This window comes from Mya arenaria, chromosome 9, assembly GCF_026914265.1.
Source record: "Mya arenaria isolate MELC-2E11 chromosome 9, ASM2691426v1".
In the NCBI taxonomy this organism is placed as follows: Eukaryota; Metazoa; Mollusca; class Bivalvia; order Myida; family Myidae; genus Mya; species Mya arenaria.
The window spans coordinates 1,573,306-1,645,394 of NC_069130.1; the positions used below are offsets into that span (position 1 = coordinate 1,573,306).

The 72,089-nt window shown below is 33.8% G+C and overlaps 2 protein-coding genes across 2 annotated transcripts in view; both read right to left on the reverse strand.

Moving 5' to 3' along the window:
* Positions 1-1,696: 1,696 nt before the first annotated feature.
* Positions 1,697-51,873, reverse strand: LOC128245593 (guanylate-binding protein 1-like). Its single transcript, XM_052963798.1, has 28 exons — positions 51,764-51,873; positions 46,913-46,982; positions 44,922-44,958; positions 44,757-44,808; positions 40,653-40,746; positions 40,259-40,315; positions 39,294-39,342; positions 39,143-39,194; positions 36,935-37,019; positions 32,784-32,832; positions 32,614-32,665; positions 31,269-31,359; positions 25,822-25,870; positions 25,649-25,700; positions 25,370-25,475; positions 22,785-22,833; positions 22,619-22,670; positions 20,988-21,081; positions 18,743-18,791; positions 18,576-18,630; positions 16,700-16,902; positions 15,003-15,130; positions 14,443-14,552; positions 12,858-13,279; positions 11,179-11,453; positions 9,523-9,747; positions 7,619-7,715; positions 1,697-4,761 (listed from the first exon to the last, which is right to left on the reverse strand). The coding sequence occupies exons 2-28, from the start codon at positions 46,973-46,975 to the stop codon at positions 4,307-4,309; spliced, it is 3,102 nt and encodes a 1,033-aa protein (XP_052819758.1). The 5' UTR covers positions 46,976-46,982; positions 51,764-51,873; the 3' UTR covers positions 1,697-4,306.
* Positions 51,874-66,113: 14,240 nt separating this feature from the next.
* The window catches only part of LOC128202795 (guanylate-binding protein 1-like), a 13,163-nt gene continuing 7,187 nt past the window's right edge, over positions 66,114-72,089 (reverse strand). The window contains exons 8-12 of the mRNA XM_052903933.1: positions 71,533-71,954; positions 70,630-70,904; positions 69,682-69,906; positions 67,218-67,314; positions 66,114-66,514 (exon numbers count right to left, since the gene is read on the reverse strand). Of these exons, the coding sequence (XP_052759893.1) occupies positions 66,114-66,514; positions 67,218-67,314; positions 69,682-69,906; positions 70,630-70,904; positions 71,533-71,954 (1,420 nt within the window). The remainder of the gene's footprint in view (positions 66,515-67,217; positions 67,315-69,681; positions 69,907-70,629; positions 70,905-71,532; positions 71,955-72,089) is intronic.

The following is a 72,089-nucleotide window of genomic DNA, read 5'->3' on the forward strand; positions in this document are numbered from 1 at the left end:
TACATTGTGTATTATTTAGTTATGTTCTATATCAATAAATCGTATGTATCTAATGATCTGTACCGACTTTGTTCAAGGTAAATATTGTTCATTTGTAATAACATATCAACTTTATAACTACGTTACAAATCTTTTAACTAAACAGAACATTATCATCTATCTTTCAACCGTCGCTGATTGATTCTCTGTAATAATGTTCAAATAAATTAAATAGGAGTAAGTGTTTTAGCCTGACACTGCATGATGTAATAAGCTGCCCCGTGTCCCGCTGACTAGCCTTATGTAAGTGTTTGTTTTTTATACATTCAATGTACGTCTGTGACATTTCGTGCATATTTGATACAGCAGCAACAACAGATAGACGTTTGAAATGATACATTATATATCATTCTTCCTAATTCACTCAGTAAACAAAAAGATGTCTACACTTAACTTTTGGATCAGTCCTCGTATTGATATCAAGACCTTCAGATAGGAACACAAACAGTTGAGTAGGAGGTACGCGATCGTACTTTTATACTGACATACACTTAATAAGATAATTAACTAGGTAAAGTCACATTAGCAGATCAAAGTCCATTAATATGAATTTGTAAAAAGTGGCACGTTTGAATTAGGTATTCCTTTCTTTAAAACTGTGGTCTGTAAATATTACGACACGAAATGACACCTAAATAGAGTTTATTGAATACAACTGTCTGTGCTCATTTTTGTATTACTTGTTTATGAAATGTTCGTGACCAAATGTTATTATTCAAACATTTTAGTCGATTTAATTCAACCTTTAACTATTCTACTTGAAAATTAAGAACAACGAAAAACACTGTTTTTTAACTTTTGAAACATTCACCTATTACTTGTTATACAGTTGTTTTGTTTTGACATCATTACTCGAAATTGCTTACATGCGGGTTAAAACGTGGGCTACTTTCAATCATGCCATGTTTTACACATTAAAATTATTTTGATTTGCAAATGCCTTGCAACTACAATGAAATTCTGTCGACATAGAGGTTCTGCTTTTAATGAAAAGCAGACATTTTATGTTGTGTACTCTTTTCCTTCTCGTGGACATGTCGCTAATGCCAAACATTGAATCTCTAACAATAAGCACGTTTAGCGAGTTGTCTATTACATTATCGTAGTTAAGTGTTCGTTTCGTTTATAAGGATTTCGTTCGAAGTTCAATTGAGGCCCTTTAAAAAAAGTTGATGTTGTAAATAATGAACATAAATTTGATAACTGTGAATACGAATCTGTTAAAAAGAATGTTCGAAACAATAGTACCAAAATAAAAAAGTATATTCCTACGACACACCTTCAAAACTTTGACGCAATAAGAATATTTAATCATATGGTCTAAATTGCCTTGAACGTTTTGTGTCGTTGTTGGAGAAATGTCGGCAAATCATACGAATGAGACAACTCAAAGGGTGTTTAACACATTTGCTACTGTTGAGCAAACAAAATGGAAATAAATAATCGGCAGAAAAAAATGAAAAACACTTTTAGCTAATACAGCACAATAGCCTTTTCCGGATGCATGGATTACGAAAATAATCAATTTCTGTAATTCTTAGTCACATTGCATATAGTTACCGGTTGCTGTATTTTTCCCTTAGGCAAATACTGTTCAATGTTCAGGGACCTTAATGACAATACTACTAATAATAATATAAATAAACAATACAAACAATAGAATACACTCATTTTATTGAAACCTCACATCAAAGAAATCATACAATCTTAAAACTAAACACTACGTATACGTTAAAAACAACAGCAAAAAAATAAAAATAAATGTATTTACCTCTGACAAACAAACGATTATTTTAAAATGCCTTTCATGATAACCCTAACTTACTTTTAAGATAAGAAATAAACACTATAAGTATAAGAAATCAGACGTTTAACCTGTTTCATTCATTCATTTTCTTAATGTTCACCAGATCTGAGTTAATAAAACAATATGTTTTATCAGATATTTTCTTCATAAAAGATTTAACCCTATTATATGAAATACATAACATCATAAAATTTAGGTTAAGTTTTCTCGCTATCATCTTTTTATTCTGACATTAACCCCAAAAGCTTTCATTTTATTTCATTATAGCATTATGTCGATTTTAGGCTGTAGGTCGCAGGCTTATAAGACTATTATACCGCAAATCAAAATCAGGTATCGTCAGATCTATTTTTTGACATCAAATATAAGAATAATAAAGCTCCGGCGTAACAATATGTAACGTTTGGTGCTTTTCGGTTAAGAATCGTGCGAAATAAAAGATCACTTCAATTGAATACGTTAAATTGGAGCAAGCCGAATAATTTTAAATAAATATTGGTGAGGAAACACGAAAGCCTTCAACCACTATAATAATCCCGAGCAAATGACTAATACGAATTGAGCATTATGACTAAATATTAGCAGAGATAAACGCTTCCAATTTTTGTGGTTTCCCTTTTGTTTAGTTCAGCTTTAATTGACAACGTTTACTAGTCAGAGATTAATAGTACACAATAATTCATTACTAATAAAGGTCTACACATTTATACACATTTTCGACCAAGTAAGATGATTATTCAATTTTCATGACGCTTAACTCGAATGAAGACAACTGTCGGTAACAAAAAAAAGCAAAAGAAGAAGAAGAAGACGTTTTCGGTTTTCCGATGTCCCGGTAGGTAAGTGTATCTCTTAAGGTAGTTTCATGTTCTGACAAGACGCAAAATAGTATATTTTTAATAAAAGTATTTAGTTAATAATGACACAGAAACAATGCAAGGTCTTAAAAATCAAATATATTGCCTCGTGAAACACCGAATCGGCAAAAATTAACTCGTATCGAGTACAATGAGTAATTAGAGAATAATGTTATGATTACCTATACTGTTGATAAGTTTAAGCAAACTGAGTTCGATTGCATTTTGGTCCCAAAATTGAATGCACATTAGGATATTTATGCGAGTTTGTGTCGACGTCATGTCAATTGATTAATCTTTGTCCTAATACAAACTAAATCGAAAAGAAACACCTTAAAACTTGTTAGAATATTCTCATTTTAAACACACGGCATGATTCAAGCAATATAGAATGCATAAATCAGAACAAACAACCTGGTTGATCCTACACCGGAAACAGATTCGTTTCAGTTTAACAAATTCAGACGGATAAAAATATAATTATTATTATTGGCTCTGTTACCTTTTTCAGGCTTATTATTTTACGCAAATTGTAAAAGCGAAACCTGATTACTAAATGCTAATTCTCATTATCGGAGTTAGACTGAAAATACGTTCGCGTCCTAGAATTGATCGTGAAACCAATCTTCTTTGTCTTTCATTGTGCATTTAGTGTTGATATGAAAGCGTTCCGGCGAGAGTTTATTTGTAACCGATGACGAGAAAAATGTATATCGCTTCAAGTTCAATAATTAAAGTTAGGGAGAACAATCAAGATTTTTATTTTATAATTTTAGTTTGAAAATCTAAACGTTTCCTCTACTACCACCTTTAAATACAGTTACTATGAATGTATCTCGATGACATAAATCAGTTTCTGATTTTTTCTATTAAGCGAATCAAGTCCATAGAGCATCATCATAATAAAAAAGGTTTTATTTTTCAGCAAAATAAAACATTTTGTTACATAAAAATAGTTATATTAAATGTCACAGCACACACGAATAACATACATTTACAGTACTTTTTCACGCATATATGCAAATCATCATTTCAAAAAGACGAAGCGTCAGCGTGGCCATGTTAGCAACGTTGTCGAAAGTGAATTTTAGAAGGGTCACTTGACGATCACTAAATGCAAACTGAGGGAAGTTTTCAAGATCATCACTATACATTTGAATGATGCGAATTCGCCTATTTTGGCGATTTGCTCAATACGATTTGTTAATGGTTATGTTACAATTGATGATCTTAGAAATGGCAAACAACTAGTGAACCTGTTGTCGTAATAGATCGGAACTGTCATCTGCTTCTTGCTTTATTCGAATATTATGTTTCTTGATATTTACTTCTGCTAGCGAGAGTAAAATAAGGTAGTGCTATTTATTTCAGGTTGTGTCAGTTTTTTCTGTCTCGAGATTTTAGCGACGCTACAGCATTTCCTAGCCAACAAACTACTGGTATGTTTAGGAAACATATATCGATATATAAATATATATATCTATTTTTAAAGTATGATCATGACCTGCTGTAATATTATTTTCAACATTCAAAATGTTAAGGTAAATTCTCTTAGTTAATTTCCCAGATATCGTGGTTTTTATTATAATTCAAAAATCGTATCTTAATAATTCCAAAAAGCATCCCATATTCTTGTAGATACAAACTTGTCTTTTCGTTCCCGTTCCTTCTTCTCCAGTCCTTCCCGTTGTTCCTTTTCAATTCTTAACTTCTCTTGGTGTTTTGCATTTTCTTCTGTCCGTTTTTTCCTTTCACGTATATACATATCCTCGAGTTCAATAGTCTTTTCCTCATGTTCTCGCCTGTCTTTCTCACGCAATGCTTGGATTTGCTCAAGTAATTTCTGTTGGTCTTCCGTATTTGTTTCAAGAGCTGCAATCCTGTTCTGAAAGCCTGTAAGCTTGTCTTCCTGTTCTTTGTCTCGTCTTTCGCGTTCTGCATTCAACTTTAGTTGTTGCTCATCAATATCCTTCTTTTGTCTTTCTAAAGCCTTCTGATTGTCCTCTGCCATCTCGACCCTCATTTGTTCCATTGCATTTGCAATTTCTTCTTTCTCCCCTTAAAATTTTTTAATTACTTTTGATCAAGTTAAGATTGATAGAACCATTTTCAAATTAAGCATTGACGAAGAAAAAACAATGAGGTTATGAAATTTGTCATTTTTTGGTCGTCGACGAATGTCAAAGTGGTAATAATTCATTTCATCGATTTATACATATATTGCATGTTTTATTTAAATATAAAACGGAACACATTATTTAAACTGTCATTATTACTATATGGATAAACCAGTCTCACACAGGTGTGAAAATTGCCACTTCATTTGAACGCAGGTGGAAATGCTTTTTTATTAAATTATACGTGTAGGAACTAAACTAACCTTTGACAGTAAAGTTCAACGACTATTGGAATTGAATGGACAAAGCTTTGTATTGCAGAATTCACTTTTGCCTCAGAATCTTCTTTAAAGAGAACCAAACTCATCGCATTGCTGTTTGCTTTTCTGATAATTGACACCATTATGATCTTAACCTCTAGAGTATTTAGATTAAAGGGTATGCTAGTTTAAGTGACATTTTTGCGTGACTTTCCGAAACAGACAGAACGTTCCGGGCAGAACTGAACGTACTTCTCTTTAAAGCTTACCAGTCATTGCACTTGAAATAAGAATATAGGAAGCGCTTAAAGGTGTGAATGTTTAAAACACTCATTTAAAAATTACATTACTCGCAGACGACACAACCCTATTTCTTAAAATATGAAACTGAATTCCCAGTAGCCCTGGATATTATTCATAAATACGGTAATTTTTCCGGGCTGAAGCTCAATATACTTCAAACACAAGTTTTATGGATAGGTAACCAAAAAAATAATGGCACGGATAAAAACTACAATAACAATTTCACGACAAAATGTATAAAATCCCTAGGTTTTTATTTTGGAAACAACAAAACTGATTGCATTAATTTAAACAAAAAATTACAATGTCAGGTTATAAGCAATTGAAAGAAACGAAACCCTTGTTGAGCAAAATCACTGTTATAAAATCATTGATGCTGCCCAAACTTACAAATTTAGCGCAAATTATTTTAAGTCACAATAATGTTATCAAATGGTTAACTCTTTAATATTTAAAATCATTTGGAATGACAAAAGAGATAATGTTACTTTTATTACTTCCAACTTTCATAAGAAATAAACTCGAAGGTGGTCTGGAAGTTCCTGACTTCAAATACTATTCTAAAAGCAAAAAACTTAAATGGGTAAATTTCTTAAAATCAAAATCAAACGAAAAGGGGAAAATATTAGCATCATATTCTTGATCAATTCGGACCAAACTATCTTGTCTTCAATATGAATTTAGACCCTCTTAAATTCCTATCTGGACAAAACCAGAAACTCTCAGTGTTCTTCCGAGACTTGATCAACACGTGGTTAGAATTTAAATTAATTTTAAGGTCAAGCAATATTGAAAATGATTTCCATTCAATTTGAACGCAAGTTTATGGAAACATCAATATGTTAAATTCAATTATAAATGTCTACTATTCAAAGTAGATTGACTCTGGATTTATGTTTCTAAACTGTATAATTTCATTATCTGGTGAAATAGACGTTAAAAGAATTGTGCACACTTTAGAAATGAAATTTAACCGGATTTCGGTGGTAAACACAATAATAAACGTTGTATTTGAAATCCTTTTTACATTAATACTAGCAGGACGCATTCAACAAACCAACCGACTGGCGATCATGTTTTTTTACGTTTGATGATTTCAGAAAATAAAGATAAACAGTTCAAGTTCAAATGATTACAAATCTAAACCTATTCGGCTGGAGTTTTTTTCAGCAAGTCCTCTTTGTAATCGCTGCAAAGAAGTCGAAGCCTACGACCACTTTCTTATCGATTGCCCGTTTCTTTCTTATTTTGGGTCGAAAATAAATGACACCTTAAACATTGTAATATACATCAACAGAGGAAAATATTTATGCGAAAAGAAATACAGAAATAAGCTCAGTAGCAAAAAGTTTAATCATAAACCCGGTTTAATGGCACTGGGTAAACGCCAAAGACATAGAACATAAAAAGCCTTAGAATACTTATAATTGTATATAAATTGAATACAAAGAGTATAATTGTATCAACACTATTTTTTCTGAAAAACGTTAACAGATATACAAAGCGTACTTTTTATCCGAAAGTAGGCAGAACTTTGTTAACTTATGTGCATCATTAAATGCAGACCTTTACAATATTAAAAAATCAATAAAAATAACGGAATGCATTGTCTTTTTCTCAATGAGGTTATTATGAAGTTTAAAAGCAACTAAGAATATTCTGTTGTATTTGATAAGGAAAACGCAATGTTTTGATATGAAATAGTTGTATATCATGATGTTCTTGTTAATTATTTGTCGTTTTCATGATTTGTATATGTTTTCATTTTTATGAAAAGTATATAAAAGAATCACCTCTTAGTGATTCCAAAAAGGAAAACGTGTGGTTTGTTATATGAAACATACGTCAAATATGATTTACTCGATAGACATTAAAAATCAAAGTGTTGATGAAAATGACATGACGCATGTTTACTTATGTGGTTATAAGGCACCCAAATTAAACATAACAGACAAATGCCTAGTTAAACACACAATGATTAAACATCGTATACCTTCATGCGATGTATATCTGATTAAGAAACATACTAGCTAATTTAGGTTTTAACAAGACGAGTTTTGCTTGTGATTGTTTAGTTTTGTGTTCAGAATTTATGTCTTTGGCGTTCACCCTGTGCCATAAAAAGTGGTTTATGTTTCAATGATGGTTGCTAAGCTTATTTTTGTAGTTTTTCATATAAATATTAACGTGCAAACCATCCATTTATATTTAAAGACACATAATTTAAATACTTACTCCTTTTTTCTTCCTGAGAAAGCTCATTGTCTTTATCAAGGATATAATCTTCAACCGAAGAAAGTTCATTTGCAAAACTACTCCAAACCAATCCGATCTGAAATTAATAATTAAATATGATTATGGCAGTGCACAGTTCTGAGCCAAATTAGTTTGAGGTACGTGAAGCAGTGTCAAAAGAGGCACAACTTTGTGACGTCATTTTCTTCAAATGCTTTACATAGGTTATCATTCGGAAGAAATTATTAGATAAAATATGTCGCTTTCATTTCTAATTATGTCTTTCATATTTGTCCCCAGTTTTAGTACAATGATGCTCTATGATCACACAGTTTTAAACCTTTCATCTTATGAAGCAGTCTGTGAGTGTCGCTCATAGTTTCATACAATGACTGCATCGTATCCTTGAATAGATTCTGCATTAAGTGCTCTGAATTGTATTCCCCCGTCTGCAGATAGAGTTGGGATCTCTAGTTATAGAAGAATTGGTGGGTTACCTATAAATTTATTATTATTTATTTAAATTATTATTTTCCTAAAGTTAATGCTTACTTTGATAAGATTTACCTTTTAATGTTTTTCTTTACGAAAGTTTGTTGGAATAAGAGTAAAGTTGGTGCACTTAAAATGGTTTATACCCCCAGGAAATTCACATTTTACTGACTGTTCCAAGGCGGTACCTAGCAATACTTGATAAAAAAATTTTATATAATGTATGTATGCACTGTGGTGTTTGTGGAGTTTTGTGCTGTTCTTTCATGTTTCTTGTTTGTGGGTTTTTTTTGTGTTCTATGTCTTTGGCGTTTACCCAGTGCCAACCAGTATGGTCGAAGTAAGCAAAACTAATTATTGATAGATCATCATTTATTTATTACTCACTTACCAATCAAATTATTCAGATATGAAAAATACATAACAGAGCACATGTGGACTTAGTATTCTGTTTAATTGACTCCGGGTGAATACACAGAGATTACCGGGTGTGGATGTAGGAAGAAAATCTGGCAAGGCGGAGGAATTTATCAGTTAAGCTTAATGAGCACAAAAATGAAAGGAAATTTTCACTGGAGTACAGGATATTGAATATGTATATGTGTTGATTAAGATTTATGTGACCAAAGTTGATAATAGATGCAAAATACTTGTGTCGCGATATTTGCATAAGCCTGCTCGCAGGCATAAATCTTACAATTGAAATTAATTAGCTGCATTCAAATTTAAAATCACATTGCCATTGGCTTAAATATAAAAAAGATAGCAAAGATTTTGAGCCAAGTAAAAAACTGCTGCATTGCTGCACTTAAAGTCTATGTTTAAGGTTGTTCCTTAAAACACAGACATCAGGGAGAACGGCCATGTTATAAAAGTATTCGAGGGACACTCGTGACATTCATTGTACATTATTTAAATATTTAACACCGTGGTTTCAAAAGAAATAAACAATCGGTTGATATCATGGCGGCTCATTCAAGAACAATTTCGAAATTCCGCGCATTTATATCGTAACTGAACTAACACAGGCCTTTCGAAATGTGCGCAGCAGGAAGCAGTTCAGTTAATGTATTTAAGCAGTCTTTTTTCAAAACATATTTATGTTGTTTGCTTTTCAGTTTTGAATCAATTAAATTATCTTAACGCTGATATTCCCAAGGACGTTCCATTATAGTTGATTGAAATTGACTGAATGGTTTGGGAGGACAATTTGCTTATTATGCCAAATTTGATGACGTATAACGGACAAATTATGCCAAGAATAACTCACCATGAGACCATCATCCTAAGGTTAACGAACAAAACCATTTGCATAATAAAATGTTAGGACAGATTCTGAATCGATTGAACTTAAACTTAGCTTTTTTCTATAAAAAGAAAACAGTATTTCCGCGTATTATAATATGATTTACCTCTCTTTGTTCATATCGCAGAAGAGCTTGCTCATACTCTTTCCTAACGTTGTCCACGTCTCGTTTGAAAATTCTATGGCCTCCGAGGACTTCATATTCTTTGTTTTCCGACCCCGCTTTCAGCTTACATAAGGATTCCATACCGTCAAGTATGTTTCTACAGTGTTCCTCTATTTTCTCTTCATTTGCTCGTTGACACTGTTGCTGGAACAAGTCCATTTCCATCTGTAATATATATATATATATATATATATATATATATAATTTGATATCTGACTCATTGAAGTATTTACCACTTGGCCTTATCAATCGCTTGCTTTCGTTTAGAATTTCGTTCTTTGCTCAAAGTGTTTAACATGCACAAAATTTAAATTTCTTATCGTTATCAGATAGAAAAGTTACAGGGTTGTTTAAAAAATGAATATGAATCTGTAATTAAACAGTTAGCACTCTTTGTATATGAATGCTATCTGTTAAGGTAGTGTTAGATTCAATAACGGCGCGGAACACCAATATAGTTCAGTTACTCTACCCCAATTTAGGCAAAACTATGTGATATACTAGAATACTTTATTGTATTAATATGGACAATTTGGATGTATTACTATTGTTATTGGTATTTTAAAATGATATGCTAGTTCATGTGTTTCTTATTTCACTGTTACTTTACTTCTTATACTGGGTTTGAGAATTAATTGAAAAATATTATTCCCATCCAAACTACCTACAGCATCTTACCAAAGATGCCATTTTACGATGCACACACTAACCAACTAACCTCTAAGTTAAAAATATGATCAGTTACAAATACGCTCATTCTTTATTATAAAAACAAGACTATGGTATGCAGGTATTTCATAAAATGGTCTGTTTGAAAAACTTAACTGAGTCATGTAAATAAAGTCTTATTTTTCTTTACAACGTATGTTAGTTTTGTATGTTTTATGCATTACGTACGCTTTGGTTAACATGTCAGGTCTTATGACCCATGATTGGAAACAAACATATCTTATTGTATCTTATCTTATCTTAAATGGAATTATTATAAAAACGCATTTGCGATTCGTCCTAGAAATATTTAAAACAGATGATAATCTTCATGCTGTTCGGATCGAACTTTCAGCCAGGCGGACCGGTTACAGAGCTTGCAGTGTTTTAGAATGCTCAAATATTCAATCGGGTAAGGAAACGCAAGCTGTTATGCTTTCAAATTTGTGTGAATATATGATGAAAACGCATGTTTGTACATTCCAAAAGATAGCGAGTACGCCTTTTTAAGATGATATATTACATTTTGAAATTACTAATAAATCTTAAGTTGTGATAAATGAAAAAGTCAAAATTTAGATTCCATTAAACTCATAATATAATAACAAAGAAGTGGCACGTAACTCATTTAGCCTGTGGTCATCTAAAATTGCATATCCGGGATGCAAAATGTGTTCTTGTTAGTAAGAATTAAAGACAGGTTTAGACAAATTCATGTATTTCACATTGGAATGAAAAGTGTATTATTTACCGACTTGTGCATTTAACTTGGTCAAGCACCAATTGTCATTGAACTGATTTTAAGCGGACTAGTGTGACAAGCCCAACAATAGGATGTTGATGCAACGTGAACTGAATATGCGATAATGGTGAAATTAGATTACAAACTTGAGCATCTCTTTCAACAGCATTGGCGATATCCTTGATAGTATTTGTACGCATGTATTCAAGCGCAGACCATCGGGCATCCGTGAAATGTTTATCAAGCAATTTTGATGGAAGAGGCAACAGCAATTCCTTCATTTTGGAGTGAAACATGTGCATGCACTCGTTTTTCACTCTTTGATTTTCGATTTTAGCAACCATTGCAAATGTATCGTCAACATCAGGCACAGATCCTCTTGCAAAAGCGTCCACATAATTTCTTGTTAGCGTGACAAACACTGCAAAGAAAGAAAGCCGTGAAAAGCCGAAAACTTTGGTGGCACAGAGGTGACATCGGCAACACTTAGTAAATTGTTGCCATTAATAAGTAACTTTTGTAAACTATAATCCTGCAGAGCTGATCAAAGAAATACCCCTATAAGTACTTGGTTCATTTATAGGCCCTTTCTTATTCAGTGGTATAAAAACATTCTGACCATTTGTCTGGGGAATAACCAAAATCAAAAAACTTATTAAACATTGCACTTAAAACATAACCAAATATTTCATAATGACATCCAAATTCCAATATCCAATGATTATTGTTTTTATCCATCTCTTATCATCTTGCTAAACAATTTTTATACTAAAATTTACCACGAAATTATTAGATATATATTTTTTTTAACTTCAAATGCTGATACATATTCAAATACGTCTGTTTTACATAAAACATAGTCCACTACACTACATCCTTGTACATTTATACATGTGTAATTACCATTTTTATCATCTTAACCACGCCTTCCATTTTTAAATTGTCAAACCAGTAGTTTTACAAAATTCGAACACATTTTCTCCATGTTATTAAACAACTCTGTCTTTATTTTTCTAGGTATTAAAAACATAATCCATAACTTTATCATCTTGCAATAAATTCTAAAACATGTGCATTTTCATTATCAATATAATAAGCCTTGTCACCTGTCCAAATATTCCAATCCCAAGTCAGAATAAAGTTACAACCACCCCTGTACTTATTCTCTATATAAATAATATCATTAATCATTAAGTCAAATAATGATATTAATATTCTGATATATTTCCCTACTGCTACCATGAGGCACATTTTACAACAAGCAAACAAATATGTCAATATTCATATTGCATAATTTCCCTTTTAATTTCAACCACAAAATGCAGTCATCAGAAGTTTTAACTTGTTCAACATCAATTGAAATTTTATCATTTATATAAACAATAATCCTACCACTACTTTCTTAGCACCGTTTGTTTGAATTATTCTATTCAATACGAAAGCATTACATTTATCAGTATTATAGTCTAAAATGTTATCCAACTATGTTTACGTGAACAAAATAATTTTAACCTATGCACAATTAAGTTTATCATAGGTTTTCCCCAAAAGTCCTTGTCCATTTAATAAACAACATTTGACCTCTCGTGTCACCCCAACGTCGTCCTAGTTGTTTATCCCCTGTTAACTGTCTTAATTGGCTGTTTTTCCATGCTGCTCTTGGTTACTGGCAATATGTTATGTACCCTGAACCGCTTTTGGGCACAGCTATCTTCCCCTATTATTTTTAACAGCACAATTCGCCCAGAGCATGATTCAAAAACTATTTGGCATTTCGAAAACAATATTTTTTTTTCATTGTATAAACTCGTTTGAAATCACTTACTTGGTCCGTTGATTGGTTTGCTAACTTGGAGTTGTTTTGGTTCCTGGCTGTAGATATATGACACAAACAGAGTTGTAACGGTCTTAAATCTCGGTGAAAGCTCTTCAAATGTAAGGCTTTCTAGTTTTTCCAATGTTTCACTATCTCCAGGGGTAGGGAACGCAAAACATCTCCGTTTGTCCTGTGGAAAAAATTTCCGGATGCATTCCCGTGGTTTGTTGAAAGAAACATCTTTTCTCGTATTACTTTCCAAATATTCTTCAAGGTATTCGTCTGATGTTATCTGCCTACCACCTTTGATCAATCTCAGCGAAAAATCTCTCAAAGCGAGCACAAACCCAGGCAAGACGCATTGCAAAAGACTGTTTCCTTCACCACATCGACCGCCAAATTTGATGTTTCTCGACACTTCAGAAACAAATCTGTCCCATTAAGGTTAATCAATATAAATACATATTAATTTATCCTGATATGACTAAGTTCTTATTCCGCGTTCTGGAAATCAGAAGCGAGTTTTTTTTTTAAATCAATGATGGAGCCAAACGATCTGCTTTTAGAGAATTACATGTTATCAAGTATTTGAATTATGTTCAAATCGAAACGAAAATGTTTTATTAAAAACAAATACTAGATCCCTTAGGTACACGTAACGGATATGTTTTACTGTACTGAAATAACCTGATTTGAAAATGAAAGAAGGTCACTTTTTATTATGGAGACATATTTTTATACTGGTTTACTGATGTCTAATCAATTAAATTTACACCAAACAAAAGTTCAAAAGAGTTTAAAAATGTATTTATTTTCTTTGAACAAAATGAGCGGAAAAACGCAGAAATATTTTAAAATCCTTCTTCATCAATGTCTTAACTATCATTACGCGAAATGTCATTGGTAGCCAATCTGATTCATTTATAGATACAATGTACTTTACTTCCAAACACAGGAAGTAAAAGGAATCCTTTTACCCCTGTTTACGTTTGTTCTCCTTTTTGACAAACGTCTTCATTGGATCAAACGTAACAAATTTATATTAAAAATCAAAAATATAAAACATATACGTTTTATCTAAGTAAGTGTAAGTTTATAAGATTAATTATCATAGTAGTTAAATAAATAAAAAAAGTTTGCCCTTACACGAGTGTTTTATAATTAAATCTGCTGAAGTAATACTAAATGATTATTATTTCTTTGCAGGAAGTTATTATCTAATGCATTAAATGCAACTTTCTATTTGCTTAATTAACATCGATATGAATACGTACATGTTTAAATCTGCTGAAAAATGAAACAAGGTAGGCTGTTTGTGACATGTTCCTTAGGTTTATGTCGTTTGAAACAGTCAATAAGCTTGAGGTAATATGACACCTATAAAAAGGACTAAAAGAACGTTTTAGGAAATTTGTGTTTCTGTATTCAAGATAAATCTAAGCAAATGAATTTCACTCTAACCTTTAATGTTTTGCCATTTGACTTTGTACTTCAAACTTCTAAACCTTTCTATTGATATTCAAGTAATTATGCGTGTAACGAAACTGATAAAAGCAATATGTGTAAGCAAAATTATAGTTCGACTAAAGGATACGTGAGTTTGTTTACAGCGTCCTGATCAAACGCTCCCTTCATGTTGTACACCAATGTGCCGCACAGCAGTGTAGCAAGTGTGAAAATGTGGTTGTCATGGTTTGCGTCGCCCTGCAATCCACAAAAGACGACAAAATTATTGCCTTTTACCCCAAAAAACGAAACATGTCTTTTTTACATGGTCAACACTAGCCGAAAGTTTAATAAGTTGTCTGGTTGATTGTCGATATCACTCTGAATTTAATTGTTTATATTGTGGTAATATCTTTCAAGTGACCCATTCCTATCTTCCATTTTCAGTAACCTAAGGTTCGTCGAATAAGTATTGCAGGTTACACTGATGAAAATATCAGTAACAGGAATAGTAATATAAATCTAGCCAACAACAAATAATTTTGTGCTGTTCATACGCGACTAAATATATAAATATACCCCTCATCCTGTAAAGAGATGTTATCCCATGAATTTAACTTCGATCAAAAGTATTTGTATCAAGATTTGTATAAAATTATACACTTCTTTGCCTGTAAGATAACATTTTACATCAGGATCATGATTTACCTTTTCAGCGTCTCCCAATCCTTCCGTGTCCAGAAGCATAAGCACAGTGTCCTTCTGTTCGGGATGGTCTCTACACCACACCCAGATGCCTTTCGTCTTTGACTCTATTGTGTCACCGAGTGCAAAACCTGCATAATATAGATACTCCACCAGCATTTTGAACTGCATGCAATAACCAAATGATATGCAATTTGTCGAATTATAATACTTCTGTTTTCATATATTTGGATGTTTATTGCTGCTAAAAGAAATAGGTTATTTAGAGCAGTTTCTCTTCGTTTTTCTCTTTCGATGATATATAAAAGATGCGGTAACCTCAATCTATAAAACAATGAATACGCAGAAAAAAGGGCAAAGAAGACTTGAGGTCATGAAATGGAAGAAATACGTCAAATAATATTTTATAATCATTTAATTACGATATTTAGAATATAAATGAAAATAAAATGGAAGTACATGTAAGTTATTTTGTATGTATGATCAAAAAAATAACGGTCTTGTTGCAACAATCGCCTATCGAAACAAAACGAAAACATTCATTTGTTAAGGAAATGATAAAAGTCGTGACATGCATTAAGTTATTACAGTTCACTTTAAATTGTATATGCAAATAATTCACATGACTTTATAACTTTCATTTGTGAATAAGGGATTTAGGTTTTGCTTCATATTTATTCATACAAGACCATCTTATCCCTTATCTCGATCGTTATAAGTAATAAGTTTATTTAGTTGTTCATGTGATTAAAATGTCGGTGAGTTCCTTAAGCGATAATGATCCCTGCGTTTACTCGTAACAGGGGTCATTGTCGCCGCCGGCGTATTTACATATAATTACTTGTTATTTTTCATAAGGCATGTCATACAAACGTTTGCTTTTAGTATGCAGACCTTCCCTCTAATATTTTTGCCCTGCCTCTAATATTTTTACAGCAGCACGTATTTGTTCAAATTAGCAGTTAAAATGAATTATGAAATTTATATTGAAAAAAATGTCAAACGAGAATTGATTTCATCATGCCGGTTTTTACTTTTCGTTCAGGACTTTGAAGACTTACTGTATTATTTTACGATTTAAAATGAGCAATGCGTCCATCGGAAATGTAGTCGAGGTTGCAGGGACAGACTGATACAACACGACAACACTGATGACAAACAAACATTAACAGCATATCAAATATGGATAGAATCTGGTGTGACCGACAAATATATATCCGGTGCAAAAATTTCCTTACAACTGCTAATGATAAATAGAATCTGGAGCTTCGCTAAACCAACAGGCAAGGACTTTATTGCCATTTGTTAATCCATAGATTATATACAAAAGCAGGACTACTTCGATACCTTCTTCGAAAAGACAAACGTAATTACCAGGATGTAAATAGCTGATAGTATATTAATATAAAGGTTTCTTTGGCATGGTATTTGTATAAAATAAGTTCTATTTTCAATAAAAATGAAGATCAAACATGATGAAAAAAATAAAACCTATTATACGGGTATTAGTGTCCCAAAACATTTTGAGAAACGTTGTTCGAATATAAAATTTACGCGCATAACAAGCAACCGTTACGTAGTAAATAGTTAGTTCTTAAAAGGATGCAAATACATTAATCTGTATTTCTGTCTACACAGAACGCTATGTTAATCTTCGTCACTGGATCGAATTCTTAAGATTGATAAGCTCTACTAAATACCTGATTCGGCTTTAGCAAGTCGATTCATCAAATAAGATTTTCCAGTTCTATAAAGACCCGCAATTGCAACGACGACACACGGTTTGTCTATGCGGGATATTTCGTCAAGGACTTTACCGCATACTTCAAGGACTTTGTCTTCTCTCGTGCTTATTAGGCATTGGGGTGTCTTGAAGACATTGTAATCGTGCGTCGACACATACCTGAATGAGACAGTGATTTCGTAGACATGCACACATATGCTAGGAATATTACATTATCTAAATTGAATGCTTCATATACAGATGCTATATTCTTCTTTTTTAGCCCTCGTTCCCTGAATATAAGCCTGTAGTGTTAATAAGTACTAGTACTGAGGTAACAATATTCCACATTGCAAGAATGGGTTTGAAGGATTATTTCACAAAGCCTACAAAGTCAAAAATTGAGGGTTTTTTAAACGTTTATCATTTAACTAGAATAATAAATATATCCTTTTATTTTCCTAAAATTCTTAAGTTTTGACCGTTTCTGTCCGATAACACTGAATTGAAGCCCACCTAAATATTGTCATTTGATTGTCAAGAGCAGGTTTGCGCTTTTTGGCCATAATTCAAGCGTGTTGGTCAAGATGGCCGAAAAAAAACGAAGATGTAATTTAGCTAAGCATTTAGTTAATGGGACCATTGCATCAGAATGTTGAAAACACACGCTGTCGTCAGAAATTGGCACTTTTCATTTAATATAACGTTAAACTGCATTATAGTAATAACTAATTTTGACAAACAACTTCAGTTCGAGTGAGGTTAACGATGTCTGCTTTTGACATATCTATGTCAAAATTGAAACCTGATGATCAGATGCCGGAAACGAGAGAAAAGGTATATCGGGTTTATATTGCCTTCTATTTATCGCTTCAGAAAATATTTCTTGGCTTGAGTATTGGTCACCCGGACTTGAAAGTCCAAAGTGTATGAAAATATGCAACAGTTTAGTCTATGCCCATTTATTTTCAATAGCTTGATTGTAACAAAACCTTAAAATCGTTCGAGTCCGTTTCAAGGGTCAAACAAGTACCTTCTGTGCATTTTAGAGACCGTTGGAACCTGAGAGCAATCATATTGTGGCTGACAATATGGTGAAATGGTATCCATATGCACTTAAGATATAGACAATGAGTGCGTTATTGCCCTCTGCATATGTTCTAATAAAATAGCGCTCTGCAAGATCATAGTGTTAATGTATCGTTTGCAGTCATGGTCATTAAGCGTGACGCCCCCATCCACTGATACTGCTAGTGGAAAGAAATTGCTACTCTCCCACCTAAGATGAGTAAATCCAGACATTTGGCCGTGCTGGAAATTCTTATCTTGCCCACGGGCAAAGATAAAACAAGTACCCGTTTGGAACTCCTTTTGTATTTTCATCACACAATTTCCTCTCTTGTTAAAGACCATCGTCTCAAACATCATGGAAAGGTTGTCTTGTGGCAATATTTAAAATCCAAATTATCTCTGGCTTCAAATTACACGATAAAACAGTTTCCATGCTGCATTCAGGAAATAATGCTGCATTCTCCAGTCAGAAACTTTTACATAATTTGAATCACTGCGCGCAGACCCATGACAACCACGAATTATCACATACATATTTTCAGTATGCACAAAAGAGATCAAGCAAAAAAAATCACTTTATTTTGTTTAACTGAAGTGGGAGAAAAGCATCTACTATAACCGCTCGTGTAAGAATTATCCCAACCCTCGGTAAACCTCGTTCAGTAAAACACCTTACGCTCGGATTGGGATGAACCTTTCTTACACTCTCGGACAGAGATGATATTGATAGTCTCTCATATACAATTATAGATAAACATGAACATTATTATAAATGTACGTACTCTAGATCTGTTTTAGTTGACGAGTCTTCTTGTGATATCTGTTGTTGTGATGAAACTGAAACAAGACAACAATAACCTTGAAATTAACCAGGGTACAGAATTTTCGATTTTGTTAACATTTTACTCTCATTTATGTTTTCTTCCACTTAAAAATAATATGTACTTACCAGGTTCTTTCAAAGGTGGATCTTCATTCAGATTGTCTGTGTTTCTTGCCTGAAATAGTATCATTAAATAGTATCGTGAACTCTTAAATCAAGATACAAACGAATTTAGAAAACAAAAAGTATGGCTATCAGTTGATTTTGTCCTCAACACGAGTTTCAAGACAACTGTTGTTTATGCAAATGAGTTTTAAGTCATAATCAACTTTTAATAATTAATTATTAATAATTAAACGGGGTTAATGTTTCCTCAAGGAAATGCATACGTTGATAAGATTTGAAATGAACTTTTTACCTTACTCCGGGATTGCTGGGATAAGAGTGAGGTTGTGCGCACTAACTGGTTTAAACCCCCCAGTAAATTTACATTTTACTGACCGTTCCAAGACGGTACCTTACAATCCTTGATAAACATACCTAGTTTTATATATATATATAGTATGTATGCACTGTGCTTCTTGAGGAGGTTTTTGCTGTTCTTCCATGTTTCTTGTTTGTGATTTTATGTTCTTTGTTTTTGGCGTTTACCCAGTGCCATTTAACCGGGTTTATGTTTAAACATTTTGCTACTGAACTTGTTTTTGTAGCTTCTCGCATTAATATTAAATTGTTAGTAACACATTGATACACCAAATCTATTATCTTGATACATCACAGTTAAAAATAAAGTCAATATTCAAAGTAAAAAGTTCGAAAGAATGTTACATAAATCTTGTCATTATTATTCTAAGATATATCTTAAGTTGTTTTTATAATTCTAGTAATTGTTTTTATCATAGTCAAGCACTTTCCTTCATGACCTCTATTAAATTGGCCGTTTTCAAGAGAATAAAATAGTTTGTTTAATATGCCCGATTCTGTTCGATCAATGTGATAAGTTTGTTTAGAATTACAACTAGCCATAGATACATTTGTCCAATTAAAAGAGTTAAAAACAAGGCTCTAACAAATGATGGCAAATAATTCACGTTAAATGTTCATGAGTATTTATTTCTTATTCCTATTGTTAATCATTTATATGCGGAGTTATCGGGCTTATTTATCCGTATGAAAGAAAATAATTAGACATTTAAGACATAAATCATATAAATTATAACAAAAGATTTTCTTAGGGCAAAAATTAATATTTCAATTAATTTATTTTACGTAATCAACAATATGACCAATTTCAAGACTGCATGACGTCATTAGTTAAAATGCGAGTGTATACATAGGAATCCTGAAACAAAGCATCCCGAGCTCTTGGTAAGTGAACTGTTATAGCAGCAATGCAAAATGAACCATGCTCACTGGACATCGATTCGGATGTCTTATATTTGGCAATACTTAATGTTTTACCAGCCTTACATCCATTTGATTCCACTCTTACCGTGTTCTTCTGAGTGGGTATCAGTCAGTGTATCGCCTTTGAACCAGAGTGTTTGCGACATACTGTTTTGTTTATTAATATTAATTCACCTCATGAACATAAAATAGTAAATATTTTACTTCTGGCTACGTTATTTGTAAAATATAGCTTTAGGTGCTCACTCAGTGGAATATATATATATATATATATATATATATATATATATATATATATATATATATATATATATATATATATATCGATCTTTCACTGAAACAAACAATTATCCTCTATCAAATGATTAAAAAAAGTGTAACAAGGTCGTTTGAAAGTTTGTTACTGTCCGTTTCACTTTAAACAGGTAGCTATTTCTGACCGCTGTTTCCAGATATCAGTCCAATCAGTCAATGTTTTAAACGTATTTAGTGATAACGCTTGTCATATTACGTCATTTCTCATAAACTATTTAAATCGTTTATTACTGACCCGTTAAAAAACATATGTTGCTTTCGAGGTTAGGTTTTGTGTACGACTCTTATTTCTAATTGTTCATATCAAGGGAAGGCTTTAAATTGATGACTAGTTTTCAATAATGTTTAACTTAATACCAAATACAACCATCACTTAATAAGGCATACATCTACCAGGTAGAACATAAGGTTTTAGAACTGACCATTTATTTAGTTATTTATTCGCCTTTGCTAATCTTGAAAATGAACGTCAAATCTGGTTCAGGCATTATCAAAAACCACATGTATAATTTTGCAAACAATCGTTGTTAAAGTATTTCTTTAAAATATGTATCAGTAAAGAAATTGCTTACATATTGTTGCACTGTTCTAGAACCATTTTGTATTTTCAAATACAATATATTTCTATAACAAGATATAATGAACTTACCTGTGTTGGTTCCACCTTGCTAGATTGCTCACATAATTTCGAATCGCTGCTGGCTGGCGACACAGTAGGATTTCCGTCAAAAGCAATAACTGGTCTGTAAAAACACTTCAGAAGATTAGTAGTAAAAGACCTTTAGCTTCTTCACTATATGCCTCCTTATAATGGTAATAGTAATGATGATTTGCGTATGATAGTTTTCTCTGAAGTCTTGCTAGCCCTTTGAACTTATATCTAACCACTATAGTTGGTTATCTGCTATAAAATAACCTTAGTTCAACGAACGAGTTTATAACGTACCTATTTGTATAACCTTGGGAGTCAAAATATCGCCACGGCAGTCTATATTAATTCATTTTAAGAACATATTACTTGATGAAATTATTGATAAAGTTGAGCATAGTATCTCGAGTATTTTCGATGAATAGTTCGTTCAATGGCAAAATCACACTATTCACTCTAGGGTTATGGCACTCAATTTGTAATATTGATAATATCTGTCATGTCTTCCCGTTCCGGATCGAAAAATCCGACCCGAGGGCACCTGCGTTGCCACGCAGCGTGCCCGAGGGTCGGATTTTTCTATCCGGAACGGACACACATGATAGATATTTTTTTCTAGCATACCTTAAGTTACATTTTTTTTGTGAAGAAAATACATAAGAAAGCGCGTTTTTGTACATTTCACCAAAAAGCGCGTGCGATGATGTTTACTGACGTCATGACGCGCAGTAATTTGTATTCACTGCATACGTCAATAAGTTCCTTCGCTATCACGTCTTTAAAGGCTTATTTTGGTTTGTTTTTAAGGAATATATTGTAAAGTTAATGTAAATGGAACTCATCTATTGAAATCTCATTACTATGGTTACATTAAGTGTTTAATAAAAGAAATTGAAAGTATTACGTCACAGCGCGTGACTCATCTGGCATTGGGGATGCCAGATGGAGTTTTCCAGCACGGCTGAAATCACCGGAAATGCCTATCCGGTGTGCTAGAAAAATACATATCCCCTTTGTCCTCTATCGTATTTGAACATTAGATATCTAATATTGTGCAATGGGTTGACAATGGTAATAGGGATAATATTCCAACCCAGCATTTCATAGTTATTGCCCATTACTTGACTAGAACGACTTTGTGTGCTCTTTAACATAATCATTTCTTATCCAATACTTATTAGGTTTGGTCATGTGTATATGCATTATATGTATACTGTTTCAGTACAGAACCTCATCACACTCATCATTCAGGCTATACAACGTCCCCTTTATTAGTTGTGTCCAACATTACCCAACTGAATAGCCTTTTTTATAATAGACAGAACGGACAAGTGTTTTGTTTCTGCTATTCCTATTCCAACAACCAATTAGACCTCCTTCTCGGTAAACATCTTGCCAACGAGAGTGATCAATATAATGATGCAATAATTTCATCTACAACCGTTCAAGGATAAGTTGAATCTTATAAAAAGAGCAAACAACGTTTCTTAAAAAATAATTATTTGATTATCGATCTAAATCAGACAAACACCACCAACATAATGATTTATAAATATCAACGACACTCCTGTCAATGGAGTTATGATGTACATCCCAGAGTTATAATGGATATGAATAATGAAGTTTTGTACCCTTTAGAAGACGGCGATTCTTCTTCTGTTGGTTCCAGTTTTGAGGCTGAATCTAAAATTGAATAATTCAAACTTGAAATCAACGTCAAATTCAACATTCAATTGCTGATTATGTATATAGTGTATTTTTATATTTTATATGTTGTTTCACAAAATATGTACAAACCAGTTGTTGTCATAGGCGAAGCTTCATTTGGATTGTCTGTCGGTGTTGTCTGAAATAGTATCATGCAATCTGAGAACATGCAGCATTGGAGTTCAGACGAGAAGAAGAAACAGTGCCACTATCATATTCGGTAGACTAAAACACGCATTTTGCAAGGCATCTGTTGTGTATAGAAATAGTTTAAGTAAACAATATTGAAACTTAAGACAGTATAATAATAACAATAACATTATGTCATTATTGTCAAATTGATTAACATCTTGATACATTTCAGTTTTGAAAAATAATTAATGTAACAGATCCGGTTTCATAACCTAAATGTCGGTATAATTATCTTTTTTTATCTTGATGGCCTAGTTAAAGGGATGTTTAAAATGATAATACCCTGATGTACAGCTCTTGTGTATTGCAGTTGTGCCACAGTAGGGGCCAATTTTCCTGTGTATTTGTTTATTGGCTCAGAGCCATTTAGGGTTGACACTTTAATAGTAGATTGTCGAATTGTCTAACTAAGCCAATTAAGATAAATATAAATACAAAGAAGCTGTGTACCTTACACGGATTTGGGGCGTGGTCACTTATAAAAGATTAAAACTAGGGTTTAAGTTAGTATTCAAAATTAGGGGAGTCTGTTTGGCGTGACATTCGCTTACATTGTTCCATGTCTTTATTGAAATGAAATGAACGTATTCAAACTAGAAGATAGTAGTATTCGCATGTTGCTCAATTGTCTTAGAAAGCAGTGATCATCGTGTTCAGGATTATAACTAACTATTAATAAATCCGTCCATGTAAAATTAATAAAAACGCGACTCGGGTGGAAATCATTGTCACAGGTAATAAGCGAGTGTATACATATCAGTGTATGGTTCAAGTTTGACAAAAACGTTCAGTTACTGTCACGATAAGTTTTCGCTTTCCTTCGGGAGGGTTACAAAATTAATTGTTATCATTATGGCGAGTGGATAGATGCACCAAACGCATAGTAAGAGCTGCTAGAATATTGAGATTTGACGTGCATTCTAACTGTGACTGCGCTCATAGTTAACTGGACTTGCATTTTTTGTTCCCCTGACCTAGTTTACGTTTGCCTTTCAGAATACTCTTAAATATTTATGGATATGCACTTTTACAAATGCTTTGACAGTTGTCAAATGACCTGCTATTTCCCGTTCTATCCACAAACATATTGAAACAGTAGATCACTCCTTTGCTCAAAGTTTTTACCACTCGGTCTTTTATGCTAATTTGTAAGAAACAGAACGTATTGACAGCTCATTTATCAGAATTTCAAAGATTGCTCGGGATTTATTAACTTCTAACTGATAAAATTTGGTCTTTGATATTGAGATCTTGATCTGTTTACATTAGGGTGTTATTGTATCTATACTTTGTCATCTATTGACACTTAGTCGTTGACAAGGAATTCAGGCGACTCCATGTTTTTTTATGATTTAGACAACACATATAAATAAATGTTTCTGGTGATGCGGTTACCTAATTTGCAAAGTTTTTACACTACCTATATATGAACAATATTTTAAGAGATTATATCATTGCTGCGCAGTACGTTTTGTTTATAAATGTTATAATATGTATATCGATTTTAATATTGAAGTCATGGGGACATAAGAACATTTGTTCTATATCGATTCAATGATCAATGTAACGGATGTACTTAGAATGTTTTACTTTAAACTGATTGCTTTTTTTTCGAACTGCTTAATACAGCTTTAACTCCAATTTGGTAATGTATTTAAACATATTGTGTGAAATAACGCTGGTCATAGTTACTCTTATCTCCGACGATTTCATGATTGTCTAGTTGAAGAGATAAACGTTCAGCCAAAAACTACGAATATCTTGGCACTATTTTATGTACAGAATAATTTATATTTAAAAAAAAAGTAAGTTGTGTATAGTTTATATCAAACAATGACTAAAAATGTGAATAATATTTAATGACTGTTTAACTTTCTTCTGAATAAGATCATCACATAGCTCTGGTCTGTGAATCTGGAAAATGTGCACCAAAGCTCGTTCATGCATGCTCTTAAGATATACTTGGTGAAGTGTCACTAATAAATGTTCTTGTCAAAATGCCTTAAGCATTATAGGTTTATGTACGAGAGTAATAAGAAGCGGCCCAACTTTGGGTATGTTGTAATCCAAAACTTTGGGGGTCTCTAGCTAACCCTTAGTACCACGAGTCTAAGCTCAATCTTGTTTTAACAGTGTATAATATTGGAAGTATTTCTCATATGAATACATTATTAAAGAGAACATCGACCATTTATTTAATGATTAGGAAATAACTATACAAATCGGTGAAGGAAATTCTTATAGATTGTTGGTCTTTACAATATATATATATCTACTTAGGGCATTAAGGAGACCGTATATTTTTTACGGCATTAAGGAGACAATTTGTATATTGTTTGTTTTATACTTTATTTTGCTTTTTTGTTAATAATTTAGTATTGAAATGATTATATATATATATATATATATATATATATATATATATATATATATATATATATTAAAAAAACGCGATTTTTAAAACAAAAATGTAATAGACATACCTGTGTTGGTTCCCGTTTGCTAGTTTGATTAGCATATTCAAGGTTCGACTTGAAATCCGTTTTGGCGGACGCTTCAAAAGAGGTATTGTTTGAAGCGATAACTGGTCTGCAAAACACAGACAATCGGTATTATTTTCGGTACGCCTATTATTAGCTAAACCCACTTGTAGATGCTAAACCATATTTTAACAGACGATTGATCATATAGTATGTCGACTGGGTTAGATCAGAATCACTTCGTTCGCTCTCTAAATTGAACATTTTTATTCCATTTTGTACCCTTGAGAAGACGGCGATTCTTCTTCTGTAAATACCGGTTGTGGGGCTGGATCTAAAATGAAATATTAATACAAACTTGAAATCAACGTCAAGTTCACCTTTCATTGAATTGCTGATTATGTATGTAATGTATTTTCAGATTTTATATTTTGTTTCACAAAAAATGCACATACCAGTTGTTGTCATAGGCGAAGCTTCATTTGGATTGTCTGTCGATGTTGTCTGAAATAGTATTGTGCAAAAGTATCATGCAAGCTGAGAACATGCAGCATTGGAATTCAGCCGAGAAGAAGGCAAAGTTCGACAATCATATTCGGTAGACTAAAACACGCAGTTTGCAAGGCATCTGTTGTGTATAGAAATGTTTTAACTAAACAATATTAAAATTTAAGAAAGTATATTGGTTGAAACAGTATTTATATCAAAATAACATTATAATGCTATACACATTTGTAGCATATACAATATTAAATGGTGTCGGAGATAGTGATACATGGAAGGAATACAAATGAAATATGCACAAAACAAAATAATTTGACAGAATAGAGAAGGAAGCTATGGTAGCTTATACTATGCCTTGCTTCTGTCACTCTTTCAAGCTGCTTGAAATGGTGTAAATGTTGTTATTGTTTGTATATTTATGTAATCGTTATAATTTGATGGATAATGTGGAATATGAGACGTCAAAAATGCGCAAATGGTATGAAAGTGAGTGGGGGACATGGATAGGTCAGGTCAGTTGTAGAGTCGAGGTTGTTCTAATTTATCTTAAGGAGATTAAAAACGTTTAGTTTGGCGAATGTAGTGTTGAACGTGATTAAATATCATTGAGTTTGTCTGGTCCGTGGCGTTTTTGGATCCAAACAATAGAACTTGAAGTGACATAGGACTTATAGCAGTCATTTGGTCGAATAGGTGATGCCTTTGTGCATGATATAAGGGATAGGTGAAAAAGAAATGGAAGGTGTCCTCAATTTCACCATATTGGCAGTTTGGGCTATTGATAATGTTTATAGAGAACAAATGTCCATTAAGATTACTACTATGCATCCGCAACCTTGCATGTGTGACACTCAATTTGCGTTCACCCTCATAGTAGAATTGAAGAACTTAAACGAGGGCAAGGATGGAGAGGCACGAACTGGTTCCAGAAGTGTATTCCATGACGAAATTGTAGTTGGTAGAAATGAATTCGATCACAGTTGAGTTTTAAAAGTTATATTACGAAGGTTAACAGAATTCCGAAGATTGTAGGAGGTTGTATCACCAACTCGGGACGGAATGAGTGAAGTGAGGTAGGTGTAAGGAGATGAGATATCTTGTAAAAAAGTGTGAGTTTATGTTTCCTTCTTCTCTCCTTCAGAGGTTCAAGTCCTGTTTCAATATAAAGATAAGAATGGAAACGAGTCGTGTTGCCCCGGATATGATTCACGCTGCCTCATGCTGAACCTTCTCTAGATCTTCTGCATCAGCTTGCGTAAGATTGTCCCAAACAACATCAGCATATTCTAAGAGTGTCCGAATAAATGTTTTATATAATGCTTTTAGCGATTTGTGATCAAGGACATATTCAAAAGATCGCATGAGGTAGATACGTTGCCAGGCCTTGTTATTTTCGGACTGAATATGTTCATGCCATGAGCAGTTATTAGATAGTGTGACGCCAAGATGTTTATGGGAAGTAACTTCTACTATTTGAACATTGTCCATAAAGATGGGTGGATGTGCCTGTCTGTTTGTTTTTCGAGAGATAAGAAGTGACTCAGTTTTCGCCGGGTTGAATGATACAAGCCACCTTTCTGCCAACATATGGATCTTTTCCATGTCATCATTTAATTGCTGAGCAGCAGAAAAGGGGTCATGGACAATGATATACATGGTAGTATCATCTGCAAAAAGGCGTATGGATGATTTATTTCAAGAACGATATCATTTATTTAGACAAGGAAAAGTAAGGGACCAAGGATTGAACCTTGCGGAACTCCGGAAGATATTGAAACCGTATCAGACATAGTACCAAACATGACAACGCACTGTTTCCTATCACTGAGATAATCAGTAAGCCATAATAATAGGGGACCAGAAATACCACTTTCTCTAAGTTTGAAAATGAGGGCTTAATGCCATGCGCGATCAAAGGCTTTTGAGATGTCATAGAATACTGCTCATACTTTTTTACCCATTTCTAGAGCGAGGCAGAATGAGCGATAAATAGATACAAGCTGATTAACAGTGGAATCCACAGGAACAAAACCTGACTGAAACGGTGTAAGAAAGTCGCTTTGACGGAAGAAATTGAACATGTGTTTATGCAAAATTATTTCTAAAAGCTTACTTACAACACTCAAAAGGGATTTTGGACGGTAATTACAGACGTCTTGGGGATCTGACTTCTTAAAAATCGCTCATACATGAGCCAGTTTCCGCTGGCTAGGTACCATACCAGAACGAAGAGAGTAGTTAAAGAGGTATCGAAGGGGCTGTGAGATTTCGTTTGCTATTTCCCTTAGAACATAACTGTTTATAGAGACCGGTCCTGTTGCTTTACCAGTCTTCAGAGCCTTTATTGAGTCAAGAACATTTTGATTGGAAATATCGAAATCCTGCATGGAAAAGGCATCAGAGACAGTGGGAAGAGGTGTGTATAGTAAGAAGAGTCTGTGATTGGAAAAAGTTGTTCAGAAGATTTGCCTTGTCAATGTTTGATTCGTGTACGGAGCCGTTGTGTATGAGAGGGTGAATGTGCTGTGATGTCGACGTAGGACTCGTATTTTTTTTATCTCGTAGTAACGTAGGAAGTTTTTCATAATATGTTTGCTTGGCAGATCAGTTTGGTTGGCATTATTGCGTATCATCCTATATTCTCGCCCGTTATGTTCATTATTCGAGAATCTGGCTCTTCTATATGCTCTTTGTCTTTGACGGATTAACTTACGAATTTCATTATGAAACCAGGGAGGGTCCTGAGTGCGAATCGTAATAAACTTTGACGGTATACATATTTCACAAAATGTCATAAGTTGATTAGTGAAATTATTAGCGTACATATCGATATTTGTGTGGAGACATGAACTCCAGTCAAAAGATGACACACGGGATCGAAGTTCGACATAATCCCCTTGTGAATATTTCCAGACTTTTCGTTTAAATGTTGATCCGATCGAATTGTTAAATTTCAATATGCAATAAATAGGGCAGTGGTAACGAACAAACTGATCCAGAAATGGCTCCCCTACACCACATTTTAAAACAATATCTGATGATGAAACTAAGAATAAGTCGAGAAGATATTTTGAGTTTTCGGTAAAATGAGTAGCTTTTCGAATGACTTGTGATAAACTGAACTGTTGACATACGGACTCAATCTTTTGTCCAGATAATGATTTATACATATCAAGATTGAAATCACCTGAAATAACTATGTCTAATACCAGTATCAACCGCCAGTGATATTGATAGTTGGTAATGGATTCCCGAACATATGAACTGGAATTATGAGGTCTGTAAAAAGTACCCAAAATAAGACGTTTAGTTTTAATGCGTAATTCGAGCCAGAGACATTCTGCATCATTAACTTCAAGATCACGTCGCTCTTTTACAAATATATCTGATTTGATAAAGACAATGCCACCTCCATGTGGGTCAGTAGATCTGTCTCTTCTTAAAGGTTTATGAAAGGCAGGAAAATGCAACTCAGAAGATTCAACATTAGGAGTGAGCCATGTTTCAGTAAAAGCTAAGACATCAAAAATTATGTAAGTCAGCATACAAAATGTCTTTTTTTCCGTAAAACCTCTGCACATTGTAATGTACTATACTTAAGCTACCATGGACCTCACTAGAATCTTCGGAAGAGGAGGTCGGCAGAGATGATATAGGACCGGGATTTTATGAACATCACCGGAAAGGAGTAAAAGCATGGACAACCAGCAGATTAATTCAAAATGAGTTAAATTTTTAGTACCTTTTGCTTGAGTTTGATAAAAACAGAACAAACCGACCCTCATTCTATATATGCCTATTTCAATAAACATTTAAAAGCATGTTATACCGGGATCAAACAGCTCTCTGAATAAGGGATATCTACATACTACCTGACCTGTACCACGGGAAAATAGGGAATTGAAAGAGAAAGAGGGAAGAAAAGATGTATAAGGAAAGTACTTGTGTAACATAACTAGTACCTTAAATTTGAAAGTTCCTTTAAATAGTTCGGGTTTGGGTAAATTTTATTAAGTATTTATTTAGTGATAAAATGTGACGCAAAAGCGAACATAATAGTAAAACTACAAGTTATATTTGAAAAGTTATTAAGAAGATAATTTAGGTAAACAGCTTCTTAAAGTATATTCCATGTTTTCGGTTTGTTATCGGACGCGACTTTATAAAGGACGTGTTAAATGTTCACTAGAATTTATTTCTTGTTCCTATTGTGAATAATTTATATGCGGAGTTATAAGGCTTATTTATCCGTATGAATGAAAATAAGTAAATATTTAAGACATAAATCATATAAATTATGACAAAAGAACTCAGAGGTTCAGCTTACTTAGAGCAAAAATTTATATTTCAATTAATTTATTTTACGTAATCAACAATATGACCAATTTCAAAACTGCATGACGTCATTAGTTAAAATGCGAGTGTATACATAAGAATCCTTAAACAAAGCATCCCGAGCTCTTGGTAAGTGAACTGTTATAGCAGCAATGCAAAATGAACCTTGTTCACTGGACATCGATTCGGATGTCTTATATTTGGCAATACTTAAGGTTTTACCAGCCTTACATCCTTTTGATTCCACCCTAACCGTGATCTTCTGAGTGGTTACAGTCAGTGTATCGCTTTTGAAGGCAGAGTGTTTGCGACATACTGTTTTGTATATTAATATCAATTCACCTCATGAACATAAAATAGTAAATATTTTACTTCTGGCTACGCTATTTGTAAAATATAGTTTTTGGTGCTCACTCAGTGGAATATATATATATATATATATATGCAACGAAGTCGTTTAAAACTTTGTTACTGTTCGTTTCACTTTAAACAGGTAGCTTTTTCCGAACCGCTGTTTCCAAATGTCAGTCCAATCAGTAAATGGTTTAAACGTATTTAGTGATGAAGATTTACATCGATAACGCTTGTCATATTACGTCATTTCTCATAGACTATTTAAATCGTTTATTACTGACCCATTAAAAAACATATGTTGCTTTCGAGGTTAGATTTTGTGTACAACTCTTATTTCAAAACCCAAATTGTGTATTGTTCATATCAAGGGAAGGCTTAAAATTGATGACTAGTTTTTAATAATGTTTAACTTAATACCAAATACAACCATCACTTAATAAGGCATACATCTACCAGGTAGACCAGAAGGTTTCAGAACTGACCATTTTTCTAGGTATTTATTCGCCTTTGCTAATCTTGAAAATGAACGTCAACTCTAATTCAGGCATTTTCAAAAACCACATGTATAATTATGCAAACAATCGTTGTTAAAGTATTTCTTTAAAATATGTATCAGTAAAGAAATTGCTTACATATTGCTGCACTGTTCTAGAACCATTTTGTATTTTCAAATACAATATATTTCTAAAACAAGACATAATGAACTTACCTGTGTTGGTTCCACCTTGCTAGATTGCTCAAATAATTTCAATTCGCTGCAGGTGGACGCAATAGGATTTCCGTTTGAAGCAATTACTGGCCTGTAAAAACACTTCAGAAGATTAGTATAAAAAGACCTTTAGCTTCTTCACTTGTTCTTACTCCATTTGTTTATCTGGTGTGAAATATCCTTAGTTCAACGAACGATTTTATAACGATCCTATTTGTATAACCTCGGGTGTCATAATATCGCCATGGCAGTCTATATTATTTTTTAAGAGCATTTCACTTGATAAAATTATTGATAAAAAATGATTCTGCTATCGGGAGTAACATTCCAAGTTTAGCTTGTTATATTTAAAATGAATTTCAATGCACTCCAAAATAAAAGGGCAATAATGTAAAATCCTCATTATATTTCGACATCACTCATCACTCAGATCTGGCTACCGCAACATGAATCAGTACAAATAATATGTATTTTTAGCATTTGTTGTTTTGTGACGATTAATCTCACTAAATGTTTGCTAGGTAATGAGTTCGAACATCAGCCATATTACATTTTAAACTCTTCGTTTTGGCCATAATAAGTCAAGTTTACTTTGTCCGTTCGCTTACTTAAGTATTTCTTAAACACTTTTAACCAAATTTGGTGATAATGTCAATGGACTTCATATCTACAATTGTTTCGAATGATAATCAAAACGCAATATTAACTCTGCAGTTTTGACCAAATTTATCTTGACTTTTCCCTAATATTAGCATTTGTCACCCAACCTGTACCACACTGAGCTATAACGTTAAAGAGCAAAGTATATCGAGTAGGTTCGATGAATAGTTCGATCAATGATAACATCACACTATTCACTCTAGGGTTATGGCACTCAATTTGTAATATAAATACATATTTCCTTTGTCCCCTCTCGTATTTAAACATTAAATATCCAATAGTTTGCAAATGGACACTCATTATTCAGGCTATACAACCATTTGTCTAATTCACCGCTTCATTTGGTTGTGTCCAACATTACCAAATTTAATAGCCTTTTTTGTAATAGACAAAATGGACAAGTGTTTTGTTTCGGCTATTCCTACAGCCAATTAGACCACATTTTCGGTAGAAAACATCTTGCCAACGAGAGCAATTAATATAATGATGCAAAAATTTGTTTTTCAACCGTTGAAAGATAAGTTGAATCTTATAAAAAGAGCAAACAATGTTTCAACAAAAAAATGATTACCGATCTAAAACAGACTAACACCACTAATATAATGATTTCTAAATACCAACGACACTCCTGTCAAAGGAGTGATGATGTACATGCCAGAGTTATAATGGATATGAATGTTTGTACCCTTGATAAGACGGCGATTCTTTTTCTTTTAATACCGGTTGTGGGGCTGGATCTAAAATGGAATAATACAAACTTGAAATCAACGTCAAGTTCACCTTTCAATGAATTGCTGATTGGGTGTGTAATGTATTTTCAGATTTTATATTTTGTTTCACAAAAGATGTACATACCATTTGTTGTTATAGGCGGAGCTTCATTTGAATTGTCTGTTGGTGTTGACTGAAATAGTATTGTGCAAAAGTATCATGCAAGCTGAGAACATGCTGCATTTGAATTCAAACGAAAAGAAGGCAAAGTGCGACTATCAAATTCGGTAGACTAAAACACGCAGTTTTCAAGGCATCTGTTGTGTATAGAAATGTTTTAACTAAAAATTATTAAAATTTAAGACAGTATAATAATAACAAAAACATTATGTCATTATTTTCAAATTGATTAACATCTTGATACATCTCAGTTTTGAAATATAGTTAATGTAACACATCCGGTATCATAACCTAACTGTCGGTATAATTATTCACAGTGTTTTTTATCTTGAAGGCCTAGTTTAAGGAATGTTTGGCATGATTATCCCCTGATGTGCAGCTCCTGTGTATTGCACTTGTGCCACAGTAGGGACCAATTTCCTGTGTATTTGTTTCATTTGCTCAGAGCCATTTTGGGTTGACACTTTAACAGTAGCTAGTCGAATTATCTTGCTTATATATATACACAATATTCATACCTAATGCACTTTTTAATTGAACCGAATGGAAATAATAATAAAAAATAAGAGTGATAAGTTTTTAAATAGTTATATAACACATTTATAAATTCATTTTAAATGCATGGTCACCAATGTTATATCCAAATTTTGAAGCATCATGATTAAATTATATTCATTGGCTAATATATATAACGTTACTCTTATTCTTATTCTAAGGCATGGCAATAATGAAATTATTATTATTTAAAGAATTAATTGGGACATGGTCGCTTATAAAATATTTAAAATAGGGTTTAAGTTAGTATTTATAATTAGGGGAGTCTGTTTGGCTCGACATTCACTTACATTATTCCAACAAGAAGATAGTAGTATTTATAATCTGCTCAATTGTGTTTGAAAACGGTGATCATCGTGTTCAGGATTATAACTAACTATTGATAAATTCGTCCATGTAAAATCAATAAAAACGTGGCTCGGGTGGAAATAATTGTCACTGGTTGGTGAATCTACTTTCCCGTTTCCTATTGCGAACAATATATGTTGGTAAGCTGATTTATTAGCATTTAAGATTATAAATCATGTGATTAGTACCAAACGATAACTTGAAAACAAAGCAAAATATTTCAATAATTTAAACGATCGTTATCGAAAAGGTAGAAATATTAAAAAATGGGGGGGGGGGCATCGGCTAACCAGCGAGTGTATACATATCAGTTTACGGTCCAAGTGTGAAAAATCCGTTTAGTTATTGTCACGATAAGTTTTCGCTTTCCTTCGGGAGGGCTACAACATGAATTGTTATCATCATGGCGAATGTGCACATATACGAGGAATGTTCGGAAAGTTCCCGGACTGTACTAATAACATTGAAATTTCGGTCAAGTTGAGACACATATATATTCATTTTACATTCTAAAAATATTGTATCCATAGCAACATAATATTTGCTGTTGTGGAGCAAGCCTTATATAGTCCTATAATATTCACATTAAACGCATTTTGTTACGTTAAAAAACGCGGGAAACGTCATCTTGACGTCGAACAACAACATGACGTCATTAGTAAAATACGCATGACGTCATTTGAGCAGACACAAAATCCAAAACAGGTGCTCAAAGCAAACATGGAACGCGAAATTATTGAAAAACAGCATGTCATGATACAGTTTCTCCAGAGTTTAGATGTTTCACCGTCGAAAACATTGATGAAGTTGAAGAAATCTTTTGGAGACCAAACTTTGAGTCGCACAGCTGTTTTTGAGTGGCACAGATGCTTTAAGGAGGGGCGCGAGTCAACATCCGACGACGAGAGATGTGGAAGACCGGCACTTGTGGCGAAAAAGCGCGAAATGGTAAAGTCGACCGACAAGTGTCTACACGGGAAGTGGCCGAGGAATGTAGTATTGGGGTAGCAACATCTTATATGTTAATTACTGAAGAGTTTAAGATGACAAAGGTGTGCGCACGTTGGATACCAAGGCTGTTCGACCCAGAGACTAAACAGCAAAGTATGGTCTGGAAAACATCGTCTTCACCACCACCAAAGAAGGCCCGGTTGACGAAATCGACAGGAAAATTCATGTTCATCGTATTTATGGACGCCAACTGTGTAATTTTAACACATGCGGTCCCGGCGGGCGTTACCGTAAATGCAGCGTATTATTCAAAGGTAAACATTATATAAACATATTTATAAACGAAATTACACATTTATATAATCCTGCTTTGAATCAAATATAGAGAACTGATGCATAAATTCAAGCATAACAGCAGTGAAACGGTGTAACCTCACAATGCATTATTTTTCAAATAGTCAACTTGGTATTTAATTTTGTGTTTTGTATTGAACAGGTCGTGAGGCGGGATATGGTCCAAGCACTACGCAAGAAGAGGCCCGGCATGGAAGAGGACATAGAAAATGTTCTCTTACACCAGGACAATGCCCCAGCGCACAGGGCCCGGTACACAGATTTGGAGTTGGATGTTCTCGGGATCGGCGGGTTTGAGCACGCCCTCTACAGCCCAGACCTTGCGCCACTTGATTTCGAGAGCCTACGTCGTCACGTGCAGACAATAATGTCTTCATTTGATAAAAAATGGTTTCAAACTGTTTACACATCATGGGTTAGGAGACATGAACGTTGCGTGCAAGCACATGGCCGCTATTTCGAGTCTGAATTGACGTTGACGTAATACAATTTAACGTCGGGTTGCTCCGCCATATCGTTGGTACATGTTTGAAATTTTTGTAACTTCTTTACTGTTATATGTATGGAATCGAAAATTTAGAGTGATATGGAATAATAGATGTAGTAAATCCGTACTTAGTTTCATTATAATACAACGAGCCTTTCAAAAGGAATGCGTTCAGTCCGAACATACCTCGTATATAATCGCCGTGATGCACCAAATGCATAGTAAGAGCTGCTAGGATATTGAGATTTGGCGTGCATTCTAACTGTGACTGTGCTCATAGTTATAGGGATTTACTAGTCTTGCATCCTTTTATTCCCCCTGACCTAGTTTACGTTTGCCTTTTAGAATACTCTTAAATATTTATGGATATGCACTTTTACAAATGCTCTGCACGTATCTTGTTCTATCCACAAACATATTGAAACAGTAGATCATTCCTTTGAGAAAAAATGCTCACACATTTCACCAATTAGTCTTTTATGCTAATTATTAAGAAACAGAACGTAGTTGACTGCTCATATATCAGAACTTACTAGATTGCTCAGGATTTCTAAACTGCTAACTGATTTGGTTTTTGATATTGAGAGTTTAATCTGTTTTCACTCGGGTTTTCCTGTTTGTATTATTATATGTGTTACAAGTTATATGTGCCCAAAGAAATGGAAACATATGTTTTTGGGATGCCTAATCTGCTTTGCTACAACAGTAGATGCTGGACAATTTTAAGAAAAATCTCCGAATCGGGCAATTCAATAACAATAGTTTTATTTTAAGAATCAAATTTGGTATAGTTTATATCATTGATGAATAGCTAAATAAAACACAGCTCATTCCGATTAAGAGCATCATTTCAAAACAAACACATCAAATAGGTAGACACTAAGGTTGAATAATTAAACACTTTGTTTTACTGCAACAAAATGAGAATCAAATCTTGTTTAGACATTATCAGGGCCCTTATTACCTTACGTCTCAGATTGAGTCTCCAATTGCAAAGTTCTAGTTTAGTCAGAACAGTAATATTGGTAGAATGTGCTTTATTTGCAACAAATGACTTGGTTTTTAATGCATTATTCTTTTTATTGTTCACAACAAATATATTTTGTATCATTTAAGAATTCGCTGTATTTAGTTAAAGACCCAAGACAATCATGAATATTGGTTCTAACCACATACTTTCTAGAGAGACACTAACCACGGTTTACATCAAAATATCATAATCGTTAAGGTTTAATAAACGACAGCAAAATGAAGTTTACGAAGCCGGTCAACTTCGGGCATATTTTAACCAAAAATATTTAAGTAATTCTATAAAGAATACCTCAGTCAAGAACTTGCTTAAAGATTGTTGCTTTCTTCTCAAGATATGTTGTATCCTTGAATACTATTGATCTTTATAACAAACAAATAAATTACCTACCTGAGAAAGTTCCATTTCGCTCGATAGCTCAAAATCCTTGCTCTTTGACATTTCAGTAGGATGATCATCCGAAGCTATAACTGGTCTGAAAAATACCCAAGAAAAATATTGTCTAGTACCGGTTCGCATATGAATAATCTTACGAGACCACAAGCTTTTTCACTATAGTCTTATTATATTTGAATGTCTGGTGTGACAAATCCGTAATCATTCATATGTTTTATGACATCACTATATGCAGAATCTAGAGTGTCCAAATATTTCCGTGACATTTCACTACTGATAAATTTGTTATTTTTAACGGGAGTAATATTCCAAATTTTAGTTTTGACATTTATAATACAAATATGCTCTCTTATATGAAAGGACATAATAAAACGGTTTTGTCAGATCGCCCAATGAACTGTCTTCATTGGCGGGTTGAATCCGGTAACCCCAACAATTTCTGTGAATCTTGGTTGAATGTATGGTTGGATTGAACAATTGAGCCCTTAACATTGACGTTGTTTTTAAAACGATGCCTGCGTAGAACGGTATATGCAGCGAACTTGTGTTGTCCGGGGTAGTCGTCCGTGTCGTCATCGTTCGCATCGTCGTCATTGCAGCAGTCGTTCGTTTTTTGCGTCGTCCGCTTTCATTTGGGAACTTTATCATCGAATATTTACCAAACTTGATTACAATGTTATTGCCACGAGTTAGTTGAGCAACAGCCAGATTGTTTTATTAACTTTTTATGGCCTTTGATATGTCAAAATGTTGCCAAATTCACTTTGTCCGATCTCTTACTAAGGCATTGTTTATCCAATCTTTGACAAATTTGGTGTCATTTTTAATTGGAAAAGTATCTAGTATTGTTTTTTAAATTACCGGATCGTAATTTAAATTCTGGAGTTTTGACCAAATAAACCTTGACTTCTTCCTTACATAATGAGTTTTGATCCCTGGCCTTAAGCATTTAAGGCATACTACCTCGACTCCGTTCAATCGATAGTTCGATCTCAAGTAAAATCACGCACTTTCCATTTTATTGTTATGGCCCTCGATATGTTTAACTTTGACTCATTCTTTTTCTGGCTTTGGCAATGGAGATGATATTCCAATCGGCTTTCGATAAACAGATAAGATTGCATTTTGATTGTAAAGTGTTCCACAAAACTTGACTAGATTCACTTCGTCTGCTCTAAACTTAGATTTTTCTTATTCAATCCTTATCAAATTTGGACATTTGTGTATGCGTATATCAACTGTTTCAGTAAAGAACCTCATCACACTCTTTTTTCAGGTTATACAACCATTTGTCCACATTATTTTGTAAGTCCCCATTAATTCGTGACAAATATAACCAAACTAAATAACAATGTTTATAATAGACAACCTATTCCGGCAGCCAATAAGACCATCTTCCCGCGCAACATCGTGCCAACAAGAGTGATTAATATACTGTTGATATATTTTGTTTAACAATCGTTGTCAAATTTTGAAGCTACCGAAACAAATGTTTATTTATGATTAAAGAATTTAAGGGGCTAGACAAATATGATACAATTTCAATGAAAAAGGAAATGGTCAAAAACTTAACACAAAAATTGATATCGTGGTAAACAACGCATTGAATCTAACTAATTGATGTATTACGAACATTGCTTACGACACGTATCTTTTGCAGTTTTTGCGTATTTTTCAATATGAAATTTACCTGGTTCTTCAACCTCGTAAATACATTTTAATTTGAAAATAGCTTTCGTATATGTATCTGAACTAATCTTGTAAGTTCCACATGCAAACCATTATGCGCATTTTTTTAAACGGGTAAACTCAGCTGAGACAGCCACACCATTATCTTTTATTAATGTAAAATTATGTATTATCGGCCTCATACTAGCTCATATTGACACACCCAGGCTTGTTTTGTAGAAAGATGTTTTTGCCAATTTTGGAACCATATGGTGTCTAGCTCCTTTAATTACCTAATTAAAACAGACAAACATCACGAAACCTAATGATTTACAACAGTTAATAGCACTGCTGTCAACAGAGATTAAATGTACATGCCATTCTTACATGTTAATTTTGGTGTTCTATGTCTTTGGCGTTCAGCCTGTGTCATTAAACGGGGTTTATGTCTAAACTTTCTATAAATGAGCTTGTTTCATTACATTTTCATATTAATATTGTTATGGATGCGAATTATTATTGTTTTGAATGTACCTTTCTGACGATTTTCCTTCTGTTGATACCGGTTGTGTGGATTGATCTGAAACTAAATAATAGAAACTGAAAATGAATTTCTGTTTACTTTTCACTGAATTGTTGGTTATGTATATAATGCATTTCCAGATTCCATAATTCATTTATTTACCTGGTAGTGTCATAGGCGTGGCGTCACTTGTAGTGTCTGTCTTTTTTGTCTGAAACAGTATCGTAAACTAGTATCATAAACTCTGAAAATACGCAGAAATTGATTTCCGACATCACATAGTTTGTAAGACAAGATCAAAATTTATAAAGTAAAATGATATTTACGTTACTCAATTATTTACAAACTAACATTTAGCATATTCAAACTGGATATGATGGCCGCTTGACTTTCAGGGAAAACTGAAAACAAAATCATGTTCAAGCTCTATATAAAACTCGAGGCCGTCTAATTTGACCATCAAGAGTATCTAAAGCTGTGCATAACAAAGGCAGAAACATCACGAATCCATTGTCCCTTTGAAAGGGATTTTGGCCGGCGCCATGTTTTTTTTATTCTTTAGACAGCGTGTATGAATGTATGGTTCGTTGTTACACTGGCTATATATAAACAATAATTATGTTAGGGTTTATATCATTGCTGCACCGTAAGTAATAATTGTAAATGTTATAACCTGTATCTATCAATTTCAATAATTGCTTCATGGAGACAAATGGACATTACTTGTACATTATTATTTCTATGACCATGTATCGGATGCATTTTAAAATGTTGTACTTGCAGTATTATTTTTGAACTAATTGCTATCTTCCGAATTATTTTAAACAGCTGTCAATTCGATCTGTTTATTGATTAAACATATTGTCTGACTACGCTGTTCACCGATAATGCTTGTCATATTTCGACTTATCTCCGACGACATCAAGCCTAACCTACTGAATAAATAAATACTCTGCTAAAAGCCGCGAAAATCCGGGCTGTTCTTTATGTACAGAACACTTTTAATTAAAAAAAACAAATTGGGTATAGCTTACATCAGATCAGGACTTAATGATTGTGGACAATGTTTACATACTGTTTAACTTTATTCCGAATAAGATCATCACTCAATATGGCATATATTTTACCTTAAAGATTCCGGATAATGAACGCCCAATCGTGTTCAGCATGCCACTTGCAAATACCTGGTAAAAAAATCCACTTATCAATGGTTACGTCAAGCTATATAAGTCTTTGTACAAGAGTTACGTAAATTGTAAGAAGTAGGACACTTTCGGGAAAACTTCGATCCAACAATTCATGTGATCTCTAGCTTACTCTTAAAACTAGACTACTAGTAAGCTCTCAATTATGTTTTTACAATATAAAATATTGATGTTATTCCCATATGAATATAATCTTAAATTGAACATCTACCATTACTCCATCAGAAAAAAAAGAGTCGGTGAAGGAAATTATTGATAAATTATTGGGCTGGTCTTCAAATATGATATCTTAATAACAAACCCTTATTAAACATACCTGCATTGGGTTTTCCTTGCTAGCCTGATCAACACATTCAAGCTCAGATTTTAACTCCATACTGGCGGATGCATCAGAAGAAGCCCTTACTTGTCTGCAAAAACACCAAAGAAAATTTGTATTATAATTTATGAGCATACTTGACCCTTTTGAAACTGCTTAAACCTGAGTGAACAGACGATAGATCGACTATCGATCAGAATAATATTTCATTATTTACACTAAAGTTTTCAAAACCAAATGATTAAACTCACTTAGTTACCTCTGTTTCTTGAATATATTTCCATCTTATACATTCCATTCCAAACGTGGTTACAATGTTTAGTGGCATGCTTTCTTCACTGATTATGATTAGCAATTGATAGCACTATTATCTCTTAACAAATTTGACAAATTGAAGCAATTGAATTTGACTCTTTGTCATTTTTATTGTAATTAAACTAAGCCGAGTTATTTTTAATGGAAAAATATAATTTGCTTATAATACAAGAGGGCCATGATGGCCCTAAAACGATCACCTAAGCAAAGGGTCACAATTCTGTGATAAAACATTACTAACAATGTTGCAATTTAAACATATCTTTACTGATGACGATGCCTTGTTTTATATTTTTGAACGGTCATCGATGAACCTACATGTAAAATTTCATTGAATTTGGCCAAGTAGTTTCGGAGATTTTTATAAAAGCAAAACAGAAAGTCGGCCATTTTTTGTTGTTGTTGTTGATCAATCTTAATGCCTTGTTGTATCTTGTAGAGGGTCATGAAATGAAGCTTCTTGTAAAATTTTAGTGAATTTGGCCTATTAGTTTCAGAGAAGATATTTTTTTAAAGCAGAACAGGAAGTTGGCCAGATTGTTATTGTTGTTGGTCAATCGCTACCCCTTGTTGTTTTTTCGTAAAAGGTTACCCAAGGAAGCTTCCTGTAAAGTTTTATTGAATTTGGACTGGTAGTTTTAGAGAAGATGTTTTATGCAAAACAGGAAGTTGGCCATTGTGTTGTTGTTGTTTTTGTTGTTGATAAATCGTGACCCATTGTTTTATGTTAGAGGATCACCCAAGGAAGCTTCCTGTAAAGTTTTATTGAATTTGGACTAGTTGTTTTAGTGGAGATGCTTTTTTAAAGCAAAACAGGAAGTTGGCCATTGTAATGATGTTGTTGTTGTTGTTGTTGTTGTTGTTGTTGATCAATCGTGACCCTTAAGGTTGTTTTGTAGAGGGTCACCTTCCTATAAAGTTTCAATAAATTTGGCAAGGTAGTTTTAGAGGATATGTTTTTAAGCAATTGTTGACGGACGCACGGACGGACGCACGGACTTACGGACGGACGACGGACAAAGACCGATCACACTAGCTCACCTTGAGCACTTCGTGCTATGGTGAGCTAAAAATCTTCAAGATTAGACAGGACTGTTTCAAGGTTATGGTTTAAAAACACTATTGAAAAGTACTTGGAAAGCTTAATAAAATTCAAGTCCATAGTATATAAAGAAATGAATGTTCTTATGCTTATTTTAATCTATACGTATTGAATAGACTCTTGTCAAACCTTACGTATGTGTTGCATTTAGCCTTATGTTTAGTATAAGCATGTTTATTGACTCTGTTTTGGCAAAAATGATACTTAATTTTTTTTATCTGGCTCTCGTTTCTACCAATACCAAGCTGTTTAAACAGAACAAAGAGTGTTTGTGTTAAATTATCAATTATACATAATTTGACACTGTTTTGCAAAATTATTTGCAAAAATTTCCAGTGTAAACACTGAAAAAATAGTAGTCTGTTGGAGTGTATAAATTGACTTTTTGTAGCTGATTAAGCTATGATAGCGTATCAGGTGAGCATAATTAATTATAATAATCACTTAATAATAAATATTAACAATTGTTCAATGTATAAGAGCTTTGAATATTTGTAATTTCTTTTTCAACGAGCATGCAACGTAAATCATTTCATGATATTAACAGTAATTGGAATACAAATTGCTGGACTTGCTTATTATAAATGAAATCTGTGTTAATTTCACTATCTGTATTTCACAGGTTATTGAAGTGTTTTCATAAAATACAAGGAACCGAACCCGATCTCCGAGTTCTGAGACACCGATGGATGGCTACAGACGTGTCCTGTATCTAACGTTCCTACCTGTGGAAATTGCAAAAAGCGTCTTTGACAACGTGCAACATTGTTTCACACCAGTGACACAATCATACCAGTCCGTTTGCAAATTGTTAAACCGGACTTAAGATAGAGAACTGGCGTAAATGTTCTTTATCAAATATTATATGGAATCCGACAAAAGACAAATATTGACTTTGACTTGTTCTTTATTGAATTAAAAAACTTGCCGTCTATAGTGTTGTTAAGTTGTTGTTTATGCAAGAGCATGCATCAATGTAATCAAAAAAAACGTCGAAAGTCGACGTACTCTGCAAATACATATGTGTTGTTCCGTATATCACTATGAAGCGTTTACATATGATCTTCACAAGATCTTTTGGCACGGAATCCATTCTGCCTGTCCGCAAAGTTATTTTGATTTCCGAGGTAATTTGATAGTGGTTTGTTCAAAAAAGCTGTGTACAGCTTACTGATTCATAATAATAAGCTAATCCCTATATAGTCATTGGTTTACGCTTGTTAGATGTGGGGTCCTTAAGAATTGGGAAAATGATAGCTTTTCTCAAAGTTGTCGGGATTATGCTATTGTCAAAAATTATTTGAAAAAGTTGCTGTAGCACGGCGGGTTTTTCAAGACATCTTACGGTATATAGTCTTTTTCGCATGCTGAATCAGTTTAACTCTTCTGTATTATAATCTCCTCGTAACGTTTATTACTATTCAATGAGTTATTTGTGACATAAAGAGGATCACTGATATTATTCTCCAATAAGACTTTGTGTACTTTTGAGCGATTGTAATGGTCATCGTCAATATTGCCATAATCCGGGCAAAGTTTTAATGTTTTTACAAGTCTTCGCTCCATCGCTCAAACGCCCTTTTTATCGTTGGTAACTGTACCATCTGATTCGTATACTTCTGGAAGAATAAGCGCGTCTTTTCGTGGCCCAGGCGCTTTGATTTCATTCCAAAATTCCTGTGGATTATTGGCCTCAAACGTCTCTTTTTCTAATACAAAGTATCTTCTGTATGCACGTTCTGTTCTGTGGAGCATCTTATCGAACGTATGTCGTACTGTAATATACCCAGCCAGATAGCGAGCCCTCATAGTTATATTTTCCTTGCACTTTAGGTATTTTTTTCATTATATCTAAGTTTATTCCAGAGGATTTGTAACTCGTCATTCCAAAAGGGTTTGGTGTTCTTTAACCTTCGTGAAGTTGTTCTTGTAGTGAAAAATTGTGGTATCGTTTTATTCTTTTTGACAATCAACACTTTGCAAAGATTATTATATATAATGTCGATATTTTCTTGAGATTCTCTTGTATTTTCAATTTGGTTAAAAAAGATAGCAACGCCGTTTTCACATTTTCATTATCCATGAAGTCTAGTGGGATTCGCCGAAGATTAAATTAAATCGCGGGGGTCTCTTTATTAGTATTCGCTCTAGATAATAGGGCACTATGGTCAGTTTCAATGTTTACACTTAACGCACAGTGATCTGGGACGCATGAACGCTCACCTAGTAATCCATGTTATCCCTTTTGGTCAATGATACATTGGAGGTTTATGACGTTTATTTTTTACAGCTCTTGAGTACATCATGTGGGACACATATATAGTTTACAAAAGGTGCATTGCGGTGTATTTTAGCTATATTAAATCCAAACCACAAGTAACCGTAAATACGATCACATTTCTGTCCGCCAAATGAGTTTCACAAACAGATATAATGAAATGAGTTCTATAAATGAAACACCAAGACATGTTGTTAAAATATGTTCAAGTTTTGATTTGTCTATATATCTTGAAGTTAATTGTTTTTGGATTATCACACGAGTCATATGAGGGACATTAGCGGTGCACACTTATCACCACAAAAATAGTCTACAAAACCGTAAAAGACACTCCCATGAATAGAGTTATGATATACATGCCATGTCTTAATATTAAAGTGAATGATAATACTTTGAACGTACGTACCGTTCTTGAGATGGAGATTCTCCTTCTGTTAATACCGTCTGTGAAGCTGGATCTAAAATGGAATCATAAGGATTTGCAATAAATTGCATTTCAAAATTTTATAGATGAGTATGTTTATAAGAAATTTCTAGATTTTATATCTTTTTCCACAAAACACACACTTACCAGGTATTTGGGCTTTACTTGGATCGTCCGTCCTCGTCTGAAACAGTTTCGTGTACAAGAATGTAAACACGTCCCCACGACAAGTTTGCAAAACAGTTGTTGTAGACATGTTTTAACATATAAATAACAATTGAAGAAATAAAAATAACATTACGTCATTTTTACAAAGTATTTTACATCTTGATACATATGAGTTTTAAATATAAGCAATATTTAATACAACACGTTCGTAAATACTCAAATAAAGTTAGTTTAATAAATAAACAGGTGATGCATTTTTAGTTATGATTTGAAAAAAATAATTTCTTCGTTTTTAACTTAACATTCGAGTACATTCTTTCACGAATGTATTGAATATTAATGACCGTTTTCCAAAATGAAACTAAATAAATTTCTGCAATGAGCTCAAATGTGCTGGCTAAAGTGATCATCTCGTTCAGGATTAGAATTTGCCATTAATTTATTTGTCCATTTAAAAATATATAAAACGATGTTATGATAAAATTACGGATCGAAAACAATGGCAAAGTTTCGTCTAAACCCCTTACCTTTTCCAAAGGTGAACAATATGCATTTGTGTTATTATGTTGATTCATCACCATTAAAGAAAATAGCCCAATATAAAGTATAAATCATGTCATAAATCCAAATGATTTACTACCTTTTAATGTTTACACTAACACGCGAATGTATTCATATAAATTCGTAATACTAGTCAAGTGGGCAGATTGGCAATCGACTACGAAGTGAATACTTAAAGGATGCAATGGAACGACAATCCCGTACAATCTGTGAAGGTTCATTCCAGGCACATATAGTGGGGTATTCTGTGAAATGACATTTAAAGGCGCAAGGGAAGACAGATATTTTTGGGCAAGGCCTTTAGTTATTTTGTAAAAGAGGCATTATTGGTGATTAAGGCGTTTTTCTGACAAAGTAGGCCTACAGAGCTCCGCATGGAGAACCATTTTCAAAAATTAAGTTAGAAGCCCCACAGACTATTCTACTGGCTTCATTTTTTTTTTAAATCTTTTTCAGGTTTTCGTTGTTCGTACAATCATACTAGACAATATCAGCATATTCCAAAATCGGACGTATGTACGATAAGAAAACCGTTTCTAGACATTTTTTGTATATGCGAAACACTTGAGCTTTCGCATGATACATATTCTTTTAAAGTATTTACTTCTGATGGACTCTTAGTGCTCATCCCATGAGCACTCACTAGAAAGAACCATACCATGATGTTTATGCGAATTGATTGAAATTTGTTGACCATACATAGACACATTTAGATAAAAACGCGGTAGTCGTTTTCTTGAGAACAAAATTTGCTTATTTGGGATTTTATCACAGCTGAGCTGGAAAGGCTTGTCATTAAATTGTTTGTCTAAGTAGATATTGGCCTATTGGAGATTAATCGACAGTACTAGACTATTTATGCAAAACTGAAACGGAGTCGTATTGGAAGTCTTAATATCATATTTGCATTTAAAACTGATTGTTATTTCCAACATGTTGTATACAGCGGTCATGCCAAGTTATAAATTTAAACATATTGCCAGACAAAATTGTGACTAACTCGTTAAAATGATAAATATCTTGCTTTAGGTGGGGGTATATTTTGGGTTCAGAACAATTTAACAAAATAAAATAGTTCATATCAAGTAAAAACTATACATTGGTGAAAAGTATCTTATACATGTTCACCTCAATTCCGAAAATGATGATATCTTTGAAAGGCATACATCTAAACTTTTAGCTTTCAGAACTATTTATGGCGTTGTTGTTTTTTTAATCTGGAAAATATACACAAAAGATGGCTCAACAACAACAACAAGCGGGCCAAGCACTCAATCTTATGCTGATAAATAGCAAAATACAAAACGCTGCAAAATGACCAGTAATGCATTTATATTTAAAAATTAAAATAGGTGAAGAAAATACGAACATTTCTTGAACTCTCCGTAAATTTAGATTGTTTAACTCACTTGCGTTTGCTTCGCCTTGCTAGGGTGCTCAAACGAATCAGTAGGAGCTCCATTTGAAGCCATAAGTAGTCTGCAAAGAAACGAAAACAGGAAAATTGTAAATAGTATCGGTACGCCTATGATTCAGCTGACCCGTTCTGTAGCAGTTTAAATATGTTCTGACTATATTTTGATGCCTGTGGTAAATTGAATTTATTTAAACAGATGATTGAGTACGTCCCTATTTTCAAACCAAAGTGTCCTAAAATACATTGATATTTTATTTTGTTTTATTTACAATAATGTTTGGGTTATAGCCCTCAAATTGTCAGAATTTAACCGATTCCCCTGTGTCCTCTCTTTTATACGAGCTTTTTCTATCAAATATTTAACATATGAGTGGACAATGATAATGACAATGGCAATGGGGATAATTTCTTTAGCAAGTTTGTGATCAACAGATCTGTTTGCATTTTTATTCCAGAGCTATTACCCATGAATTGCCATAACATGACCATATAGACTTTTCTGTCTGATATAAGCTTTTCTTAATCTTTATCATGTTTTGTCATATGTATATACATAATATCGGAACTGATTCTGTGAAGGGTGTCATTACATTCAGATTATCCAGCCCTTCATAAGGTTGACCAAATATACCTTGTATGCTCCCTAACACAAAAATTACCTGTCAAGCATAAATAAATATTAATTAATAATTCAAATGCTTTTAGCCTTACCTTAGTGCGCACGTTTGAAAGCATGACATATGGGAACATATAATATTCCATTTTGAAGTAATATACTATCTCTACATAACTATATACCATTATATCTTCAATATATATCACGTTCAATATAAAGAAACATATCACTCTAGTGACGCCATTTTCCATTTCGAAAATTAGATGCTACAAGCAGGCGACTTATTAAATTCGAGGAATACAAGTTTTGGCTTCTCCTCGCAGTTTCCATTGCCAATGTTCTATGAGTCATTGGCAATGAGAGTGTTGGACTATGAAAAGTTACTGCGTTGTTACAATGTTGTGAACATTGTGATTTTGTCTAGAACAACAGACCTAGGTGTTGGAATTTGACGCGTTTTCACCTCTAAAAGAATCTCTGCTCAGAAATAAACAATCAAAGGGATATTCATAAAATATTTGACTGTCCAATTAATGTGAAACAATAATCAAGGCAAAATCAAATTTAATCTTGTAAATTATCATTCGTGTAAAATTTAATGACAATTCCTCCAGCAGTTTGGAGATTTTGCGCAGACAAAATTATCGCTATTTGCACTCTATGTAAACGAAAAAAATGGCCAAAACGTGTATAATTATCCCCAGATAATAATTGGTTCTTGCCGCGTTATATACAAAAAGGGTTGGTACTTAAAAGTCCCAAAAAATATCTTAAGTAGTTTTAGACATGGTTAGGGCTAGCAACCCAAGTAGAAACTTGAGGGTTGTGCATAACATGGATGTCAACGAAGGAAAACACAAGAAAAGATGACAAATGACCCCCGAATGAGACCTGGACCTTTGACCAACCAATATGAGTCGACCCTTCTTCTCATGGCGAGTAGTTGTTCTATGTTATTAAAAATCACCCAACAAGTAGCCGCGTTGAAGCCATGACAACCAAATTACAAAGTACTTTGATCAATGACCCTAAATTGCTACTATGACCTTTGACCTTTCACCTACTGACATATGTCCGACAGGCGACACGCCAAGTACTCAGCTCCCATCCCCCGTATAAATACGTGAGGGATTATATCATTGAGTACGGCATATATACAGATAGAAGAATATATGTTTGCAGTTGTAGAATAGTTCAATTTAAAATGTCACAAGATTCGATTCAAATTTGAATTTTAATGTCGAATTAATGGTTGCAACAAAAATCAATTGAAAGACGTCAGTCGAATAAACTCAAATCCGCCAAAAGCAATTAAAACAGTTTGCTTTCAAATATTCTAAAGACCGATAATCCTAATTATATGGGTATTGTTTAAGGAACAAATATACTGGTATGCATGTAGATCATGGAGACGGGCAGGTTGCCAATATTAACTGGTTATAATATCGAACTCATATATGAATACCATTGTAAGAATATTGTGTAAACAGTGAGAAGAGAAAACAAATTTATAATGATTTGTTTTATGGATCAAGTTAATTTTGAAAATGTGTTGATTTTTTCTTATTGATATCTTTGAGTAAGTTCACTGAAATCAAACCATGACCGACACTTATTGGTTACAGGTTTTAGATCCGATTTCTATTGTAAAGCAAGCAATGTGGCAGGTATATAAGAGTAACCTTGTTATTTGTTTAAATTAGCCCCAAATACCTTACTTAACAATAAAGTGGAGTCGAGATCAGTATATGTTATGTCAATAAATCGATAAAGAAATCAATGTTATGGCAATACATCGATAACGATATTAATGTTATGTTGACAATACCTCGACAACGACACCTATGTTATGGCAATACATCGATAACGACACCAATGTAATGGAAATACCTCGACAACGACAAAAATGTTATCGCAATACATAGACATTGAAATCAATGTTATGACAAAACATTGATAACAAAACGAATGTTATGACAATACATCGATAACGAAACCAAAATTATGGCAATACATCGACAACAAAATCAATGTAAAGACTATATTTTGACAGCAAAACCAATATTATGGCAATAAATCGATAACGAAACCAATTTTATGGCAAAACGTCGAAAACGAAACCAATTTTATGGCAATACCTCGACAACAAAACCAATGTAAAGGCAATATCTCGAGAACAAAACCAATGTAAAGGCAAAACATCGACAACGAAAACAATGTTATGGCAAAACATCGACAACGAAACCAATGTTATGGCAATACATCGACAACTAAAACAATGTTATGGCAATACATCGATACCGAAACAAATGGTATGGCAATTCATCGATTACAAAACCAATGTTATGGCAAAACATCGACAACGAAAACAATGTTATGGCATTACATCGACAACGAAACCAATGTTATGGCAATACATCGACAACGAAAACAATTTTATGGCATTACATCGATAACGAAAACATATGTTATGGCAATATATCGATTACGAAACCAAAGTTATAGCAATACATCGACAATGAAACCAATGTTATGACAATACATCGACAACGAAACCAATGTTATGACAATACATCGACAATGAAACCAATGTTATGACAATACATCGACAACAAAATCAAAGTTATGACAATACACCGATTACCAAACCAATGTTATGACAATACATCGATAACGCGACCAAAGTTATGACAATACCCCAAAACCGAAACCAAAGTTATGACAATACATCGACAACGAAACTAATGTTATGACAATACATCGACAACGAAACGAATGTTATGACAAAACATCGACAATTAAACCAATATTATGGCAATACATCGACAAAGAAAACAATGTTATGGCAATACATCGATAACAAAATCAATGTTATAGCATTACATCGATAACGAAAACAAATGTTATGACAATACATCGACAACGAAATCAATGTTACAGCATTACATCGATAACTAAAACAAATGTTATGACAATACAATGATAATGAAACGAATGTTATGACAATACACCGATTACAAAAACAATGTTTTGAAAAAACATTGAAAACGAGACCAAAGTTATGACAATACCCCCAAAACAAAACCAATCTTATGACAATACACCGATTACGAAACCAATGTTATGACACTACTTCGTCAGCGAAACCAACGTTATGACAATACATCGATAACGACACCAATGTTATGACAATACACCGGTTACGAAACCAATGTTATGACACTAATTCGTCAACGAAACCAAAGTTATGACAATACATCGATAACGACACCAATGTTATGACAATATACCGATAACGACAACAATGTTATGACAATACACCGATAACGACACCAATGTTATGACAATACACCGATTACGAAACCAATGTTATGACAATACACCGATAACGACACCAATGTTATGGCAATACATCGATAACGAAACCAATGTTATCACAATACATCGACAGTGAAACCAATGTTATGACAATACACCGATTATGAAACCAATGTTATGACAATACATCGATAACGAAACCAATGCTATGACAATACACCGATAACGACACCAATGTTATGACAATACATCGATAACGAAACCAATGTTATGACAATACACCGATAACGACACCAATGTTATGACAATACATCGATAACGAAACCAATGTTATGACAATACACCGATTACGAAACCAATGTTATGACAATACACCGATTACGAAACCAATGTTATGACAATACACCGAAAACGACACCAATGTTCTGACAATACACCGATTACGAAACCAATGTTATGACAATACATCGACAGTGAAACCAATGTTATGACAATACACCGATAACGACACCAATGTTATGACAATACACCGATAACGACACCAATGTTATGACAATACACTGATAACGACACCAATGTTATGACAAAACATCGATAACGACACCAATGTTATGACAATACATCGACAGTGAAACCAATGTTATGACAATACATCGATAAGAAAACCAATGTTATGACAATACATCGATAACGACACCAATGTTATTACAATACATCGATAACGACACCAATGTTATGACAATACACCGATAACGACACCAATGCTATGACAATACACTGATAAAGGCACCAATGTTATGACAATACATCGATAACGACACCAATGTTATGACAATACATCGACAGTGAAACCAATGTTATGACAATAAATCGACAAGAAGACAGAAAAAAATCAAAAATGATATTTACCTTCAGTAATAAATAAATAAATCACCAACGCTTTAAACGTAAAGAATTCTAATTGTTAAGACTTCAAAGTGTCTACGTGCAATCAGGCAAATGTTTATCGACAACCAGCGCCTTCACTATGAATGGAATATAGATTTATTTAACGATATTTGAATAGTTTAAAGCAGACTTATAATGAAGTTTAAAATAGACCTTGTAGCCCAAATGGGACGTATGTAAATGGATATAGATTCTATAAGATATCATTCAATTATTGCATGTTTCTTAATGGAAAATAGCTTTAACTATTTCGTAAAGATATTATTTACCTACTATTAATGATATTTTGCCTAGTGTTAAGCGAGAATAGACTCCCGAATGCCAGACCATTTACATAACTAACTTATATTATTTTAACTGAACGGGATTCGGTTGTTGTTTTTTTTCGTTAGATTTTGCAATTGTTATACGTCTAATACTGTAAAGGGATTTAGATGTTCTGAATGATTAATGTGAATCTGTCAGTCGATCCCATTCGATGAGGCATTAGCCTCAACATTAAAGCTCTTAACGACTAGGCCGTAATTTAAATAACTTTCAAAAGCACATACAATTCCTAAAACTATGGTTAAAGTATCGGATAAATTGGGAATTGGGAAAGACCTTTGTTACAAATTTGTTGTGCAAAACTGCAAATGTCTCCAATTACATAGTGTTGCTTCTGTACCTTTTTTCGTAATGCGATGGTTAATATTTAGTTCAAAATAATGTTATATCGTTTATTTGTGTCGAGTTGGATTGCTTTATTGTTGATATGCGTAATAAATATGTGTTTAACAAATGTTCCCGGGCATCAGCTTAAGAATAATTCTATATTAAAAAAAGGGAAATCAGTATGAATGCTGGTGTCATCCGTACCCCTTGGAATGCGACAACTTACAATATTACGGTAGTGTTTAGTATCATCAAATTAATCGTAATCATGAACATATTTTTATTCACTAAAACGCACAATCAACTGTAAATGGCAAGCATGGAAAGCGGTATTCCTTGTTCATAGGCACCCTCAGTATCAACTGGACCACGCTTGAATAATTCTCGAATGTGATATGAAGGACTATTGGTAGTAGACGGCCATGCACTAGATATAACACCTTGTCAGTAACGCCATTTCCAAAGGGCGATTTGATCATAAAGCATTGCTTATAAGGAAGAATATATTACTTCAAGGCAGAACATGGTATACCATGATAGTTAAAACAATAAATAGATTCTGATCTCAAAAGCTATGCAATAGGTTTAAATAAAAATTGTGAGCAGAAAATAGCTAAAAGCGTGACTTCTTTGACCCTTGTTCTGTTCGTCTAATCGATATTATAGGTATTGACCGAGTACACGGTAGTTTTTCATTCAAAAGACCTGTGTACGGTATTCATGAGAAAGTGACATAATGAGAGTATAAAAGATATTGTTATCATACCATGCCTCTGTCAACTTTCTGAAAATTGAAAAGAATACGTAAAATGATACACCGTTGGGATATTCTTTAAACTCACAATTAGAAGGGTACACGTTATATTAGTTAAGGAACATCATTCTTAATATGAATTATTTATTAACATAAGGTTTCGCTATAAGCCAATTATGTTTAAAAAACAAAACAAAACCCATTAGAGGTTAAAACAAAACGCATTCTCGCTGCCATTTATCTCGGCCTTAACTTATTTTGATGTGATTTTAACGACAATTAACAATGTCAGAGGAAATAATAGTATGACTAAATAATGTTATAAACGATATTAATACTTTAAAGAATTATTGTTCTATATATAACTTATTTATCAAGATTATTTCTAATAGGAGTCAGCTGTAATGTAATTTTAATGTCATGGTGCACATTTTGTAGGGTCGGATGCAATATATATATATGAGATTGTGCTATATATATTCTTTGTTTATAATTGATGTATAGAATTACTGTTAATCTGATGATTGTATCTTTTTTTTTTAAATCAAAAGTGTAACTGAGACGAAAGTTAAAGTAAATCACTTTTTCTATAAAGCATATGTTTAAAGGCTGATCCAGCAAGTTCGAAGCATGTGTCTTTAAGATCCAAATACATGTTCTGTAACAATAAACAAAACTTTAGAAAAGAAAGTCGAAAGAAGATACACACAAGCTCCATCATCAAAATGTTAACCAACTCAGTGTTTGATCCAGGAATTAATAACAGGGCGCTAGTGATCAGAATAACTGCAACAAACGTATAGTCGAAAGAATATGGTGCATGGTAAATTCAATATAATTTAAATATGGACTAATTTAGTTATAAATAAACGATCCCATAGCAGAGGATTATTTTAAACACTGACATGGATGTATGTTAAGAGTATCGTTCATAACAATAATTCGTCTATTGTATTAAAGCACTCTTCCATAATGTTCAATGGTTTATTAAATCATTAAATGTAATTTGAGAGAGTTGTGATACGAATTAAAAACGTATTTCAATATTTTATATTTGCAAAAAAATAAATAAAGTATTTTGAATTATTGATGAATTGTGTACGAATTGGTTACAAGCCTCCGACAATTTCTCAAAATAATTCATTAAAGTCTACCGATCTCCAACTTAAACAACGAAGAATAAAGGACATGATAGTTTAGGATTAATAAGATATCGAAAAACACTGATAAAGCTATTCATTATTCTTAAGTGTAAATAATTTATTCCGGAACTTAGATCAAAGCACTGCCAGTGCAATATTAATGCGAAAAGCAAAATGATTTCGGCAATAAATTGACTTACCAACGCGTCATATTCCATGTGAGTTTTTTTAATTATTTTGTTTACTCATGAAGGCATCCTAGACATTTGCATTTGTGTGTGTGTATTAGACTGTATAGATCTTCGCCTCTTAAACTGAAGAACAAACCTTTTTTGTAATAGCAGTTAAATTTGGCTTTTTGACGTGAGTATAAAGAAGAAAATACGCATACAAGATAAGTGTCTATGTTAGCTGAAGGGTAGAGGGCTGGGGATGATTGTGTGAGCTTTAAATTTAGTGGAGAGTGGTAGATGCAGGGTTTGTCCACTGTTATAACCTCAGTGTAACGGGCTGGTAAAGCAGCAGGAAAGAGAGCTGGTGAGCTGCGAAAAAGGGATGTGGTGAGATGAAGGGTGAGGACGCTATAAATACTTTAGCGTGGGGAGCTAGTTTAGCTGCAAGAAAGGGATCTGGTGATCTGCGGAAAAGGGGTGTGGTGGGTTGAAATGTGAGGACGCTATAAAAACTTTAGTGTAAGGAACTTGTTGAGCTGCAGGAAAGGGAACTGGTGAGCTGCAAAGAAGGGATGCGTTGAGCTTAAGAATTTGAGGGTGCTATAAGAACTTTATTGTCAGGAGATGGTTGAGCTGCGGGGAAGGATCGAGAGTGCAGCAGGGTGTGGCCGCTTCTAGAACCTCAGTGTAATATGCTGGTCAAGCAGCAGGGAGCTGGTAAGCTGCAGGAAAGGGAAAAAGTGAGCTACATGGTAAGGGTGCTTTTAGAACTTCAGTTAAAGGAGCTGTCTGAGGTGCATGGGAAGGAGCATGTGAGTTGCAGGGTAAGGGCGCTATTAGAACTTCAGTGCGATGTGCTGCTTAAGGTGACTCGAAGGAAGAATGTGAGCTACGGTAAGGGCGGTGTTAGAACTTCAGTGTAATGTGCTATGTATGGTGACTCGAAGGGACCATGTGAGCTATAGGGTAAGGGCGGTGTTAGGACTTCAGTGTTAGGTGCTGTGTGAGGTGCGTGGAAGAGGGCATGTGAGCTACAGGGTTAGGGCGGTGTTAGAACTTCAGTGTAAGGAGCTGTGAGAGGTGCATAAACGGATGCTGGTAAGCTGCATGGTAAGGGATGTGTTAAAACTTCAGTGTAAGGAACGTTGTAAGGTGCTTGGATGGGAGCATGTGGGCTACAGGGTAAGCACGCCGTTTGAACTTTAGTGTAAGGAGCTGGGTGTGGTGCATGTAAAGGGGCATGTTAACTACAGGGTATGGGTGTTGTTAGAACGTCAGTGTTAGTTGTTGTGTGAGCTGCATGGTAAGGGCGGTGCTAGAACTTCATTGTAAGGAGCGTTGTGAGGAGCATGGAAGGAAGCATGTGAACTACAGGGTTAGCGCGCCGTTTGAGCTTAAGTGTATGAGGTGTTTGGAAAGAAACATGTTAGCTACAGGGTTAGAGCGCTGTTAGAACTTCAGTATAAGATGCTGTGTGAGGTGCAGGAATGTGGGCGGTTGAGCTGCATAATTAGTGCGGTGTTAGAACTGCAATGTGCTGTGTGAGGTGCAGGAAAGTTGGCGGGTGAGCTACATAGCAAGTGCGGTTTTAGAACTTCAGTGTAAGAAGCTGTGTGAGGTGCATGTTAATGAGCATGTGAGCTACAGGATAATGGTGCTGTATAAACCTCAGTGTAAGGAGCTGTGTGAGGTGCATGGTAAAGGCGCATTATAGCTGCATGCTAAGGGCGGTGTTAGAACTTCGGTGTAAGGAGCTGTGTAAGGTGCATGGGAAGAAGAGATCTGGTGAGCTGCAGGGTAAGTGCGTTGTAAGAACTTTAGTGTACGGAGTTAGGTGGGCTGCAGGAAAGGGAGCTGGTGACTTGTAGAATAAGGGCGATATAAGAACTTTGGGGTATGAGTTTATTATCTGCAGGGAATTGAGCTTGTGAGCTGCATTGTTAGGGCCCTGCAAGAACTTCAGTGTAAGAGGCTATGTGAGGCGCAAGAAAGGTGAGTTGTGAGCTGCAGGGACCTGTTTGAGCCACAGGGAATGGAGCTAGCAAGCTGAAAGGTAAGTGACTGTGCGAGCTACAAGGTTGAGGGCTGTGTGAGCTAAAATGAAGTTTTGCGTGTAATCTACAGAGTAGCCAAGCGTGTGAGCCTCAGGGTAGGTGACTGTGTGGGATACAGGGAAAAGGGCCTTTCATATACAGTGTAGGTGGGCGTGTATGCTACCATATGGGTAACTGTATCGGGTACAGGTGAGTGGGAACAGGGTAGAGGTGGATGTGAGGGTAACAGGGTAAATGACTTTGTTGGTAATTCGGGTAGATGACTGTGTGGGTTTGCGGCTGTGTAGAGATGTATGAACTACAAGATAGGTGATTGTGTGAGCTACTGGGTATGTGACGACTGTGTGGGCTACAAAGTAAATTGCCGTGTGGCAGTGTATGTGGCCGTGTTGGTTGAAAGGTAGTTTTTTTTGTTGACAACAGGGTAGGTTGGTGGGTGAACTACAGTGTAGATAACTGTGTGAGATGCAAGTCGGTGTTTATGAAAGATTCAGAGTAAGTGGTGGTGTAAGTGGCATGTTTAGTGATTATATGTGTTGTAGGATAGATGACTGTGTGTGCTGCAAGGTGAATTGGTGTATGAGCTGCAAAGCAAGTGGGCGGCTGAGCAAGAGCGTATTGTAAGTGTTAGCAGTAAGCAGTAAGGTAAGTGTTTGCTTGCGACGATGATGTATATGTGTGTTTGTCAGAAAATAAAATATAAATCACGTACTGTACGACTAGAAATATACAAGTACAAAATTGCTATAGAATACAGAAGAAGACGATCCATAGCAATATACAGTTAGTGTTTTGTGAGGGGGCAAAATGGGGCAGTTTCAGTACTGACACATGGAAATTTTAATCAGGACATTCATACATACATACAGACATACATACATATAGACAGACAGACGCACAAACAGACGCACATACAGACATAATAAAATAGAGTTTATAATAGATTCAATATCTATAAAACATAGCAATGCGTATTTAAATTTGGTCCGGTCCAGCCAGTCTTTTTATACCAACACAAAATTAGGAAAATTCCTAACGATTTCCGTAACAGATCAGAGATTTCCGTTGGTCCGGATTTTGTCCGGTCAAGCTAGTTTTTTAAACCCAACCATTCTTTGCACATGCTCAAAAATTGAAGGGAGTCCTTTGTTTATAAGCCTCGAAATCGACAAACTTCTTTATTTCTTTACACTTTCTGTTTTGCAAATTAGGTAAAAGAAAAATATTTTTACAAAACATAAATCGAAATCACTCTAACAGTAGTCGAAATAGTATGGTTCTCTGATTGTTAATTTTCCACAACACTTTTCTGTGCATTCATTTACAATCAGAAGGCTAAAATTTCCGTCTCTAGTACGATCTCACAAACCAATCACTAAAAAAGGCTGGCTCTACAGAGCCTAAATAAAAGAATATTGCCTAAGGCTAAGATTGATAAGAGAATTTGGTACCTGAGCCTGAAGCAAAATCGATTATTTTTGCTTAAGGTATCTTAGTTTTCATTGGACCTGCTAAGGCAGCCAATCCAGCATTTATTTATGGTTATGATTGTCTGTCTCCTTGTTGATCCATGTTTGTAAGGCCTTGACCCCTGTGGCTTTTGGGCTTGAATTTGTTAACACTGTTTTAGGAATGTTAAATGGAACACCTGACATTCCACGTCGTATATGGTGGACAGACGGGGAATAAGGTAAAAAGTATTTTGTTATTGCTTTCATTGAAGTGGACTAATTTCCATTATTAACATAATGGTTCCTGATATTTGAGGCCATGTACATTTAACACATTGAGCGTCTGTTAGGCGTTGGTCCTTGTACTTTTAAAACATTTTGCTTATTGTTAATAATTTGGATACTTGTGTTTTTTTCATGCCATGCATTTTCATGGGACATAGGGTTTGTAACAAAGTTATCCAAAATAATGAATGACCAGATATCACTTCGTTCTACTTGATCATTGTTTTATTTAAAATAAAGGATAGAAAACAGCATCCATTTTAGTGAGAATGTTGCCATATCAATATGGTATGAATGATTTACTATTTCTTAATCGAATCAGGAATGTACAAGTATTATGTTTGTGGTTTTATTTTGGTAAAACCATATAATTTTTGCATGACTCTTATCATTTTCGATAGTCCATACGTCATTATAAACCAAAGGTAACATGAAAAAAGAACGTGGTTCGTAATTCCTTTTAATTACAGTGGGGGATTAGAAATGAAATAAAAAAAAAACTGTATTCGAGTGTTTTTATCGCTGGAATTTAAGAGAAAATCAGAAATAAAGACTTTTAAACGGCTAACAAAAACACGAATATATTCGTCCAAAAACTTGTTTTGGAATATGACTGCGCATTTAAAATTCAAACCGTTTCAAACAGCTCTTGATTGATCTGGTAGTTGGACATACATTTATGTGCAGGTTAAGAAGAAAACTATCTGACTGTGGTACTTCCTTGTGCTAGACCGCAATTTGCGTCAAAAGTCAACTTCTGCATGTTGCAATGTATTAAATTATGGTGTATCTTTAAATTTGAGTTGCACCTATATATTTTAAGAGGTGCATTTTTATATTTAGAGGTTCAGGATAGTTTATTTAGGTACACCGCTGGTTTCAATCTTTAGAAAAGAGGCTCAAGTGTAAATAAAGAAGTGTACCTCTATCTCAAAAATTTAGTTGTATTTCTATAATTAGAAGAGTACCAATATTTCGGCTTTTCTTTGTTTACTTGAATAGTTTGAAGCAATTTATAGATATTTTTGGAAATTCATTTCCTAAAAGAAAAGGAACAAGTAATTTATTGCCATAAATAGCAACATACGCTATTTGCATACATTTCTTTGAAAAGTCATGTACACTGTGTATTTATAACGACAGTCATAACAATAAACACTTATCGATAGATGTTTTATTCAATTGAATTCAAAGTTAAATTGTGAATTATGGAAAAAGCTTCATTAAAAACGTGAATGAAACATTCACCAATTCCTGGTGAAAATGTGATTTGTTCCTGTTTTGTTTTGACATCATAGTTTCATTTCGAATTCGAAACATGTACATTGCCATTGGTTTCTTAAAACATGTTATTTTTCGACTTGAGATTTTCACCGATTTGCAATGGCACCAAACAGGTTGAAGCAATTAGTTTGACCTCGTATCTATTTTGTTCAAAAAACCACTTTTGAAATGTTCGTGTCGTTTCATAATTTCTTAAGTAATTTGATGACAACGAAGATACTTTATGAACAGAAAAAGAAAACAAAATCGTCGGAAATATCATTAAGAAAGACTAACTATAAAGATTGCTTGCATATGACAAAGCATATTAACTGTTGACTGTTATAGTCTAAAAAAAACAGAATAAAATGTTTGAACCACAACCTTCTTTAAATGTATTGTTTGTCTTAATGTGTGATACGTCAGCAAAAGAGAGAAAATAAAGCAACACATTTTTCATTTCAAATCTAATGAATTAAATATTGGCAGACAATTGTAAAAAATATTTAGATAATCTTTAGCGACTTCAAACACACAAAATTTGTATTATTTGCCAAAAACCAAATCGTTGTAACTAAATAGTGGATGGCAATGTACAGAAAAAAAAAATACATGTGCATCACTATATACGAATTGTTCAATTGAAAAGTTAGTTGCCATCTTCGATCTTCCGTTGGATGGATAGCTCGTTGGTCGAGTTATATATACTTTTAAAGAAAGCAAATAAACAGGGAATATAAATTATTATACAGTATATGTATGATATATCCCTGATATATAAGAATAATAAAAACAAATAAGTTTACTCTTTTTATTGAAAACTCACATCAAGAACTACATAAAAGCTTGAAAACTAAACAGAAATTTAAAACAACAGCAACTCACAAAATAAATATTTATCACTGACAGACAGTTTTTCATTTCAATTGAGTATCATAGTTATCAAGGCATGTTTAAGTGATATCATCAATATCATATTTTCAAGAAATAAGGTCTTCAACTGGCAGTTTTTGTTTATTGAATTCAATTTTAACCAAATCTGGGCTATTGAATATGGAATGTTTATTCAGAGATGTTTTGAAATGTTTAAACCTATTGTATGGAATGTCTAGATCACGTGGTGGTTGATTTCTCGCGGTCTTTTCTTTCTCCGCTATTTCCTAACAATTATTCAAAGAATTCAGATTTTTATTTTTCATACTAACATGATCTATGTTTTAATTTTGTACCACCAAAGTTCTGGGTCAAAACAGTTCTAATGAAGGTCTGTAGTATACCTTATGACATTTGTATAATATCTTTTGAATTAGTTACGGCGTTTTAATTCAATGTAGTTGTGTTGCGAGAGGCAAAACTGTGGGCAAAAACGCAAACGCATACATTTATTGTTTAGAACGTACTAGGCTTAGTTTTAATATTAACAAAGTCACCTCATTCTAGACAAAGTTAATTGCCCGCTTCCCTGGCAAGGGATTAGTGGCCTACTGACCAGATGACTGTAATAAAACCATGCTGTATTGATCTAGTGATAAGGGAATACTTTGCAAGAAAATGGAAACAAATAAGGGAAAATAAAACCAGCCATCCCCATATCTTTGAACCCAGCTGAGGGGGGGGGGGGGGCTTCAGCCCTGAATCTGTACTTGGCTATCACATTTAATTCCAGAACTATATGGAGCGTTTTCACATTACTTTAAACGTCTCTATTTGAACATCCAATAACTTGTGCCATTATACAAATTCAACATATATCTATGAAAACTGGAAATATAATGAAAACAGGACCTGATTTTTAGCTAAAAAAGATATGTCATCATATGGTACAAAAACATGAAATTGTAATCCTACAATACTGACAAATAACATTTCTGCAAGATGATTAAAACAATTTCAATAATTTATAATATGATAAAAAAGATTTGTTAAGGAAATAAAGATGTTCTACACTCACTTTCAAAAGAACAACACCAGTGTTTAAATGAAGTTTGTTTTATAAAATTTAACCACTTTCACTTGTAAATAAAAATAAAAATATATTTATTACAGTTTAAGATGCTCTTTTGATAACACTTTTAGATGCATATGCAAAACTATAGTCTCTTAGTTTCAAAGATCTTGATGATTATGGTATCCTGGATAAAACGTTAATGCTGAAAACAGTACTGAAGTGATCAATCCCTGATGCCACTCTGGTATCCTGGATAAAACGTTACAAATGAATACCTTTCTGAAGAGGCCTATCCATGATATTCATCAAAATAATCACATGACAGTACACATATGTTTGTATTATAGAATACATTGACCATAATTTTTAAGTGCAATACAGATCAATCTTGACGTGAAAAACAACAAAAATCTAATTTCAGGGGCGTTCAATAGATTATATAACTTCCATTCGTGTTTCCATACGGATGTGTTTAAATAATTTTACGAAAACTTCCATCGCTCCTTGAACCTAAAATTACTACTTCGATACTTTTAAGTTATTTTGGATATACGTACATGCCTAAGACAAGACGAGACAGATATTTTATTTTCTGCTAGAAGGTCACCAGCCCATGCGAACATCACACAACACATATATATTTTATTTGTGTAAATCAGAAAGCATGGACTAAATTATAGTATCTGTCAAAATATAGTTTGTAAATAAGGTACATTTTAATACTCTGGCATTGATAAAGTATATAAACAATACGATACACTAACAAGTGTGTAATGTTTATACCTGAAAAAGATAATTTCACTTTACAAAAGCTGTGTATAAATAGTGTGCAATTTTTCACATCATTTTCAACATAACAAGATATCAATTTCTCCCACCTCAGATAAGTAGATCCAATTATTTAACCATGCTAGATATTCTTATCTTGCCCACGGGCGAAGATAAAATGCCTGTATGGAACTCCTTTTAATTGTCACCACATTGTAATAACCTCCCTTGTTGAAGACTGTCGTCAGTAGCATCAAGGAAGGAAATCTTGTTTTATGGTAATATTTAGAACGCTAATTAATTATTTCTCGCTTCAAATGTCACCATAAAACAGTTTTCACGCACCATTTAAGAAATAATGCTTCATTCTCCTTAGAACTATTTAAAAAGACCGATTTGTGTATTAACATTTACTGGATCACTGCGCGCATATCCATGACAACCACGTGCTATCGCATATCCATACGCAGTTATATTCACTAAGCACAAAAGAGTTCCAGCACAAAATACATTTTTACTTAATTCTGTTTACTGAGGTGGGAGAAAAAGCATCTACCATAGCCGCTTGTGTAACATAGGTTCATCCCGACCCTCGCGCAGGGTGTTTTGCGGAAACTTGGTAAACCTCGTTTCCTCAAAACACCTTACGCGAGGGTCGGGATGAACCTATCTTACACTCTCGGCCATGGAAGATACTTATAATCTTAAACTTAATTCTATAAGGGTTCTCATAATACTTTATATTCTTGTCTGATAATATCATAAATTCACCAAAAGAAAATGATATTCTGTCTCTAAAACATATTGACAATGAGGAAAACACCTTAATTGTCTTTCAACATTTGTATAGTGGCCACGTTCAATTGCAAGCGTATGAGATGAAGATCGAAAACGAGCATTCACGATCCAAAAATTCCTGACACAAAGAAAATTTACATACGCTTCAGTCTCAAAACTGGATTGTCGGGTTATTTAAGGTTGCAATTTGGCACTATTCATACAATTGCTACGCCATGACTGAACATATTGGTATTTAAGACGTTGTAAGTGTGTTTCATTTTCCATATAAATGTCACATAAAAGTTTACACAATTTAAAATTCCTTTAATATATCCAAAAATCCACCAACAATAAGAATTCTCACTTTTATACAACCTCCTTTAATATACATCCGCTCACTTAGATGCACAATACATATTAAGCCTAAACTAAGAGTTAAGCGTGAATAGGTGTCATGTTTGGAATGAATATTAAATATAAAAATATGTACAGTGACAGGGTTTCATTATAGCACGAATTAGTACAAAAAAATACATTTTTTTTCAAAAAGGTTATTTTAAGTTTAGTTTAACTGTCCAGTAGGTTTTGAACTGCCGAAACTCTAATTCCCAATAAAATGAAAACTAATTATATATCCTTTTAGCCTAGCAACAATTATCAAATACTGAAACTGGTTTTTTTTTACTTTTGGAAGAGGAATACAGATTAAGGAACCTTTTTCTGTGCCTTTGTCAAATTATTCCGCAGTTCTGTTTCTCTACACTAATTCGGGCCTCATTAACTACATTCTTGTTCCGAGATTATACAGGATTTGTAGATGTATCGAAATAATTTTAGATATTCCCAAACACCGATTTGATTTCTGAATTATAACTAAATTTACATTAGGCCACAACAAATTGATCATTTGTTCGTCGGATTTGCCGCACCTAAAATTCGAAAAACGAAAAAAAATAAAAAAAACTTTTTTTTTGCGCCCGCACTTACTATTTGGCCGCGCATATTATTTTTTTTTGTTTACTTCTGAATTTCCTCTATTTTCTGAAGTTCTTTTACTAAGAATTTAATCCTTCAACGTCAACTTCGCCTTTTTTGAAGGTATTTCCATGCTTTACATTCTTCGCGAGCAAAATTTCCTCGTGTCAGGACAAAATCAGGTCCGGGTAACCGCAAAACAGCCGATTTTTGTTGACAGTCTTTTTTGTCGGGAATATTTTGCAGGACGCACCGTTGTTATTTATTTCCGGTATTAATTTTCGGGTTACCTTCAGTTTTCGTAATGTAAAATACACGTTTTAAATGAAAATCAGTGTCAAAGTCAATGGATTAAAGTCTTCAGTAAACAACAACAGTTTCACAGCGTCGAAGGCAATAATTATCTATGTGTGTTTTAAGTAATTCATTGTTTTGTACTCAAAATTTTGTGTTAAATAATAACTTAATCGGATTTTGAGTGCAAAACTTATATTAAAATACACGGACACACGACTTAACACAATTGAACATGTTTTGGTGAGTTATTTTTTAAATTTTCTAAAATGCATTTCTCAGTATTCATATAATCATAATCGTTATAAACAGATAAAAATAGTAGGACTTGTAAATGTTTTAGAAACAGCCTGTACATTGAATTAATGAACCAGTCAATCCACGCCCCCTTCCCCCCCAGGTCCTGGGGTATACCAGGAATAGTCGGGGAAATGGGCCAAGTTTTTACCTTCAAGGTGGCTTTATTCCACCACCTGCTCTAATATAATGACTGGTGCCACATTTGCAGATTTGTTTGATACTGCTTCATTTATGTTGTCCCGCAATTTAATCCACAGTGTCTTTTTTAGATATGTTCTCTGTGTTATTTACATTTTCAATCCTCTGAAATGTCAAAGTCACTAGTAGTTGACACCAATTTAATCATGTGCTTCAAGAGGTTCAAATTTAGACCTGACCCAATATTTAGAAATGCTCAAATCATGAATAACTCTTACAAGTCTAAAATGGTTTTTTTTTTGTAATAGTAAGTTGCGGAATGAATACAATAGTTTTCTTTTTGGTCTTCGAATAATTGTATGTTACTTTGAGGAATGTCGTCTTTACAATATATCCACGTTTAAATTGAAGTTAATAGTAAAGCACTGGACCTTATTGCCATTTGTTAAATATTGAGACAGATTTACATGTCACTGTGATACAATCAAAACCTTTTCATTAATAACTGAACATATTTTTGCAATTAAAAAGCATTTCTTGACATAATTGTATGATAAATTTGGTAACAAATATACTTTTTTTTATTTTTCGCCTTGCGCTCGCCTCTGATTTGCCTTAAATTTAAAAAAAAGTATTTTTTTTTTCGCTCGCTCGCTCCTACTTTTTTTGGGCAAAATCCGTAGAACAAATGATCAATTTGTTGTGGCCTTATATACTGAAAAACCCTCGTATAAAATACGTATCGTATTTAAGATCCACCATTAATTTTTTCACTTTCAAAGGCGATTTCCATATAATCTAAAATACTATTCAATAATATAAGTTCACTTCATGGCAACAATGTAGATCAAATCACTGATAAATTCGTTAAGAAGTTCGCTCCACACTTACCCATCTAAAGTTTAAATGCATTAAATGCCTAAAATTATTTCGCTCCGACTCGAGGAAAAGCCAACATACTAGTACACTTAATAGTAATATAATCCTTTGTGGCCGTTGCACCAAACTATTGCAACACTTTAATATGTAAAACTATGATTTTGCAAATGAATACGACACCATTGTACTGATCATTATTGTATTAACTGCAAGATGGTACTTAAGCAAATTTAACCGGTTGTATTTGCTGTAATATGATTTTAGTTCAATTGAAAAATTATCTTACACAGGATATTTTCCAACGTGTATTTTAAAATATATATTGTAAAATGCATTTTCAATTCTTTAAAACAAAACCAACGGAATTTCATTACTTATGATTTCAGCATTTAAAATTATTTGGTCAAATAATGTCTAAAACACAGTTGTTTTAATAAAAGCAAGATCTGTATCTTAATAATTCCAAAAAGCATTGAACACCCTTTTTACAACAAACCCGTCTTTTCGTTCTCGCTCCTTCTGCTCAAGTTCCTCCCGTTTTTCCCTTTCATATCTATGCTTCTCCTCGAGTTTTTTATCTGCTTTCTTCTTTTGTCTCCTATTTTCCTCCAGCAATGACGTTATTTGATCAAGCATTTGCTTTTGGACTTCCTTATTTGTTTCCAGAGAAGCAATCTTGTTCTGTAGGGCTGTTACTTTGTCTTCATGTTCTTTGTCTCGCCTTCTGAGTTCTTTATTTAGTTTCTTTTGTTGTTCATCCAGCTCTTTCATTTGTTTATGTAAAGCATTTCGATTTGCTCTTTCCAATTCGATCTCCATTCGTTTCATTGAAATTTCATGTTCCTCTTTCTCCCCTAAAACAAAAAAGTGATAAGTATTGATTACGTTATGATTATAACCATCTTCAACTGGTTTTTGAACACGATGTTTTGGCAGAAAACAGTTTTGAAGAGTACCACAAATATATGAATAGATTTCATACAAAGAATTATGTGGTTATTAGATAAAAATAATGTTATTAATCGGTCAGTAGCGGGTGTCAAAGAAATAATTCGTTACTTCTTACTGATAGACGTGCATTTTACATTAAACGAAGTAAAAAAAACATTATGGTGATAGATTACCTCGTAACTTAATTAAAAAGCCGTTGCAATTTTTTTAAGAAATTTTGGCAATTGCGTATGTAAGCAAACGAAAGTACATTTTTACTTAAAAACTGCAGAAAAGGGTTCATGAAAAATATGTTTGCTAAAATTGGAAATTACAGTAATAGTTAGTTTAATAAACCTTTTGTTTTGGTTTTAAGATCTAGTCTCATCGCATGGCATTTTTTTCTGCTGATGATTTTTATTAATACTCTTAAGGTTATGTAACCTTTAAGACAAACAGAAAATCGCATATCATACAATATCCAATGTTTTGTTGTGAAATGAGCATTACCTTAATGAAATATTTTCAAATGTGACTTAGTTCTATTCATCATATCTAGGTAATAAGACGATTATCACTACGCAAATATCCTTTTCTTATTACAGATACCTATTTTAAAATATTTACTCTTTTTTTCCTCCGTAGAAAGCTCATCGTCTTTATCAAGAATTTTAGTTTCCTCTGGACCAAGTTTATTCGCAAAACTGTTCCAAACCAATCCGAACTGAAACATTTAATAAGATATGAATTAAAATATTTTTTTACGGGTTGGACAGAAACAGTGTCAAAAGTATCACTAAATGAAGTCTTGTATGATCTTAAACGTTTTTTAGTCAACAATCAATTGTAGAACACTGGTTAGTTCTTTAGTTTGGCCAATGTTTGCCAAATTGTTAATTGATTGGTCATAGTGTTATACATTTGGCTACAGTGAATAAAGGGATATTTAAGTAGTCGGGCTATTTCGTTATTTGGTGTTTATCTGATTGATGATTGGTCTACTGATTATCCCAGTCTGCGCCCGTATTATTGCTGACTGTATCCATCCGACCTTCCCTTCTTATTCTGCAAACTTCCAATTGCATCGTGTTGATAGGTCCGGAGCAAGTACGACTTTACCGGCTTGGATCGACCTTGTGATGTTTCCGCTCGCAATCTTCTGCTCCGTCAAAGCCATTAAATCCCCTCTATGGCTCCTAAAAAAGTTGCCTCATTCGATGAATCCTGTATCTGGTTGTTTTCGTTGTGGTCGTAAATGAACCATCTGTAAGTTTGCCATATTGAAATCCGTTAATTAAGCTCTATAGAGCATTTGTGCAGGTGTAGGTGGCTCTGTATTGCCGGCCCCGGCCGTAGATATTTAAATGGTCAACAATTGAATACAGCCTCTATTTCGATATTCATCGTCTGCACTGTCCTTAGTCGCCGAAGGACCGTCCACAAACATTCTCCAATGTTGTACTTGTCAATCAGATCAGCCTTTTCTACCCTCTTCTTAGCGAGAGAGATCTCTTATCATTCGATCCCTTAGAAGAGCATGGCATCGCGCAAAAAATGAGTTTATAACAGTCGTCTAAGGCTTCAGGCAGCGGAAGAGTAGAAGTGCAGTTCGTTGGATTAGTGCAAGACGGTAGTACCTCATTATTAGAATAAAATACATTACAACAGATTCCCATTAAGCTTTCGAGTTGTCTTAGACAAAAACAATAGCAGAAAAAATGTCCCGTAAGCAATAATCAATGTCTTGTGACACATGTACAGAGGAATTTGTTGGCCTCTTGTCATGGGAGCATCGAATAGACAAAGTACCTGTGAACCACACAACATTGACTGAAAATGGCAACAAATCTTAAAGCATTATTTCTGGCATGTATATCTCCACGATAAGCATCTCGCAAAATCAACAACGTAAACGGTGGTCTCAATGGTGGAAGGTAGTAAACTTTGATAACACCTACCCTGGTACGTTGTGCATTCGCCATTCGAAACGGACAGAGGTGGCCGTTCCAAGACGAACGCGCAGTTGGGGTACAAGTTATGTCTGACGCTGGCTGTTAATCTGCTGCACGTATCAATCATATTGTGAGTTAGATATCTATTTCTTTTCTACATCTAGAACATTCAGTAATATCAAGCACTGCATCCATATTTTTGGATTCTCGTGTAGGTTGAGATGTGAAAAAGCTTCTTAATAATGGACAGGTGTTAGATTCCGATGTTTGTTCATCATTCTGTATTTCCTCTACGACAGTAACCGTAACGACGCTTGAAGCTACTAATGAGTGAATGTATGGCGTGCAGTGTTCTGAGATATTATGTCATGAAAGTGATATTTGGCTGTTAAATCGACCGCTAAGTCTCAGAAATGCGCAGATTATAGGGCAAATGTTGCAAAATATTGCAAACTCAAACATACAAAGAACTAGTGAAATCCAAGCTAGTAAATAAATTGATGGCGAAACGTCAATCCTTTTCACGCTAATATTAATGTTTGAAACATATGAAGTTGACGTCGTAGTCTAAGACTGCCTCAGTGCGGTAATCATAATAGTTGGTGTTTGTGTTGAGGTCACGTCCTGGACATACGGACACATTATTTATGTATGATTTTTTTTCCGAAAATATACTAACGAAGTTCTTTAAAGTGTCCACGATAACCATTCAAGGAAACAAGCCTCTGCGGCCATACCTTTATTTAATGAACTGGGCTTGAGATAATTCGGTATAGAGGCACTCAAATTCAGTTTTGTTAACTTATCTAAACAATCTGGAAATCGACTTTGGACAACAAATTTATTTTGTTTTCTTTTGGTTTGCAATGAAAATAATCTATAAGTTGACATACCAAGGACGTGCAAAGAAAGTTTATTGAATTTGGCCGAGTGGTTAAGGGGGGATAATTTGTTTAAAGCTTCGTACAACGGACACATGGTGATAATATTATCTCACCTAGAGAACTTCTTGCTAAGGTGAGGTAACACAAAACAATTATATATCAAAACATTTAGTCCGAATCTGAATGAAAAACTCTCTTTTCACCGATGTACATGTGAAGATAAACAACACATCCACAAATTTAAAGATATTTTACCTCTCTTTGTTCATAATACCGAAGAACTTGCTCATATTCCTCCCTGGCCAAGTCTACGTCTCGCTTGAATTTTCTATGGCCTCCGATTACTTCATAACATTTGTTCTGCAACCCCGCTTGCAAGTTGCTGAATGATGCCAAACCTAACAGTACGTTTGTACAATGCTTTTCTTTTTCCTCTTCATTTTGACGTTGAAACTGTTGACTGAACAAATCCATTTCCATCTGTATATCCAAATAGATAATTAACGATAACAAAATATACGAAACCGGCTCAGATTGTTGCCAAATATAATGTTTAAGTTTTATTAAAACTAATTAAACAAAATTAACTTTTTAACTATTAACTTCCTAATAATTATACAATTGGTTCAACAACTACTTAAATGGAACATACAAATGTTAAGATATGTGTTTGATAGTTTTAGTTAATTGCTTCTTCGGCTCACATCGCAGTTACTTTGTTTGTTTAACGCGCAGTGTCAAGTATGGCTGAAGCTAAAACTTCTATGGTCTAGTATTTAGAAACCTTATAGTTCGTGGATAAACACTTTAAAATGAATAATGTGATCTAGTAGGATGTCAAATTTGCCGGAGATAGTGTGAACATTGCTATCAATTATGAACAGGAAAATGCAAAACAAGAAAACACTTTACCGTTACATTGACACAAATCAAATGTTAACATTTTTTTTCTGAAATGCATCGATCTTGGTTGTCAATATAGTCTCTGTTGTAAGTTTAAAACAATTTATTGGCAAGAACTCTGGAATGGCGCTCGAGACATACTATTGCTATTGGATTTGTTTAGCTTTTGAAATGACATGCACTGTTAAAATATGAAAGTGGACATGAAATTGTGCCAAACCGAACAACACGATCACATTATGTGTGCCATGCTGCTGAATAAAATGAATCGGCTATTTTGTAAAATAAATGATAACAAACCAGCGCATGCTTTTCAATCACGCTTGCAACATCCTGGACAACATTTGTACGCATGTATTCAAGCGCAGAGCATCGGGCTTCTGTGAAATGCTTATCCAGCGATGTTGAGGGAAGAGGCAACTGTACGTCATTTATTCTGAATCGAAACATATCCATGCATTCGTCTTTCACTCTCTCATTTTCGATTTTAGCAGCCGATGCAAATGCATCGTCAACATCAGGCACAGCTCCCGTTGCAAGAGCGTCCACATACTTTCTGGCTAGCGTGGCAAACACTGCAAATATGAACTAATCTGTATGTATATGGCTTTCGAGAAAAAGGTACATTGCAATGAATAAGCTTATGCCACAGATGCATATTTAGGTATGAAGAGTTAATATCAATGTAAAATAGTATGACAGAATTTAAAATGATATCGTGCCTTTAGCCATCTTTCAGGAAACATGTTTTAAGAAAAAAAACATAACAATAAGTATCAAACCCATTAAACCAATTCAAAACGTAGAACGATTAGTTAAGATAAGTGATCGCGATTTATTCAGGATGTAGCTATTGAAACGGTTAGATATATTACAATGTTTTAACATAGTGGACATTGGTCTATATTGTATAATTTAAAATAAACATGGAAGGAATTTGTACGTTAATATGACGTTTGACCTTAAAAATACAACTTTGTTATGACAATTAAATATTCGTTCATAATTCGATACTGTAATCAAACCACCATGTTAACTAGACTCAGACCATTTTAACAACCTTGAAAAAAATCGTTTCAAAAATTAATCATACTTGTAGATACATCCTTTCACGTTCACAATGCAAACAGCCCATGAACCCATTTACATACATTCGAACTTGAATGTACTCATAATTGTATAAAGTTGTTTTAAATTACTTACTAGGTCCGTTGACTGGTTTGCTAACTTGGAGTTGTTTTGGTTTCTGACTGTAGATATAAGACACGAACATTGCGGCAACAGTCTGAAATCTCTTCGACAGGTCTTCAAATGTAAGGCATTCTAAGTTTTCCAAAATGTCAATATCTCCAGGAGGTGGAAACGCAAAGCATCTCCTTTTTTCTTGTGGAAAGAATTTCCGGATACATTCACGTGGTTTGTTGAAAGAAGCACTTTTATCCGTTTTACTTTCCAGGCTTTCTTCAAAGTATTCGTCTGGGGTTACTGTTCTACCATCTTTCATCAATTTCAGCGAAAAATCTCTTAGAGCAAGCACGAATCCGGGAAGGACGGTTTGCAAAAACAGGTTTTCTTCATCACATCTTCCGCCAAACTTTATGTTTTTTGACATTTCGGACACAAATCTGTCCCATTAAGGTTAGATAAACACGACAGTTATATGTATACTAATTTATTTCATTTCAATAATTAGGACCAAAAAGAGTCGATATTTTTCACTCCGAGTCTGTTTTTATTCATATAATTTTTGAAAGGAAATA

Bases quoted from the DNA above. Each gene is read 5' to 3' on its own strand.
- LOC128245593 (XM_052963798.1), bottom strand. From the start codon at position 46,975: ATGGCTTCAAATGGAGCTCCTACTGATTCGTTTGAGCACCCTAGCAAG. The intron at 39,195-39,293 runs GTAAATAAATGA...TCTATTATTTAG, and splicing joins CACGCCTATGACACTACCAG to TTTCAGATCAATCCACACAA. The intron at 7,716-9,522 runs GTAAATCATATT...TATTAATTTCAG, and splicing joins TGCGATATGAACAAAGAGAG to ATCGGATTGGTTTGGAGTAG.